Genomic DNA, 72,089 nt, shown 5'->3' with positions numbered 1-72,089 from the left:
TCTTCCCAGCAGGCAAACTCTCTTTTTCCTTAATTTCTTTATCCACAACTGCCAGGGAGGTAGTAAATGTCCTTTCTTTCAGTTTTGGTTGAGGTGGCATCTTGAAAATTTTCACCTCATTGCTCACCTTTGGGTTATCCTTGATGCTTCCAAATTCTGGTACAGTTGGAATCTTCACGTAGTGCCATTCCAGGATATCTGCAATTACTTCAAAAATAGCATTTTGTCTCTATTTTATCTGAAGTTCACAAATCCTTGCTCTCCACAAATCCCTCATCTGGTCAGGCAACTTCATTGTGATGGTTAACATAGTGGTAAATGTTAAGCTTACGCATGTTGTCAAAATCTTCCATGACATTAAAATATGCTCTTAAAAGAGACCATATGCTTGTAAAGCCTTTGTGTCATCCAGTTTTATTGATGACTGTGAAAGAGCCTTCTCCATATAAGCCATCGCTAATTCTATGTTCATTGCCAAAATGCTCTTGAGGTCAAGCCCTTGCCTTCATGAATCCCTTTTCTGTAGACAACTCCTTACAAGTTCCTTTGGCTGCCCTCAGTTTACTGTTCCAGATTATAAAGACGATCTCTCGTGTTTTTATTTTTATTTTCAATACTGTGTTCAAAAGATTTAATGAATGCTTGAGACTGAAGTGGATCTCCACCAAAAATTTGAATACCCTTCTTTGGCAGGGAATAGAGATCTTGTTACTGGATTAATAAAGCAGTAATTTCATTTTGTTTTCCCATGATTGACAATATATTGCCCTATTCATCTTTGTTTTGTCCACCCGGATTTCTGTTATCTGATGGGAGCAACAAGTATTCTGCATCATAAGATGGTATTTGGCTCACTTCTCTGACCACTGGGGTGCTTATTTGGGGTTTGAGAGCTGGCACCACTGTGCTTTACCTGCTTTGTTTGGGTCCATACACATCTCATGACAGTAGCACTGGCTTGATTTTGGTATTAAATATTTTCTTTTTCTGTTGTCCTGCCTCAAAATGTTAGATGCTTTAGATAATTTACTTCAAACACCATTTACCTCTGAGCCTTCTAGTACCCTCGCCCTGATTAACAACAATTTTCATATCCAGTTCCAACTGTTCCTTTTTCCTCCTTAACTGCTCCTCAAGCTGCTCTTTTTCTGAGGTTAATTTATTTTGAAGCATTTCTTTTTCTGCTTCAAGAGCTGCCTTTAAACAAGTATATGCAGTACTTGAAAACTGGAACTCCTCTTGCTTCTCCTGCTTCCAGTATTTGATGCACTATCACCTTGTAGTATATCATTCTGTATTTTAGATATTGCCTTAATATCTGACTTTGTCTCCACTCTGGATTGCCCATCCTCCACACTACCTTTTTGTGGCACACCTTCAAACAATACCAAGTGGCTGCTCTTAAATTCTAATTTTTTTTTCTTTTAATTCTGTGTGATTTGTACTCCCAGCAGCCTAACCTTCTTTCTTTCTTTGGCCTCTTTCAGTTTTGTTTGAAGGGTAGTTTTGGCTCCACTTGAATCTCATCCTTAATGTTGTAATTCTTCTTTAAGTTCCTTGACCTTCATCTGCTTGACATATAGCTCCTCAAGGGCTGCTCCAGCAGTGGCTGCCATATCTCTATCCATTCAGCTGATCGTCACACTCAGACATCAAACTTGTACAACAATAACACCAAAACAAAAACAGTCCTCAAAGGACAAGCAGCAGTTTCTCCAACGGAATAAACACACAGAAAGAATCCTTAAGTAAGGCTTACCGCTTCTTCGAGGGCCTTGATAATGCTGCTTATGATCATGTCTCCTTCAGTTCAAAACGCCAAATCCAATTTCCAATTTTTCTATTAACTTATTTCATTTTCTATTGACTTAAATGTAGTGACTACTTTTCTTTATAATCGTTTGGAAGATATCAGAAAAATTGATGTCTGTGACTCATTCAAACAAATTCATACTGAAGTGGAGTTGAGTTTTCCAAAGTTTATTAGATGATATTAACCATTGCTAGTGTTATTGTCTGTTGCTATTCATTGTTACAAGCTGTTAAAACATAGTTTTAGAATGGAAATTGTTGGAATTTTTTTAATCCGTCCATTTTGCAGAACAGAACTAGCACAAACTATCTCTCTAACATGGTTGAGAAACTATCTGTAAACATGGCTCAAAGATATTGTGAGGAGACAGCATAAAAAATGTTAAACACAGCCAGAAATTCACAAACAGAACTGCTTGCAAACTTGAAATCCATTTTAACCCTTACATTCATTTTTGCCTAAATGTCCACCCATTGAGATAGCTGGCAACTGACCTGATTCATTTCCAAATTTCCTGAGATGTGTGGGCCAAATATTTCTCACTGGTGCCTGGAATCAGCTGCCAGGAGTAATGGTGGAAGCAGATACAACAGCAGATTGAGGTTTCTCGACAATCTCATGATTATGAAGGGATATCTTTCAGGTCCAAGCAGCAGTTTTAATTGAATTTGGGCTTTAAGTTTAGTCCAGACAGTAGGCCAAAGTTCCTGTTCTTTGTTCCATAAAAGTTTATAAACAATATGTTGAGAAACTTATCACACGTCAGGGATGGACATCTGCAGCCCATTTTTGTTTTTTTTTCATCCTGTCCCAAGGTCTGGCACAAAATGTCTTGGAAAGTTACTCATCACCATGTGACTGACATCAGCAGCTAAATATCAAGTTTGTGCAAGATGGCCCACTTTCCTTTTGGATTGCACACACTGAATGCTGAGTTTGGTTTAATGTCTGGCTGACATAGCTCTGAAAGATAGATTACATACATACCCACCACATTTAATCCACTAAATTACACAAATAGATAAGATGTTGTTTTTATTAAACTAATTTACAGTTGGAATTAAGTGCAATTTTGGTCAGATAAGGAAGCATTCATTGGATAAGGAAGGGCTGCTACAGACTACAAAGAGCCCTTTAATTTAGTTGGGCTCAGATGAAAAATCCTAACCAGCACAGACTAGTTAATTGTCACCACCTCGACTTTCTGTCTGGCTCCACTATCTATTCCACCAGTGTTACCGAGGCAACAATCAGTCTTACCAACATCAAGAAAACCACACCACTCAACTTGCTGTAAACAGCATTCCCACTTGGTTTTAGAAAAGGTGAGAGAATTTATATTTTTATATCTTGGTAGTAATTTAAAAGTATTGTGTTGCTCCACTTAAATCAAAGTTTAATTGAAAGCAGAGAGGAATCGAGTTCAGAGAATGAGCCTATCAAGGCATGCAGATAGACAACAAGGATTAGAAATTTGACTGAGGAATGTCCAAAAATAGCATCTCACATATATAAAAAAGAACATTGAGATGGTATTAATCAACATTTGGCCCATTCCCAAACATGTTAACACCAGTCATTAATAAAGAAACTTATGGTGCAAGAAACTTGTGAACACTCACTTTTATTCTTGTATTCAATGCTGCCCAAATGACTTCAGTAGCACTGTGATACTCAAAACTCATTCCTGGAAATTCCACCCAATCACAAAGCAGATTTTTATAATGCTGTAGGTTCAAACTGAGCGTATGGTAAAGGGCTGCGTACATCTTTCTTGCGGGCAAAAGCGGAATTTTATACAACTATCAACAAAACAAATCTCAGACTTCTTTTACTTGTCATTTTCAGAGCTATCAATAAACCTCAAATGGCAACAAAGGCAAGAAGCTGTGTTGCTCTCAAATCCAGAGTGGCCCTCACTCTCAGAAACTTTGCTTCATGATCTGATCAGGCTGACGTGACAGAGAAATGCCACACTAGACTCATCATTGCTCACTGCTGAATTGCAGGTTAAATGAAACTCCACTGGCAATAATCCAATCTTTACTGAATATAACTTCTGCATTCATAACTGGAAAGAACATTGAATGCCCAAGAGTGCAGGTGCAGTATTTACGGTCTTTCACATCATTCCCTGACAATTTATTTCTATAAGTGATCAAGACCCAAAGAGACTGTCTCGTGCATGTTCCATATTTCAGAACCCTCTACCCCCCACCCTCTGCAATTATATCCACTACTTCCTATCCCACAGGCCATAATAAGTGAGGATTGGTGACAGCAACTCTTCCACGATCATCCTCAATTGGGCCTCACAAATTTGTGCACTCAACCTCCCTATTATGTGCCCAATACATCCACATGTCTATGTGGCCAAACAGCACTCCATTTCCATCCATAATTCAATGTTGACACTACTGTCGTAAGGGTGATTTCTAACAACAATGAATCAGAGCCCGGAAAAGAGAGAGAGGGTGGCAGGACAACAATCTCTCTATCAATGTCAGAAGATCAAGCAACTGGTCATAGATTTCCAGAAGAGTAGCAGAGATCTGTCCTCAATCCCATAAGCCGTGATGAGGTGGAGATAAAGGCAGCTCAAAAGTTTTTCAGAATAACATCTCAAGTGACTTGTCCTGGTTCACCTACGTCAATGCAATGGCCAAGAATGAGCCTAACCCTACCGGTGCCTCTTTTTCCCTGAGAAAATTTGGCATTCTTTCTGCATTCCTTATCAACATATACGGATGTGCCTTTGAAAGCATCTGATCAGCGTGTATTATTGCTTGAAACAGAAACTGTTTTAGCCAAGTCGACAAGATGCTGTAGTGAGCTGTGAATGTGACACACACCCTCTCTTATCACTACCTGCCAATTACTCCATTTATACCTCTCACTGACTTGGAAAAGCAGCCATCATAATAAAAGATTTATCCTACCTGGCCACTCTTTCTTCATCCCCCTCTCACTTCAGGAAAAAGATTCACTAACTCACATTCATGCACCACTAGATTCAAGGGGCGTTTCTTTTCTGCCATTATCAGACCCTTCATTGTAAAATGATGTTGCCTCTGTCCATTCCATCTGATCTCTCTGCAATTCTGCACTTTTGCATGGTATCATAGTTGTTGTACAGTACTATGTATGAGATGCCTAGCTACTTTGCTTTCAAAACAAACTTTATCACTGCACCTTGAAACATGCCTATGGCGGCCCACCACTGCGACAATTGAGCTGGCGCTCCAGGCAGTGAATGCAACCAAAGGCCAGCAGCCCACACAGCAGCACTGGCCTCAACAAGCGAACTGGCAGGTGAATAACAAGGGCAGCTTAAAGGCTAATGACCCCAAAATGGCACTGGCCTTCCTGCACAGCCAACAGACAGAGATAGCGCGTGGGGAAGAAGGCCATTGTTATGCAGGAAAGTACCCGCGTGCGGGAAACCCGCTTTTGTTATGCATGTTGTGACGAGGTTAACCTGATTACACTACGTCTGTGTGTGTGTGTGTGTGTGTGTGTGTGTGTGTGTGTGTGTGTGTGTGTGTGTGTGTGTGTGTGTGTGTGTGTGTGTGTTTATTCTTTTGAGTAGAGCACAGCTACAATTGGTAACAGTTTAGATGGCATCTAAACCCAGCAATGAGCGAACAGGCAGCAGTCAACACGGTCACTCTCAAGCTGCCAACCTTCTGGACGAATTGACAATGCATGTGATTTGACCAGGCTGAGTACAGTTCCAGATCCAGCAGATAACAGCAGAATCTACCCAGTACTACCACGTGGTGAGTACCCTGGACGAGGACACAGCAGGCCAGGTGGCCAACTTCATCCAGGAGCCCCCATCAGAAGGCATGAACACCGCCTTCAAGGACTTGCTGATCAAGACCTTTGGGCACTCACGGCATGAGAGAGGGGCATGTCTGTTCCACCTGGACAGGCTAGGGGACAGGCCCCCATCAGTCCTCATGAACAAGATACCACAATACCAGATTGGTCCCCCATGCCACACATCCAGGACTTCGCAGCTGACCCACACAGGGCAAGGATTTTCTCCAAAGTGCCCCTCATGCGGGGATATCATCAGATCCCGGTACACCCCGATGATATCTCCAAGATCACCATCATCACCCCATTTGGCATCTTTGAATTCCTCTGAATGTCATCCAGGCTAAAGAGCGCCGCACAAACCTTCCAATGATTAATCAATGCAGTGAAGACCTGGACGACATCCTGGTGGGGAGCGGGAACCAACAGGAGCATATGATGCACCTCCGCAACCTCTACACTCGGCCTGACAATCAACCCAGCCAAATGACAATTCGGATTGGAGGCCATCGACTTCCTGGGCCACAGGATAACCAGGGAAGGAGCCACACTGCTACCCAGTAAAGTGGAGGCCATCCGTAAGTTACCCATACCCAGCACGACCAAGGAACTACAGAATTTCATGGGGCTGATCAATTCATGAGATTCATCCCCTCAACTGCCCAGATTATGCAGCCCTTGTTTGCCTGGATGGCAGGCAAGGCGAAGGACATTACCTGTGACGAGGAGTCAGTGGAAGCCTTCGTGAAGGCCAAGGAAGCCCTGGCAGACACTGCTCTCCTAGCACATCTCAGGTCAGATGTTCCAATGACCCTGATGGTGGATGCCTCAGGAACAGTGATCAGTGGAGTTCTGGAGCTGCAGATCCAAGGAAGTTAGCAGCCACTGGCTTTCTTCAGCAAACATTGTGGCCTCCAGAACTGAAGTACAGCACTTTCGACAGAGAGATACTGGCACTGCACTTAGCCATCGCATCGGCCACTTCAGGTACTCCCTAGAGGGTAGGTCCTTCACAGCTTTCATAGATCATGAGCCCCTGACATTCGCCTTGGCTAAAATTTTAGACAACTGGTCAGCTCACCAGCAACGACACCCATCTTACATCTCGGAGTACCACAGATGTAAGGCACATCTCCGGCAAGGGCAATGTGGTGCCCAATGCACTCTACAGGCAAGGTATCCACACACTACCGGGGGAGTGGACTTTGTGGCAATGGTGGAGAAGGAGCAGAAAGACGAGGAGATGCCCCAATAGAGGACTGCCATATTGGGACTGAAAATGGTATGAATAAAGTCCTCAAATTATTTGTTTTTATAAATACAGCATGGTAATAAGTCCTTTTGGCCCGTGAGTCCGTGCCGCCCAATTTATGCACAATTAAACTACAACCCCGGTATGTCTCGAACAGTGGGAGGAAACTGGGGCCCCTGGGGAAAACCCACGCAGACACATGGAGAACGCACAAATTCCTTACAGACAGTGCTGGATTTGAACCCAGGTCCTGATCACTGGCGTGTTGCACTAACCGCTACGCCAACTGTGCTACCCCAACTTACATTTTTAAGCTTTTGAAACAGCCTTGGGAAGACAGTGTTCTAACACCAAACAATGAATTTCTAATCCTAACAGTTTTAGGTCAAAATTATGCTTGCCATGATGATTGTATATGATTAATACAGCAATGAAATTAAACAGAGTTAATCCTCAACAACAAACTCTATCAGTGACATTGAAGGACTCTTACTTGTGCACTTCATTGATTTTCTTTTGTTTTCTCTCTATTGCACAGTCAGTTTCTTTATTATCTATTCATTATCTATTTACAGTTCTTTTATTTGTTTACATGTTTTATGCTGTGACAGTTTATTTTTTGCATGACCAATTAGTGGTAATTCTGCTGCCGCACCCACAGGAAAAAGGAATCTCAGGGTTGCATGTGATGTTGTGTATGTACTCTGAAAATAAATCTGAAATCTGAATACCAATTAAAAAAAGGGGAACATGATATATCCTTGGCAGACAAGGTTTAAAAAAAGAATCACAAAAGATTCTATTAGTGTAAAAGGCAACCAGCAAGAGAACAGGTTCCCTTACGGATCAATGTAGTTTTCCATGAATGGAGTTACGGAAATGGGAAAGTTCTTAAATGAATACGTCTCACCATTATTTATGATGAAGATCACGGATGTTGTAAATTCAGGGATGACAACTATTTACACATCGATATTACAAAACAGGCGTTGACGGTGTTGAGGTGGATAAAGATGGATAAATTCCCAAGACCTGATCAAATGTCTCCTCACATTTTGTGGGAAACAAGGGAAAAAAAAAATTCAGGGGTCATGGCAGAAATTTTTAAATCTTCCTTAGCCACAGGTGAGATATTGGAAGACTGTAGAATGACAATTGTTTGCCATTATTATGAAGGGCTGCAAGGACAAACCAGTGAACCAAACAAGTGGTGAGCAAGTTATTGAAGTGAATTCTGAGAGACAGAACCAATCTGCATTTGGAAAGGAGATTATCATCAGCCTGGGCTTACGTGAGGGAAATAGCATCTCATGGATTTAATTGATTTTTGGAAGAGTGAGCAAGAGGATTAATGAAGGCAGGGCATTGTGAACATGGACTTATAAGACATGACAAGGTTCCACATGGCATACTGGTTTAGAAGGTGAGATTTCATGGGATCTATGATGAACTATCCAATTGGATACAAAATTATTACAGTGGAAGGAGTCAATGGGTGGTAGTGGAGGGATATTACTCAGATTCGAGGTATTTGACCGGTAAAGTGTCACAGGGATCAGTGCTGGATCCATTTTTGTTATAATGATGGTACGATTTGTATGTTTGTGGATTACACCAAATTTGGTGATGTGGTGGACTGCAAAGAAGGCTGTCCAAGATCACTACAGGTTCTAAATCAACTGGGAAAGAGAGCAAAGGAATGACAGAGAATTTCATTCAACAAGTGTGCTTTGATGCATTTTGTGAAGTTAAACCAGAGCAGGACTTACAGATCTTGGTAGGGCCTTCAGAGGTGTTGCAGATCAGAGAAACCAAGGGGTACAAGTATGTAGTTCCTTGATAGGGGAAACACAGGAAGACAAGGCAGTGAAGAAAGCAAGCGGTAAGCTTGCCTTCATCAGAAAGGGCATTGAGTACAAGATGGGATCTCCAATTACAGTATGGCAACATGCCCTGAGAGCCACTTGAAGAGGGTGCCACTGAGCAGTTTCTATTAAAATCAGACAAGCCATCCTTGGATAGTGAAAAAAATAATTTTCTTCAGCCCAGTCCCCAGTGGTTTCTTTCACTGCCCTGATCTCCCACTGGTCCACGCACCTTCCCCAATGACGAGAAGTGGCACAGTGAAGGAGGCACGATTAGGTAGATGGAGGCTCGATTCACTGAGACCGAATCCAATTCCCTCCTGCCGCCAGCAGCACCCCCTCCCCCGCAATCAGCAGCACTTCCCTCCACCAGCACCACCCCTGACATACAAAGAACACACACCTCTTTTTTACTCCATTCCATCCACCCTTCCTCATCCTCCCATTCGCTCTCAACTTATTATAAGGCCAAATCCAAATACAACATGGCAGCCACGAAGGGAAAAAAAAAATTCAGACCTCCTTGTTACCTTTTATTTTAATGCATGGAATGTAAAAATTGGCCACCCCTGCCACTGCCATAGATTCGCCTCTGAGCTCCACAGGACGTTGGCAAGACCACAACTGGAACATGTGTGCATTTCTCATCACCATACTATTGGAAGAATGTGAGTAAGGTAGAGAGGGTGTAGAAAAGATTCATAAGTATGTGTTTTTAGATCTACAGCACAGTAACAGGCCATTTCGGCTCATGAGCCCAATTACACCCAACAACTTCGGTAGGTTTTTGAACATTTGGCTGTTGCCAGGACATGAAGGTTTGAGTTATGACAAGAGACGGTATTGTTTTTGCTGGCACAAAGACGGCTGAAAGAGGTTTATGTGAGGGGCATAGATAAGGTTAATGGTCCCTATCCATTTCCCAGGGGAAGGGATTCTAAAACTACAAGGCATGGGTTTAAGGAAAGAGGAAGGCAGGTAAGGATGGGACCAGAGGGATAAGATTTTCACACAGTCCATGGTGGATATATGGACTGAGCTGTCACAGGAAATGGAAGTGGTTGGTATAGTTCCAACACTTAAAAGACATTTGAACAGGTTTATGGATCGGAAAGATTCAGAAGGGATATGGGCCAAATGCTGGCAAATAAGACTATCTCAAGAAGGTACTGTGGTCAGCCTGGATGAGTTGGGCCAAAGGGCTGTTTCCATGCTACAAAACTATATGACAAACAATGAAAGCATTTGAGAACAATTTGTTTTTTCTAAATTGTGTTGTTTCAGTATCAACTCAAAAATTAATTTGATTTTCAGAAGGAAAAGTAATATTGAACAAAGCCAAGTTAAATTTGGGCCTTTGTTGCAGGAAGACAATAGTCAGAGCTCTCTGCCAGTGAGTGATTTAACAAAAAGGGAGGAGAGAACCAATGTTGGGTACAAATAGTTTTATTTAATATGTCAACTTAGTCACTGACAGACATGGGAAGCTATCATATCCTGTTGAACAGATTGTACTTCCTGTGAAGTTTCCTCAGGGTATGTGAAGGAAGTAATTCTCTGACCCAACATACATTCACCTAACACCACGCTGTCGTTAATTTCAACTTCCTAAATGTTAGAGTTTACTTCATAGCAGCATCATATGTCATAGCAAGCTGATAAAAGTTTCAAAAGTTCTTCTTGAGTCAGATGATGGAATGCTGCTGGATTTGTACAAGCAAGCCTACAAATGCAGAATGCCTACAGCCGTTAAATTAATTACTCATTATAAATAATCAGCTGAGCTTAGGCTTTGCATGAAGGGCAACCAATTCATTCTGTCCCAGTCTGAAAATAACAAATCAAAATCAAAAACTACAAGTATGTAGTTGCTCACATGATCAAATCCTGAGATCTCGAGTAGAAAATGGAGTGGCACGGTTGGCGTAGTGGTTAGCGCAACACTTTTACTCCGCCAGAGATCCGGACTGGGGTTCGAATCCCGCGCTGTCTGTGAGGAGTCTGTACACTCTCCATGTGTCTGTGTGGGTTTTCCCTGGTTTCCAGTTTCCTCCCACCATTCAAAATGTACTGGGGTTTGTAAATTAATTGGGTGTAAATTGGAATGCACCTGTGGGCTGAAATGGACTGTTACTATGTCCACATTTAAATTTAAAAATTAAAAATTGAAAATAACAAAATTTCCTGAGTTAATCACCCTTGCTGATCATTCATTGAAACCTCACTGCTCATCACAGTCTGCTCAATCACACCCACCAGCATGTTATGGAGTTCATTTTATCCTCTCTGTCTGAAGAAGCTTGATTGCACTAAGCCATGACTGCAGGGGATAACACTGGTCATCATCAATAAGTAATCTTGAACCAAAGCTTTAAGCCATATTTAAGCACATGGAAATAACAACTTCCAGTGAATCAGTCATTACAAGTGCCCTGCACATAAATCAAAGCAGTTCTTTCCTGCTCACAAAATTGAGCAAATTCTTGAACAAGGCTTTGTTTGCTAATGGCACTCCATCAATTGCTTCACTTAGGGGAACTTTGCCAATCAACAGAATTGGATTACTTATCTGTCTGGTTCCATTGAAAGGAAAAGTGCCCAGTGAACGTGCATCAATGATGCAGACACCTGTTTACGGATGCCCGAGTTATACAAAAAAAATGAATGTTCACTGGACTGTTTTATTTTCAACATGCAATTGAAGACTTGGACCTTTGTTCTGCTTAGGTTAGGAAAATTGCAGGGTAAATTCAGAGTTTCATATGTACCCAGAAGATAAAGAAAATTGCAGTGAGAGAGATAAGTCTTCTGCTGCCCTGGACATTTAACAATGTGTAAATAACAGGCAACATAGAACATTACAGCCCAGTACAGACCTATCTGCCAAAATCTTGTGCTGAGCTATACCTACTCCCCAAAAAAAGGGACTCTCCCTTCCTCAAAACCTTCTATATTTCTTTCATCCATGTGCCTGTCGAAGAGTCTCTAAATGCCTCTAATGTTTCAGACTTCACCACAACCCCTGACAAGGCATTCCAGGCACCCACAACTCTCTGTTTAAAAAAAACTTACCATTAATGTCTCCCTGAAACTTCCATCCCTTCACTTTGTACAGATATCCTCTGGTGTTTGGTATACCCACCTTGGGGGGGGAAAAAAAAACACTGGTTTTCTACCTTATTTATACCTGTCTGAATCTTGTAGACCTCTACTATGTCACTTCTCATCCTTCTTCTCTCCAGAGAGAAAATTCCTAGTTCTGCTAACTTTGCCCCATAAGACTTTTTTTCAAATCCAGGCAGCAACCTAGTAAATCTCATCAGCACCTCTTCATAGCTTCCACATTCTTCCAAGAATGATGTGACTAGAAATAAATATAATATTCCAAGTGAGACGACACAAGAGATTTGTCGTTGCAACATGATCTCTTGAATTCTGAACTCAATCCCTGACTTATGAAGCCCAGCACCCATAGACCTTCCTGATCATCATATCAACCTGCTAATAACAGTCACAAAATATGAGTAGAAAATTCATTTATCATTATTTTATATATTTAAAACCGATTGTGATTTTCAGATCACAATCTTTATACAATTTGAAAGTTTATTAGTGTGGTTTCTTTCCCATCATATGAAAACATCTGTATAACATGAGGAAACATTAGTTGTCGAACATCGTACACTTGATACCTGCCCTGCGATGTCAATACCCCCAATGGAATGAGCTGAGTGTGGGCATCACCCAGGAAATCAGATCAGAACAACTGAAAGGAGCACCACTCCAGCATTGTTTAATGAGCTCCATTTAAGGGGCTCAAGGATAACCCTTCATCGGAGTAGAAGCTGAAAGAAAATTAGGCTCTGACCAACAGGGCCTATCCACCCAGAATCTCCTGGGAATCACATTCCATGTTTCTGTCTGATCAAAAATGAACTCTTAGGCAGGGGAGGCATGATCTGCCACCTTCAGCAGCAAGAGTTCTGGCAAGGCAGCCACTCAGCTTGTTGAAGAGGGATTTTCACCTTCTCCTTGAGCAGAATGCCACAAGCAACAATGGAAATATAGATTTACATAGATGGCTAGCATCCAGAAGCCACAGGGAATGCTAGACTGCATACACAGGGTGCTCAAGAGCTCTACACAAGAACATTGATCCCTGGTACAACATAACCCTCATTTCCCTATCCATGGTTCTAATCCTCATGGCCATTATAATTAACCAGAAACCACACATAACTGTATCAAATTGTAATAATGTCAACTGGAGTCAAGGATAACCTCTCCATATGTAGCTGCTTTTTGATGTGCAGGTTCTTGGAATCAATAGAGAATGGGATAACAACTGGAACCATGTTGTCATCTCACAAACTAGGTATCGGGACTGGGATTCAAAAGGGTGCTGAGGGCAAGAAGGGCTTACAAAGGTACTCAGGGGCTGAAGACTTCTGGATTGTATTGGAGGTTTGGAACCTGGTTGGGTTGCCATTGATTTAGAACTGGAATCAGTGCTGCTGCAGAGGCTGCGGGAGTGCCTACAGGGACTCTCTTTGCTTCTTTTTTTCCTATTATTATGAGTGCCCGACAATGCTAGTGGCAACTTGTTGTTTGCTTTATGGTAGACAAAAGTTGAAGAATATCATGCATATTGCATTTTAATGTGACAATTTTAAAAAACTATTTTTAACCTTTGATTAAGAATGTTGTGGAGATTGTTAATGTTCTTTGCATGGACCAGTCAAAGGGTGCCATACAGAATCTACCAAAAACATCTTCCACTTCAAATGCTCCACAATCTCACCAAAAAAAAAATGGGAGCATAGACCTTCCCTTCTTTTCTATAGCAGGAATAAAAACAGGACAGGCGCTTTGCAAGTGTACTAGCAGATTACAGTGAGCTTTCCTGAGATTCAGATAAATGTCTCCACTAGACAGGGGCTCAAAAGAAGAGAAAATCTGTGCTAAAATACAAGCACAGTGACGTGAAATGATAAGTGGCAAGTTACCATAATGCTCCATGAATTTCAAGTGATAACCATCACTATTAATTAGAATTCTTAGCATTTGTCCTTACAATGAATAACATTATTACTGCTCATTACACTTTCACAGATGACCCTCAGGATCAGGAACAAACCTGGGACAGGCTCTCAATTAATGCAGCTACATGAGCAGCCCAGAGGCAACATCAGCCAAATACTCCAGATAGAGCTCATGATCTTACAGAGACTGCTTGACAAAACTGCAATTGTGGACAATCTCAAATATGGGTACCCATACTTCCAAATACAGCAGGTCTGCAATTAAACAAGAAAGTCTGTGGATGCTCACGTTGAGCGTAATACACAAACATATTGGAGAAACTCAGCAGGTCGTACAATATCCATAGGAAGGGGAGTAACTAATGTTTCTGGCTTGGGCCCCTTTGACCATAGAGATCAAAGAGCTACTGACCTCTAAGTGGTGGCTGGTTTTGTTTAATCTTGTGTGAATTCTTAGACAACACATGGATGAAGGAAAAGGTTGTTGTAAACAGCATCATGAGGCATGTATGAGGCTGCAAGCCTCCATTACAGATCTGGCATACTCTGTGTTTTGATCTGTGTCAAGACTATTCAAATGGAAGCTATAATTCTTCAGGCATTGCTAGTGGCCATGCAAACATGATCACTATCATTACATCTCCCTTTCTTAAAACAAAGGAAGCTTACTTTTAACTAACATGCTTTCTTTTCATAACTCATCAATTTTAACTTTAACACCAAGAACTTACATTTTCATTATTATCAACATTGTTAATATTTTTAAACTTGTTTTGTGCATTCATATTTACATACACAAAAAGGAAGATCGAATAAGATAGCACTATTTCATTCTATAACAGGAGTCTTTAAATTTGCTCATTGAGTCTCTTAGGAGGATTCACATGTCTTGATGATCTCCTGATTTATTATCCTTGAATCTGAGCTGTTGGCTCAGACAATGTCTTCTGAGATGTGCATTCAGGATGTTCAACAGTATCCATCTTTCCATCTAGTGTGGCTGGTCCCATTTGAAGATCTCGACGATTTCTTTGCAGAACAGTTCCTTCATTTATCTGAATGGTGTATGATCTTGGTTGGACTTCACTAAGGACAGATCCCTTCTGAGTCCATAAGTTTGTTTTGTCTTTTAGCCTTACTTGGTCACCAGTGTAGAGTTCTGGTAGGTTTTTTGTTCCTCTGTCAAAGTAATACTTTTGCTTTTCTTTCTGTTGTTCTTTGAATTTCCTCACTTTCTCCTCCTTTTTGTTGTTTTTAGGAGATTCTCCTTAAGGGTTAGGTTTGATTTTAACCTACGTCTTGTAAGAAGTTGTGCTGGTGACATACTACATTTGAGCAGCGTTGTGCAGTATACTAGCCCACTCTGGTAGAAGTCCATTCCACTGTCTTTTGCCTTGTTCATCAGTCTTTTCACTGTCTGTACTGATTTTTCCACTACACCATTGGACTGTGGAAAATGAGGACTTGACGTGGTGTGTACAAAGTGCAACTCTTCGGCATAGTGTCAGAACTTTAAATTGCAAAACTGGGGTCCATTGTCTGTGAAGGCCTCGCTTGCCTTGCCGTGCTTGGAGAATATGACTTTCATACCTGTTATTACAGCATCTGCAGTGTTGGTGTTCAGTTTACACACCTCGGGATACAGGGGTAATAGGATGTGACTACAAAATAGTCCTTCCCTTGACATCCAAGTAGGTCAGGGCCAACCTTCTGGTAAGGTCTGTATGGTGCAGTGTGTGGATTTAGTGGTTCTACAGGATTGCTTGCTTGATATTTCTGGCATATTGTACAGTTTGACACTTCCATTGTTATATCATTGTTCATTCTTGGCCAGTACAACACCTCTCATGCTCTTTTCTTACTCATTTTGATTCTGATATGTTCTCCATGGATCCCTTTTAGCATCTATTTTCTCAGACTCTTTGGGATAAGGATTTTGCTTCTTTTGCAGATGATATCTTCAACCACTGATAGTTCCACCCTGCAGTTCCAGTACTCTGAAATATCAGATGAGCAGTCCTGTTTCATGTTGGGGCATCCATCCAAGATGTTTTTTTCTCAGTTGTCTCAGTGTTTCATCCTTGTTTGTCTCTAAATTTATGAGCTCCATTTTTACATTTCATATGGGCTATGCACTTGTGATCATGTCCACAAAAGCATTCACATCTTCATCCATTATGGTGTTTGCGAGCTCTCTCGTGTCAACAGCTCTTGACATCATGTTTGCTGTGCATATTAGCTTACCCAGAGTGTACGCCACATTCAGTGTATAGCATGTAGACTAATCATCATTCTTTGTATTTTAAGTGGGCATTCATTTAATGGCTTTTGGAACAATGCAATCAAGGGCCTATGACCAGTCTCTACACTGATTGCTTGTCCTGACACAAAATTATGAAATTTTTCACAGGCATATGTGATGCTGAGCAGCTCCTTTTCAATTTGAGCTCATCGTGTCTCCACAACTGTCATGAGCATGATGTGTACACAATGGGTTGCCAGTCATCATATCTTTGCAGAAGAACTGCACCAAGCCCACTATGTGATGCATTTGATGATATCTTGATGGGTCTCACTGGGTCATAAAACCTCAGAACTGGTTCCTCTGTGAGCAGTTTCTTTAGTTCCCTCCATGACTTTTCATGGTCATGATTCCACTCCCATTCAATGTTCTTTTCTGTTATTCGTCTCATTGGAGCCATCATTTCTGAGAGGTTGGATATGCATTTACCCATATAGTTGAACATTCCATTAGACCTCTGTACGTCCTTTTTGCATTGTGGCCTTGGCATATTCCCAATGGCGGACAACTTTCTGGGATCTGGTCTAATGCCCTCACTGTCAACAATATCTCCTACAAATGTTAGTTCTGTCACCCCAAGCTGGCATTTCTCTCTATTCAGCTTCAGATTTGCTTTACTTGTTGCTTTCAGGACTTTCCTTAGTCTCTCATCATGCTCCATTCTCGTGGTTCCCCATACTATGCTGTCATCTATTGAGGAATCAACTCCATCCATGTTCTCATAGACCTTATGGATAGTTTTGTGTTTCACTTCAGGAGCTGAGGCAATTCCGAATGGTGACCTTCGGAATCTGTATCTGTCAAATGGACTATTGAACATGCACAGTCTTGAACATCCTTCATCCAATTTCAACTGCCAAAATCCTGATGATGCATCTAACTTGCTGAAAAATCTCACATTTGCAAGCTGTGAAATGATTTCTTCACGCATTGGAAGCTTAAAGTATTCTCTCTTTTTTGCTCTGTTTAGATATCTGGGATCCAGGCAAATTCTAAGCTTTCCATTCTTTTTGCCACAATAACATGTGAATTCACCCATTCCATTGGCTCATCTATCTTCTGAATCATGTTCAGGCTTTCCATCCTGTCCAACTCTGCCTTTAGTTGCTTTTGAAGTGCAAATAGAACTTTTCTACATGGATGATTTATCAGTGACACAAGTTTATCAACTCTGATTGTGTGTTCTCCGGAAAGGCAGCCTAGACCCTGAAATAGGCCATTGTACTCTTTTATGAGTTCATCATAGACTGTCTCTCCTTCACTTTCCACCACAAGGACTCTTTTTACCAGCTTCAGTTTCTCACAGGCTGTTAAACCTAGTATGGCCTGTGCATCCTTTGGTACCATGACAAATGCTAGCATGTGCTCTTTGTCCTTGTGTTTCACTTTGACCATGTATTCTACTTCCACTGGTATTTTGCTACCTGAATATCCTGTCATCTTCATTTTTGTTCCATTCATCTTTGGTCTCAGTCTAGTCTTCTTAAAATTAGTCTCTGATATTACATTGATTCATGGTCCAGCATCCAATTTAACTGAAATGTACATGTCATTCATTTTTAATCTCAACATCCAGTCTCTGTTTTCTTTCTTGTTTTCAATCACAACGTCTACATAGAATTCCTCTATCTCCCTTTCATCTACTGCATGAACCTTGCTTTGTTGCACTGGTTCATACATCAACGGGCATAATGGTTGCTTTTGTTGCACATATAGCAAGTTTTACCATATGCCGGACACATTTTTGGTAGGTGTTTTGTACCACATCGATGACATGGCTTTCAATTATCCTTTTCATTTTTGTTCGCTGGCCATGCCTCTCTTTCCATGTTGGTGCACTTTTTGTTAAATGGTTTATGTCTGTTCTTGCTCAGTGCATCCACATTGCAGCTAGTTTCACTGAACAGCTCTTTTGCCTGAGTTTCTGTAGTTCTATAGAGTGCTATGGTTTTTTTCCAGGTCTAGATGTTGCTCTCTTAGCAGTCTTTCCTTTAGACTATTATCTGGAATACCACACACAAGTCTGTCTTTTATCAGTGATTTAGTCAGTCCACCAAATTCACACGTTTTGCTTCTGTTTCTCAATTCAGTCACATACTGATCAATACTTTCTTCTGTTTTCTGTACACAAGTGAAAAATCTGTGCCTCTCAAACATCACATTATGTTTAGGTATGCAGTTATGCCTCAAACTGTTCCATTATTTTTTCCAATTTCATTTTGTCTCCTTCAGCAGCAAATATGAAGCTATTATTCACCTCCAGGACTTCATTACCCACAACATGTAAGAAAACTGATGCTTTCACTATCACTTTTCTCTTCAGCTCCAACTGCCTCTAAATACAATCCAAAATGCTGTTTAAATCTGTTCCAATTTTCAGCCACATTACCAGTCAGCTGAAGTTTTGCTGGTGGATGTAATCCTTCCATGTTTCACTTTGTTAGTTTCTCTTCACTGATCAGTTGCTGACTTTAGATTTTTCCTTTCAAAGTATTTCCTTCATCCCACTTCTGACACCATGTTTCATCTTGTATTTGTTTGTGTGATTTCTTAAACAACACATGGATGAAGGAAATGGTTGTTTACTTTAAAGTTTTTGTAAACAGCACCATGAGGCAGGCCCTGAGGCTGCAGCCTCCATTACAAATCTGCATACTCTGTGTCAGCTCCCCGCTGGCAGCCAAGTCTAATCGAACAGCAACTATAATCAAGCCCTTGCTAGTGACCATGCAAACATGATCACTACCATTACAAGTCTAGCTAAATATTATAAAGAAGCTGCAGTCCTCAAATATATCTTTCTAATTCCATCCTGATCAACTACATTTCCAGTCACTCTAGAAATCCAAATGTTGTCTTTGGGTTTGGGAGGGAAATGCTTTTTGAATCTGTTCCTCTGTACTGCTGGAACCAGTTCATCCTCCAAAACCTTCACCCCAATGACCTCCCTCAAGCATTAAAGCTCCCTTTATCTCATGACCCTATTTTGCAAATCACTAAAATAACCACAAAGTTCCCAAATTCTTCATTTCCCCTAATGTATTTCCAGCACCCAGAATCCTGGCTCTTTTAACTGTCCCTGGCATCTCAACATCTTCAACCTTTCAAAATTTTAATTTTCATCTTATAATTCATTATGCCTAAATAGTTATATCTCTTCTTTAACTTTAGCTTAAACTCTCCCTGCTCCTTTTATTGGCATAATATATTGGGTAAAGAAGACTCATTCCACTGCAGGTAAATTCTCTTCTCCCCTTCCCATCAGGCCGAACCTGAAAACACACTCTCCAGATTTAAAAGCAGTTTCTTTCTCGCTGTTATTAGACTATTGAACAGACTTCTCATTAATCCATATAACCATATAATCACTTACAGCAAAGAACAGGCCAGTTCGGCCCTACTAGTCCATGCCATAACAAATCCCCACCCTCCTAGTCCCACTGACCAGCACCCGGTCCATACCCCTCCAGTCCTCTCCTATCCATGTAACTATCCAGTCTTTCCTTAAATGTAACCAATGATCCTGCCTCGACCACGTCTGTTGGAAGCTCATTCCACATCCCTACCACCCTTTGCGTAAAGAAATTTCCTCTCATGTTCCCCTTATAATTTTCCCCCTTCAATCTTAAACTATGCCCTCTAGTTTGAATCTCCCCCACTCTTAATTGAAAAAGCCTATCCACATTTACTCTGACTGTCCCTTTTAAAATCTTAAACAGCTCTATCAAGTCCCCCCTCAATCTTCTACGCTCCAGAGAAAAAAGCCCCAGTCTGCACAACCTTTCCCTGTAACTCAAACCTTGAAATCCTGTCAACATTCTCGTGAACCTTCTCTGCACTCTCTCTATTTTGTTTATATCTTTCCTATAATTTGGTGACCAAAACTGTACACAGTACTCCAAATTTGGCCTCACCAATGCCTTGTACAATTTCATCATAACCTCCCTACTCTTGAATTCAATACTCCGATTTATGAAGGCCAACATTCCAAATGCCTTCTTCACCACACCATCTACCTGAGTATCAGCCTTGAGGGTACTATTTACCACAACTCCTAAATCCCTTTGTTGCTCTGCACATCTCAATAGCCTACCATTTAATGCATATGACCTATTTAGATTTGCCTTTCCAAAATATAACACCTCACACTTATCTGTATTAAATTCCATCAGCCATTTCTCAGCCCACACCTCCAGCCTTCCTAAATCACCTTTTAATCTACGGTAATCTTCCTCACTGTCCACAACACCACCAATCTTTGTATCATCCGCAAACTTGCTTATCCAATTCTCCACCCCTACTTCCAGATCGGGAATATATATAACAAACAATAGTGGACCGAGGACCAATCCTTGAGAAACTCCACTAGTCACTGGCCTCCAATTGGACAAACAATTTTCTACCACTACTCTCTGACTCCTCCCATCCAACCATTGCTGAATCCATTTCACAACCTCCTCATTTAAACCTAATGCCTCCACCTATTTTCCTAACCTCCTGTGGGGAACTTTGTCAAAAGCTTTACTAATCAAATGACAATGTCCTTGCAATGTTTTACTGACCCTTTACAGTGTACATTGTACTCCACTTATTTTTTCAGGTTTATTGTCAGAGTACATACATGACATCACATACAACCCAGAGATTCTTTTTCCAGTGGGCAAGGCAGAATCGGTAGTGCAAAGAAAAAACTGTATTCAATGTACATATGCAAATAAAAATGGAGAGAAAAATATCAGTTAAAATGCAAAGGTAAGAGTCCTTAAATGATTCCCTGATTGAGTTTGTTGTTGAGGAGTCTGATGGTGGAGGGGGAGCCACTGTTCCTGAACTTGGTGGTGTGAGTCTTGTGGCACCTGACCCTCTTTCCTGATTTTGCATTTTTGCACTACCTGTTGCATTCAAATATTGGTTGACAAAATTGTGCTAATGTGACAATAAACAATTCAATTAAATTTGGCCCAACCCTTAGGCAGGTATGTTTCCCTAAGACCTTGCCTTCATATCTGTATAAGGTGTTCAATTAACATTGCTTTGTATTACATGATGGACCTTGTGATTTGTATTATTTCCATCAATTTGATTGGCTTGAGGATGAACTTACACGAAGAATTCCTTCTTCAGCAAGATGTTTCAATGCAAGAATATTTTTGCAGGTCATAAATATTATTCATGTTGTGGCTCACTTCAAATCTTCTAATTGTACCATTTAACAGGAAATATTCTGGCATTGCAAAGAAAATTGCACAGCACAAGCAATAGGAAATTTTGACCCCAGGGACAAGTTGCCAACTCCTTAACATGAGTCAGGCATGCAGCCATCCCAGCCGATGTTGCTTATTAGATGACTGTCTGTCTGCGGTCAAGGAAAATCTGACCCAACTGACACCAATGTAAAGGCAGTCAGTAACTTTTTAAGCGGCGAATATTTTAGCAGCAGACAGCAGGGATCAAAATCGTTGCAAGAAGCACACAGGGTTTTGCATGTCGTAGTCTTGTTGATGAAAAGGAGCTCGAAAACCTGTTACTTTCCCATTCCCTTTTGATGCAAAAATCCTTCTCAGCATATAATAGGAAAATGTTACTGAGGGGCCCTGTACCAGCAGCCAAGATCATTGGACATGATAACAAGTTTGGGGATCACATAGAGCCAACAAGGATGAGGATTCTACTTTTTAAATCAATTAACTGGTCTCTCCTAACTAACTATATACAGATTATATTTTCTCTTTCTCATCATCTTTCACTCTCCTACAATCACTGCACCACTCTTCTCCTTTCACATCTTCTTTCTTCTTTGGCTTGGCTTCGCGGACGAAGATTTATAGAGGGGGTAAATGTCCACGTCAGCTGCAGGCTCGTTTGTGGCTGACAAGTCCGATGCGGGACAGGCAGACACGGTTGCAGCGGTGGCAGGGGAAAATTGGTTGGTTGGGGTTGGGTGTTGGGTTTTTCCTCCTTTGTCTTTTGTCAGTGAGGTGGGCTCTGCGGTCTTCTTCAAAGGAGGTTGCTGCCCGCAGAACTGTGAGGCACCAAGATGCACGGTTTGAGGCGATATCAGCCCACTGGCGGTGGTCAATGTGGCAGGCACCAAGAGATTTCTTTAGGCAGTCCTTGTACCTCTTCTTTGATGCACCTCTGTCACGGTGGCCAGTGGAGAGCTCGCCATATAACACGATCTTGGGAAGGCGATGGTCCTCCATTCTGGAGACGTGACCCACCCAACGCAGCTGAATCTTCAGCAGCGTGGACTCGATGCTGTCGGCCTCTGCCATCTCGAGTACTTCGATGTTAGGGATGAAGGCGCTCCAATGAATGTTGAGGATGGAGCGGAGACAACGCTGGTGGAAGCGTTCTAGGAGTCGTAGGTGATGCCGGTAGAGGACCCATGATTCGGAGCCGAACAGGAGCGTGGGTATGACAACGGCTCTGTATACGCTTATCTTTGTGAGGTTTTTCAGTTGTTTTTTTTCCAGACTCTTTTGTGTAGTCTTCCAAAGGCGCTATTTGCCTTGGCGAGTCTGTTGTCTATCTCGTTGTCGATCCTTGCATCTGATGAAATGGTGCAGCCGAGATAGGTAAACTGGTTGACCGTTTTGAGTTTTGTGTGCCCGATGAAGATGTGGGGGGGGGGATTGTAGTCATGGTGGGGAGATGGCTGATGGAGGACCTCCGTTTTCTTCAGGCTGACTTCCAGGCCAAACATTTTGGCAGTTTCCACAAAACAGGACATCAAGCGCTGAAGAGCTGGCTCTGAATGGGCAACTAAAGCAGCATCGTCTGCAAAGAGTAGTTCACGGACAAGTTTCTCTTGTGTCTTGGTGTGAGCTTGCAGGCGCCTCAGATTGTAGAGACTGCCATCCGTGCGGTACCGGATGTAAACAGCGTCTTCATTGTTGAGGTCTTTCATGGCTTGGTTCAGCATCATGCTGAAGAAGATTGAAAAGAGAGTTGGTGTGAGAACACAGCCTTGCTTCACGCCATTGTTAATGGAGAAGGGTTCAGAGAGCTCATTGCTGTATCTGACCCGACCTTGTTGGTTTTCGTGCAGTTGGATAATCATGTTGAGGAACTTTGGGGGACATCCGATGCGCTCTAGTATTTGCCAAAGCCCTTTCCTGCTCACGGTGTCGAAGGCTTTGGTGAGGTCAACAAAGGTGATGTAGAGTCCTTTGTTTTGTTCTCTGCACTTTTCTTGGAGCTGTCTGAGGGCAAAGACCATGTCAGTAGTTCCTCTGTTTGCGCGAAAGCCGCACTGTGATTCTGGGAGAATATTCTCGGCGACACTACTCTGCAGCTAATCCCCTCACTTTCCCACACAACATGCAAACTTCTTGAATGCAACTGACACATTCTCAACGCTGTTGCTAACACCAAAACTTCCTCTTGCAGGTAAAGATCACGCACAATATGCTATAAGAGTTGACTGGATAATCTTCATCTATTCCCCTCTGGAAAGCCACTAAAAGGAATCATGGACTTGTGATTGCTTCAGTGGAGGCATTATGAATAGTTTGTTCTCATCTTTTTTTTCCTTCTCATTTTTATCTGGTCTGCCCACCACAGAGAAAACTATAGAGCTTTCAACAGAAAGTCATGTTCCTCTTTTCTTCCTTTCATACTGAAAACCTAATCTTATCCCTCAACCCAATATCACTTGGTAAAAATGAGGATGTCACTTTGCCAGCTGAGAAAGCAGCCTGTGTGAAAGATCACAAGATATAGGAGAAGAAGGAGGCCCATTGGCCCATCGAGTCTGCTTCACCATTCTAATCACGAACTGATCTATCCTCTCACACAGCCCTACACCCCTGCTTTCTCCCTGTAACCCTTGATGGCCTGAATTCATCAAATACCTGTCAGTCTCTACCTTTAGTATACCCATCAACCTCACTTCCACAGCCGCACGACTCTCTGACTAAATAATTTCTTCTACGACTCTATTTTAAAATGATACCTTTTATTCTGATGTTGTGCCCCTTTGTCCTTGAATCCCCTAACATGGGAAACATACTTTCAGTCTCCTAATCTGACCCAGATCAATAACAATCAGTTTGTCACCACGTCTACTTCAGAGTGGATTGGAGGAGGGGTTTTATTGACTATAAATATGCAAGAGTTTGTGTGCCTTTGCACTGCAGAGGACATGACCAGAGACTAATTTTGCTGCAGATTTCTCAGGGTCCAAATCATCAAGCAAATAAGATTAAAGGACACTCAAAAGGAAATGCCAGGTCCATTAACCCACCTAGCAGCCTTTTGGCACATAATAATTCAAAACATTGCAACTAACAACCAGCTCCAGTTTCCATAAAGGCCTCACACAGAGCAAGAAGATTGTTTTGTTCTCTGGGAGAAAGTGATCAACATCATAAATATGATAGTTGCATGCTCCTCAATTAATCCTTTGCTTGCATTGTTGCTGTGGAACTGTCTTGGCACTGGGAACCAGTGTCAACAAAGCCTTTCAATCACCATATTGTACTCGCACAGGGTCAATTGGAAGAGAAAAATATGGTCCCAGCAAAGTGTTCACACTCTAAGAAAGAAACTTCTGCAGAACACTCTATGGTGAGCAATGTAAGTGTCTTTCCCCTTCCACCTACTTCTCTATTGCTCTTGGCGGGCCAGAATTAATCAATTGACCCAGAGGTCTTCATTCTCAAGACCAAAGCAATTTGACATGAAGCCTACCTGTAATGGCTTGAATGGAAGTTCTCCACACTATGGGCCCTAGTCTTTTAACGTCTTATTAGCTCTATCATTTCAGAAAGTGCTGTGGGTATTTCTCCCAGTGTAGAGATGTTGGCAGCCTCCTTAATATAATAGTGGCAGCTAAACTCAATGATGCCACTTGATTTCAACAGCCACAAGCAGCAGTCCATCCCTTGGCCCTTGGTCAAAAGATTTTTTATATTGTCCTGCAGAAGGTGCTACATGTCAATGCCAGGCTCTTGTGAAACATATGTTCTCAAAGAAAGTGTCTACTACCTTCCACAGCCTTTATTAGGTCATATTTTGCTACTCTTTCTGCTCTTCACATGACCAGTACTCACTCATGTCCTGCAGTTTCAAAGGCCGATTGCCATACCAGCAAATACTCGGGACCTTAGGCTGTGTGCTAATACAATGATTTGCTGAGTGAGTGAATTTATCACATGGTAAGTTGGAAATGGAGCAGATGAATGCATCAAAATAATTCTAGAGCAAGTATAAATTCCTTATTGAAATATTATTGAGAGTTATTGCTTATACATCCTGTACTGCAACGTTAACTTCTGAAGGACCATGATCCAATATAGGTGATATTACACTCATAGCACTTCCGAAAGGCAGATTTGGCTCTAATTCTTTTATCTTTGCCTGAAAAGTTATTGGAATTAAAATGTGTATCCCACATGGTTGAGAATTTGAAGCAAAATGGTCTAGTTTTATCAACAAGAGCAGAGAAACAAATGTGATTATAAAAACAGGAACAAGTCTTGGAAATGTTTCTGTTTCTCATTTACCTGAGAGAGCAGAAATGACATACAACTGAATTTTAATCAAAAGACAGAAACCACATCAACCCAGTAACTAGATTTAGTCCAAGCCAACTACTTTTATGTGCTCAATATTCTGAAGCCATCAAAAAATGTCATCCTAAAATGTACTTACAAAGATCCTAATTCTTCATAAGAAAAAAATACTTCAATGAAAGTTTTTCATGCCTTCAAGGTGTTTCAACAGGTGGAAAGGCTATTTGGAAATATGTATTTTACCATCTTCATTTTCTGAAATTTTTGGAAACCAGTTTCAAATGAAAAAGTGACACGCAATAAACTTAACCTGTCGCACAATAGTTTTCTTAAATCATCAGTTTAATGAAGTTTACTTTAGTTTAAATGTAGAAACCTATTTTTCTTTATTTGTTTGTTCCAACACGATCTTAAATCAAATTGAAAATTGAACCCATATGGCTGGTGACTTAAAGAAAAAGCAGTTTTTTTTTCCTTAGATTGCAGGATTTCAGTATCATGTGATGAAGTTGAAAACTGTTAATGGCTTGTCACTTCTATTGAGGAGGAGGCAGGCAATAGCCCCACAAACACAAAAGGAGCAGTTTTAACTCTCAGAAGGAATGGAATGCAATTTGTACAGGAGCCAGAGAGAGAGGCCTGACAGATTTTAGCCATTATTTAATTTGAATGTTGTCACCCAGCTGCCAAACCATTTCTGCAGAGAACCGAAACTGGTGGTGAGGAAAGAGATGGCTTGGAAGGCCCACGTGCCACCCACTCAGCTATGGTGGCAGAGTTACAAAACAATCATGAAAAGAAGTTTTCTTTACACATGAGAAATTTCTTTCCCATTAAATGTTTCTAACCTGAACCACAGACATTTGCAAACAATCACAAACTAGCTGAAATGGAAGGAGGGGATGGGAAGAAAATATCTTGGACTAGGGTGGAGGAAACAGGTGTGGTTATCCTGCTACCTCAATCCAATGGACTTTAAGGAAAGTACATTTGAGAAGGTGTTCTAAGCACTAGGTCAAGTTCAACAATGATGAGACTCCTAAATTAGTATTGGTCTGGCATTCACTGTCCATTTGAGGAAATGAAAATGACAAGTAGGCTTTTGAATAGAATTAAGTCGTAACCTGGAGGAGAGGAGGGTTAAGGCAACAAATAGACAGAAGTGTGTCTATTTTTATATTGTGCTTTGATATTGCAAGGATGTTTACAGCCAGAAATTTATGTGAGTTTTTCTTTCCCTAAAAGGGACTATCTCTGAAACACAAAATACACACTATACAGGGCACTTCCAACTGTGTAAAATTGAAAATTCTGTGGAGAGAAGAGATATACAACTCTGCTCTTCATCAGGAGTCACAAAAAAATAATTAAACAATTAAGTTCACATTTTGAATGCCAAAGGACAAAATTATTTTTAAACCACTATTATTACAACAAAGTGATTTCCATTTCTAAGGTCTAATGAACTCAAGTTAATGTGTTCCCTGTCAGATATCCAAATACCTTTCTTACTTTGTAACATGTCTTGAAAAGGAATACCAAGAAAACATTTACTTGGTATGTGTTATTAAGGATAGGAGCTGGCATGAGATCAAGTAACTCCTACAGAACATTAACTGAAGGAGCCCCATTACATTTCAGCTAAATTAAAATATAGATTTGCATCATTACAAACTAAATTACAATATTAACTTCATATTTGAAGCCATTACACCACTATCAATGCATGAAAAAGATAGCTCAGACAAAAACCTGTGGGTCTAATCTTACCATTTTTGGTTGCATCCATGTAACCACCTCTGGACAATTAAATTACTCATAATATTTCAGTGAGCCACCTCCAGTAAGAATTTCAATGGCTATTATACTTCCCCTCACAAACATGGGTTTTCAGACATCCTGAAACTTGCCATTTAAAGGATATTGAAAAGAATAATTGAGTAATGAGTGAGATTGATTAAAAGTCACCACATAGATATCAATCAAATATCGGTGTCAGTGCTGTGCAATTGCTCAGCAAAAGGAGGTGTAAGGTGCTCCCTCTGTCTGATAGCCTACAGGTCAAACTTGGACAAGATGTCGTACCTGTTTTGCGTCCCAACCAGGGTCACGTGAAGCCATAGATTGCAGATGGTGAAATATTTTTATAAGCAGATTCTAATAATTTGAATTTATGGTTGTAAAACTAAAACTGCTGATCAATGGCCAGGATTACCCATGTAGTATGGACACTACAACCAAAGAAGGCAACTGGAAACCGCTTCAGTATTTTTCCTTTGTATAATCATGAACTCAACATCGAGTATGGTCTCAGTTCAAAGATGGAGTCTTCACTGAAGGTGAAGAGGGAGGCAACGACTACAATTTGGAGGGTCAGAGATGGAGAGACATGACTGCCTACGCCATGGCAAGGCACCTGAATGATGACACATCAATGAATGTTGAAACAATTGCTCATCATTACATCTTTATCTCAAATGGGAAAAGTGTTCATTGAGACTATTCAAGTTGGAGAAGCTCCTGAGGTTGGAACACAGACAAGGAACTTGATGACCAGCAGAAGACAGTGGTGGAGGACCTTGTAGTCGGTCACCAGAGGGAGCGCCAATGTGGTTGCTTTTACAGGAACCACTCCCCATGCAATGTAGATATCAATAAATACAGGTGACTATTTATGGATGTCTATTTGTAACTTTTAATTAATCCCATTAATTGCCCATAGGTTTGTCTCACTTTCTCTTCAATGTCAGGAGACAGGAAGCCTGACTGCTCATTTTATAAAGGCAAATTTAAATGTCAACAAAACAGAAAATCATGCACAGAAAACACTTTCAATTATTTCACATTCACACTCTGTAACATTTGTAGATGAGTGCTGAGCTCAAATTACTTTTAAGATTTGCAGATAAGCTTCTCTCAAGCCTATGAACAACACCAATTATAATGTGGCAACCAAGACATTTTTTTTGTCTTTATGTAAACTAAATTAAACCTTTCTTCAAAAGGACTGGTTTTCAAATGAGGAGTTGTGGGAACTTACAGTTAATCTTCGTTTCCCATTCTCCTCTGTCATGAGGATGTACATGAATCTGGAGGTTTAATCATAATACTTGGTCACATGACTTTTGTTTAAGTACATACACAATCTCAGCATCAAATATGTTATTCATCTGCAAAAAAAGAAAAAAAATGTGTGATGAATTGTAATTCAAGTCAAAAAGTATTTGAGGTACTAAGTATGTCAGCCACAAGCTATGGAGTCAGAAAAAGTGCGTTATGTTTGAAGTTTAATTGTCTTTCATCGAAACAGAACACTTCTAGCAGTTTCTGTTTACATTTCAGATTGAGAGGATCTGCAGAATTTTGCCTTTGTAATAAAATCAAAGCAATTTAAGTAACCTTATTCTAGAGCTATTTTTCACCTATTGCTGAACTTACTTATCTTAATTTTGTTTTTGAATATTTTATTTTGATTTTATCAACAGTTCCAAAATTTACCATCACAGATAAATAGTTAATTATGAATCAATAATTGATACATATTCCAAATATAGCCCCTAATCTTCCCCACCACCCCAACAAAACCATAAATAAATGAAAAGGGAAGAAAAAAAGAAAAAAGGAAAAGAGAGAAAAAAGAGAAAAAAGAAAAGAGAGAAACAAAGAGAAGAAAAAGGAAAAAAGAGAAAAAATGAAAAGGGAGAAAAAAGGAAAATAGAGAAAAAAGAAAAGAAAAAAGGAAAAGAGAAAAAAAAGAAAAAAGGAAAAGCGAGAAAAAAAAGAAAAAAGGAAAAGAGAAAGAGATGTCATGATCTGGAATCCAATTCAACCAAAAAAAGGCTCAATTATTTTTTGTCTAAACCTCAATAAAAGTTTTTTTTAAATGAAGGGAAGAAAAATAAATGGAATAAATATCTTATTTATTAAGTATTCAATCCTGCATTTTCTAGGCAAGCTTCCTTTACCTGCAAAAATGTGTTGTACTTATTCCTTAAATTGTAAGTGATTTTCTCCAGGGGAACACAACTGTGCATTTCAGTATTCCAGTAACTGCAATACATCTCCTGCCCACTGCCAATGCAATTTTAAGAAACTCTAATTGATACTCATTTTAGGTCTTACATCCAAAATATTTCCTAAGAGAAACAACTCTGGACTTAGAGGCAATTGTTTCCCAATAACTTGATTAAACAAAACTCTTAAATTTTTCTAAAAGGGTTTCAGTTTGGACATGACCAGGTAGAATGTAAGAAGGTACCTGTTTCTTCCCCGCCTCTAAAACATATTTCAGAAAAAAATTTGAGTTTAATTTAAGTAATTTTTGCAAGGTGAGATATAGCTGATGCAAAAAATCATACGACACCAGTCTCTATCTTACATTAATTGTATTGGTCATACAATCATGAAATAAATTCAACCAAGTCTTATCATCAATACTCATTTATTTTTCTTAATTTTGAGAAAATAATCCACTCTTCCAAATCCTTTCATTTTCACATTTTATTTGCTCGTTTTTGCCATTCATCAGTCACATTCCAATTTATTCCTTCTGTCTTTCATTAATACTTTCTTTTGCTTTTCTGTAATACCATCTTCCATCTGTGAGTTGTTCTGATAGAAGGGGATGTGATGATGGGTCAGAATTCTACAAAGATTAGTGCTTGGACCTCTGTGATATAAATAAATAACCAAATAAATAAATATAGAAATATATATATATATATGCAAATGAGCTGATAATTCATTTGTAGCTGACAAAAAATGATTTCAGATAGTGAGGAAACTTCTCAAAGCAGGATATAGACCAAAAACACAAGAGACCACAAATGCTGCAATCTGGAGTTTTGACGAGAGCTCTAACCCAAAGCATTGACAATTTATTGTATCCGACTTACAGAAGTACCTGCTGCAGATCATGTTTTGGCTCCAAGATATGGATCAGTTAGTAATATGGACACAGAAGTGGAGGATGGAGTTTCATCCAGACTGATGTCAGGTGTTACACTTTGGGAGGTCAAATGTTAGAGGAAAATATACAGTAAATGGCAGAATTCAGAGGAGCAATGATATATAAAGAAATCTTGGGGTCAAAGTGCATAGCTTCTTGAAAGTGGAAGAACAAGATGATAGGGTAGTAACGAAGATGTATGACATATTTGCCTTCATTGATCAGTGCATTGAATTTAAAAGTTGGGAACTCCTGCTCCAGCTGTACAAAACTTTGGTTCAGCCATATGAGGAATATTGTGTGCATCACCGAATGCTGCAGTACAGAAAAGATGTGGAAACTTTGGAGAGGATGTTCATCAGGATGTCGCCTGGATTAGGGAGTATAATCTATAAGGAGACATTGGATAAACTGAGATGATTTATTCTGGAGCATCAGAAGTGGAGGCACACTCAAAAGTTGATAAAATTATGGAAGGCATAGATATTCATAGTCTATTTTCCCCAGTGAAGAAATGACAAATATTCGCAGCTACAGTTTTAAGGTGTGAAATTTCGAAGGAAATTTACAAGGCAACCTTTTTTTTTAAAGGAGTGCAGGAAGTTCCTTTATCACAACGCCAAAGAGATGCATTGAGGCATTTAGATAGACACATAAAAGGACAAGAAATGAAGGGATGTAGATGTAAAGTTGGGCATTGTGGGGAAAACTGTTTTTTCTCTGCACTGTTCTCCGACCAATGTTCAGAACATGCAAATTTCTTATGGATTAACCAATTGAGTAAGATGGGTGAGAAAGGAACTCATGCTCCTTCCAGAACTTATTTTACTAAAGTAACTTTCAAATGATTGGAAAAATATATTTAATTGAATTTATTTTATTGCCTGTGAATGGAAGAAAATGTGTTATTTGGAATGGGTCCTGAGAAATCCCTCAGTGCACAGTAGGGATTCACACTAAATTAGTTCTCACAGAACACTGTTTTAGACAACAAAACTAGCAGCAGGCTGCAACTATTTTATACAATGGTTTTCTTTTGTAACCCAGATGTAGGAGAAAAGGAGCTGGCTCAGACTATAATGTCTCGTTTGCTTTGGGGCCCACCTACCTTGGTTTCAGGGAACTTGAACTTAGTTCATTCCAACAGTGTTTTATTTAAATTTTAACAAATAAAATTGATTATGAATACAAGCAGGATTTTCAAAATAAAATACCATAGCCTGGAATTAATTTGGTTAACAAATACATAATTGTTTACATGTTTCAAAACAACAATAAAGCATGCAAGTGTTAAATAAAAGGAAGAGTTTTCATGCACTCAATGGAGATTGGCTCCAACATACTTTGAATGAGATGCTGAAGTTCCAGGCACCTCTAAATCAAGGTTTTTTTTTCCAGGCGATGTTCAATTAAGTGGTGCAATCCACTCAGATGATGCTCACACACTGGCTCGGAACCCACTTTTCTGTTCTCTTTGTGTTCGGTGGACAAGTGCTTCCCTTGAACATGGAAGTGGAATTGCAAGGTCGAAAAACCCCTGCATTATCCTCATGCTAGAATTCCCCTGGCGTAATTTAAACACTGAAGTTAATCCATTACAATTCCTCACCTGGAGCAAAGCAGCCCATTAATCACACCTAGTTCAGAGTCTAGTGTTTCTGGAGCTAAAACAACTAATCAGATGCTTCCTCTAAGGAGGCCAATGTGTACTTTTGTACAGTGAGGCAGGTTTCCCATGGTACTGCTTCCTAATAACTAACATGAAGACTTCATATTTTGGCTCCACTCAGGGCATTATTCCCCTATGCTAATAATACCTTCCCGAAGTATTGCAAACATTCACCTTTTATTCCACTGTTTGGCATGTAAATCTGGTTGGGAGCATCATTTGTTTTTAAAATTGTATGACAAGGAAGTAGCAACATAATAATTAAATTACTGAAGTGGTATCCAGAGGCCTTGTCTAGCAATATAGAAATCGATGTTAAAATCCCATTAGGGCAGCTAAGGAAATTAAATTCAGTTAATAGTGCAATTTATTAAAGAAAAGCTTGCGCCAATGAGAATGATTGGTGAAACTACTGAACTGTTGCAAAAATTCATCTGGTGCACTAATATCCTTTGGTGAAGGAAATCTGTTGTTCTGCCCTATAAATGACCCACCAATGTCCTTGGGCAATTTGAGATGGACTATAAATGCTAGTTAGTCAATATTCTATGTACAAGTACAAAAACCTCAAGATAAATAATGCAAAGTATAACAATTCAGGCTCTTTTTGAAGACCTTTTAATCATGGTAAAACTGTCATGCCTGGCAGGATTAGATTGTGACTTAAGAAATAAACATGAAAATAGAATATCAAGATCAAAGATTCTCCATGAAGATAAATATATAATCTTGGAGTTCATTCAAAATAGATCCCAAATGGTTTACTTATATAAAAAAAACACACTGCAGTGATACTTCATATGATTCTCAAGCAAGAAACTCCTTGTTCTAATAAAATTTGTTGATTTGATGTGAGAGATAAAATTATATTTTTATTCTTCCAGTTGATACCTGGTGCTGTGGACTTTCCTGGGGTTTCCTGTTTTCAAATTACTTTACTACTAATATGAGCCAACTGGGGTTTCATATGGAATTGCTCACACATAATGTTAGAGGAAACCTTTTTTTTCCCCAGAGAATTTGCTTTACAAAGCTTCAGGGATTTAAATTTTTCATCTTGTTTTAAATAGACCATTTGTGTTAAATTTGTCAATTGTGCTGTTTCAGTAGCATTGTGTTTCTTTCCATCTGCTTATTGGCCCAGAATGTGTCATTCTAATGATGACCAGACTGTCATAATTTTTTGTCACAATTGAGTAAAACTGACAGCAACTTCTGTGATCTCCACAGGAATAGTTAAACATGGAAGCCCGTGCACTGTTCTCATGTATACCTTATTTCTCCAGATCCCTTGCAGTCCTCACATATGTAATTGATACAGGGTCCACTGGAAGTTTAACTTTAAGAATATCTTGTAAAAGTTACTTAAATCGCATCCAGAAAGGTTTTACCTTCTCACAAAGCCATGTAGAATGTAAAAAAAAGTTCTTTCTGACATCTAAAACATAAATCTGTGGAAAGTAAATTAAATCTCTTTAATTTCTCACGAGTTAAATAGAATTAAGGTATAAAATTGTAATGAACTAGTGAATATCTCACATTCACAATTTTTGTCATACTACCTTTACTCAAATTTCTCCAATCCTCTTGAGTAATTTCTATTCCTAAATCTTTTTCCCATTTTAGCTTGGATTTTTGTAAATCTAATTTAGGCATTTTATTCTGCAATAATGTATACATTTCAGATATAAGTCTTTAACAATATTTTTGTTAAAAAGATTTGTTTGTAATTAAGATTAAATAAATTCCAAATAGCATTTTTGAAATTAGCATTAGCAGTAGCGAGAAAATATATTGCAATAACTTGGAAAAATAATGTATATTTAAATTTACATAGATGGCATACAGAATTGAGATTTTGTATACCATTGGAAAAAATAACATATAATTTATAAGATGATTACCTTTTTTTTAATCAATAAGATTGGAGCCCTTATTTGGATTATATGGGTTTAAATTTTTGAAAACTTCAGCCTTCTGTGGAGGAGCACCTCAGTCCATGGTAATTGTCTATGTTATTATAGTTTACATTTCCTGTTTTCTCTTTTTCTTTTCTTTTCCCTTTTTTTGTTTTTGGGGGATAGATGGTGGTTTAGGGGTGGAATTAGGTAAGGGGTATGTAAGGGGGGAGGGTTATATTGATTAAAGGGTGGGATACTGGATTTGTTTTGTTTCTTTTTGGGCTATACACCATGTACCGGATAAGGTACCGCACGGATGGCAGTCTCTTCAATCTGAGGTCCCTGCAAGCTCACACCAAGATACAAGAGCAACTTGTCCGTGAACTACTCTTTGCAGACGATGCCACTTTAGTTGCCCATTCAGAGCCAGCTCTTCAGTGCTTGACGTCCTGTTTCGCGGAAACTGCCAAAATGTTTGGCCTGGAAGACAGCCTGAAGAAAACTAAAGACCTCCATCAGCCAGCTCCCCACCATGACTACCAGCCACATCTCCATCGGGCACACAAAACTCAAAACGGTCAACCAGTTTACCTATCTCGGCTGCACCATTTCATCGGATGCAAGGATCGACAACGAGATAGACAACAGACTCGCCAAGGCAAATAGCGCCTTTGGAAGACTACACAAAAGAGTCTGGAAAAACAACCAACTGAAAAATCTCACAAAGATTAGCGTATACAGAGCCGTTGTCATACCCACACTCCTGTTCAGCTCCGAATCATGGGTCCTCTACCGGCATCACCTACGGCTCCTAGAACGCTTCCACCAGCATTGTATCCCCTCCAACCTCAAAATTCATTGGAGTGACTTCATCCCTAACATCGAAGTACTCGAGATGGCAGAGGCCGACAGCATCAAATCCACGCTGCTGAAGATCCAACTGCGCTGGGTAGGTCATGTCTCCAGAATGGAGGACCATCGCCTTCCCAAGATCGTGTTATATGGCGAGCTCTCCACTGGTCACCATGACAGAGGTGCACCAAAGAAGAGGTACAAGGACTGCCTAAAGAAATCTCTTGGTGCCTGCCACATTGTCCATCGCCAGTGGGCTGATATCGCCTCAAACCGTGCATCTTGGCACCTCACAGTTCGGCGGGCAGCAACCTCCTTTGAAGAAGACCGCAGAGCCCACCTCACTGACAAAAGACAAAGGAGGAAAAACACAACACCCAACCCCGACCAAACAATTTTCCCTTGAAACCGCTGCAACCGTGTCTGCCTGTCCCGCATCTGACTTGTCAGCCACAAACGAGCCTGCAGCTGATGTGGACATTACCCCTCCATAAATCTTCGTCCGCGAAGCCAAGCCAAAGAAGAAGAATGCACCATGTACATTTACTAACGGTACATATTATGTATTAATTGTTTTATTAACTGTATGTTTTATGGTTTAAAATTTTTAAATGAAATGTTCAAAAATAATATACAGCGTCAAAATAACCTGAAAAGTATTTTATTTTTTTTAAATGGAATACTGCCATAACAAAAATATGGAATATCATCATATTGAATGCATTACTGAGATTTTAAAGGTTTTTTTTAATTCTATTCTTTTAAAGTTTCAACTTCTCTGGCCCTGAAAATTCATTTTTAATTCTGTATATTCTGTTTCCTCCATTCATTAAAAGTGTTTTTTGAAGCTACTAAAAAAAAATTTTCTTTTGGTTCTGTCAGCTTGGGCCATTATCCCATAAGTGCGTCTTAATCTTTATTTTGTGTTCCATAAAGCAATTAAGAAGTGAATTTTATTACTTCCTGCTTTGCTAAATGTGGTTATACTTCAATCTTGTTGGTTTAACACTGACCAATGCCCTCAATGTTTCTGCATGAGAGATAAGAGATGGTGTTGGACTGAAAGGCATGTAAAAAGTAAAAATAAATTAATTTCATGACCCATTTCTTATGGGTTTGCAACAAATATCTTGGCAATCGTTACCATTAGTTCATTATAATTATCTTTTGTGTGGCTCTCTGTGGTGTTTCAGCAAGTTCTTCATCGCTGCAGACATTGAAGGGGAAAATAGTGGAGATCTCAGGCAGACGACTTGCAGTGACAAAACATAATCAGTGGTTTTAGTTTATCAGATATTCTGTGTGTTTATGGGTAAGGTATTCCAACCACAAACACAAGAATAAGCAACAGGGAAAGGCCCATTTCTTCTTGTCACATTAATTTGCATGGAGCATCTGTCAAGCATTTAAACATGCTCCATACAAGACTGGATTCAATGCAATGATTCTGATAATAGAGGTTTCAAGCTCTCTGAAGTAGATAAAAGGGTGACTGTCTCCTATTGGAAAGCCAATAATAGATAAAAGGATGTCTCTGGTTCTGCTTTAAAGTATTAACAGTATTTTAATTCAATACAATTACAGTATTTAGAAAGAATAAGAACTCTGGGATGACTATTATTGAGTTTTATCTTAAAGTAATTATATCAGAAAAATACAGAGGATTAAAATTAACAAATTTATTTTGTTTTTTTTCTTCTTCTCTGCTTAAAGCCTCAAAATTGATTTCTGCAGGACAATGTATGCTAAAATCCAAATGTTCTTGGAACCTTTATCAGATTGGTTTCCTTCGAAATAAAATTTGGATTTTGGGTGATTTAGTTGTTTAAGTCGCACCTGGTTGCATTTTAACACATTTCACAGATGGATCCTGGACCAGGACAATGATGCAGGAGATTGTCAAGGAGATTCAGCTCTGATTCTACATTTTTTTAGATCTGGACAGGAGAAGATAGTTCAGAGGCACAATGCAAATGTGATTTCAAATTTCTTCCACCATAGCCAGAGCACATGATAATAGTAACCTTAATGCTACTACATGAGAGTAGAAATTTCTCTTCATTTTTGTCTTTATTTAGTGAGAGGGTGGTAAAACTGGAATTTGTTGCCACAGGCATTTTTTCCAAGTCATTGGGTGCATTTAAGGCAGACATTGATAGGTTCTAGTTTAGCCAGGGCATCAATAGTTATGGGGAGAAGGCTGGGTAGTGGGGCTTAGTTGGAAAATGGATCAGCTCATGATTGAATGGCGGGGCAGACTCGATGGGCTGAATAGCCTATTTCTGCTCTTATGTCTTATGGTCTGATTCTGATAGTGACCCCTGGTTCTATACTCAAGTTGAAATACTCTCCCTGCATCCCACTTGTTGAGCTCAGTGAGAATTTTGTACATTTCAAAGATATCTCCTTTCATTCTTATATGTTCAAAAGATTTTAGATCAAGCTGACTCAATCTCTCCTCATATAACTAACCCATCGTGCCGAGACCAAGTCCGGTGAACTTTCACTGCACTGTTTCCATGACAGACTAAAACTGCACACAATATGTCTGTTGTGGTATCATCAAAGCCTTATACAATTGCAGTAAGATAACCTTACTTGAGTATTCCTATCCTTTCATAATAAAGAATAACGTCTGTTTTCCTTCCTAATTGCTTGTTGCATCTGCATTTTGGGTTCAACAAAGGTGAGCAATTATGCCTTGGTCCCATTTGTTCATCAGCATTTTCCAATCTGTCTTAATTTAAGCAATGCTTTCTGTTTTGTACCCCAAAGTAGATAACCTTGTGGTTTTCCACATCATATTTCAGATAGTATGTTCTTTCCCACTCACTCAAGCTTGTTGATGCTGTCTTTAAGCCTCTACTCTGTACTCAACAAATTTGGAAATATGACAGCTGGCGACTAAAGTTCTTTGTCAGACCCCACTTGTTACATTGTGCCAACCTGAGAAGGATCCATGGAATCCCATTCTTTCCTTTCTGTCTGATAGCCAATTTTTAATCCACATCATATTATTACACCTGGCTTTGTGCACTCTAGCCTTGTTGACAAGCCTCCAGTTTGTGATTGTCTCAAAACCTTTCCAAAAAATCAACACTCAACATCATTTGGTTCACCCTTATTTATTGTTCTTGACTCGTCCTCAAAAATGCCATAATCTCAGGCAAACATGTGTTTCCTTCCATACTGGCTCTGCTCAATCTTTCTATTTTTTTTCAAGCTTTTCTCATGTAACGTCCTACATTATAGAATCCATCATCTATTTTAAATGTCGGCTAACAGATTGTTTGATTTCAGTTTTGTTTTCTTTCTCTCTTCTTCCTTAAAGAGTGGAGTCACATTTTTTACTCACCAAACCAAAGAAAAAAACTAGAATTTGGAAGATGATAACTAAAGCACCCACCATCTCTACATCTATTCTTTCAAAACTCTGGGAATGATCAACAGGATCTTAGGATTTATTGGCTTTCAAGTTTGCTGATGTCTCCAACTAATTTTTGACTAAAACATTTCTTTTTTTTCCTTAATCTCTGTAGTTCCTTGATTCCTTAATATTTCTTCTATGGAGGAAGACACAGAGAAGACATTAGTGTCCCTGTTGTTTCTTTATTCCCTATTCCATACATTCTTGTCTCTGCCTGTAATAAACCCACATGTCCCCTTCTTTCTCTATGCTCATATTCTATTTTGCCTTTATGTTTAATCAATTTCTTGCTCCTCTTTAGCTGAGCTCTGAAGTATCTCAATCTTCAGGTCGCCAACCAGTTCTGGCAATTTTATCAGGCTTTTCATTTGCTATAATGGAATTGATAATTTCTCTTATCCTTCTAATTCTGGGTGCTTTGCAGGTCAATCAAAACCACATTTGTGTTGCAAAAACATGGAAGGCTTCACCTCAACAATGAACAACAAAAAAAAACTTTTGCAGCTCAAATATTTGGCTCAGCTGAGCTCAGCAAATACTTCTCTACTCAATCCCCCAAAAATCTGCAGATAATTAAGGACAATTTAAATAGAACAGCTATAGGGCTTCTTCCTGCTGTTCAAACCTTGTTTCTTGTGCACTGTCCACATTTGCATTAGGTGCACATGTATGACCCAATGTGACTGGCCTGGTGTCAAGGCAGCAATGCGTAAGACTGACATCATTGGTAGTAGTCTGTATGATTTGTGAATACCCATGCACAAGAAATAAAAGGCATGATATTTGTAAGAAACATGAGGCATGTTGTAATGTTGCAGTGGTGAATTGCCAGTATAATGGCACACAATTGATGACTTGCAATACATGTAAAAAGTGTGTCATGCAATCAAATTTCTACTTATTAATTTTAATTTAAGATACATCAGGTGCCCCTCTTAATAGCAAACTTAATAATTGTATGTGCTCATTAGTACCAAATTGTCATTTATAAATAATTTCCAGGGATTATAGTTCTCTTTTGATGAGTTTCATATTTGATTTGATTTCCAAGAAAAAAAGAACAATATAATGGCAAACAACTTCTGAACAATCAAAATCACATTGGATACATATGTGGTTTATTTCATGCCACACATGTAGACCTGCATAGTAGAAGGTCATTTTGAAGCTACATCTCCCCACAGAGACTCTTGCTGCCAGTCTAAATGCCACATGGAATTTCCTTTCTCCATAAGCATAACTTTCCCAAACTGCTCTCGACTCTTCAAAATGTCCAACTCCATTAGTTCTTAGATTAAATCACCAGCAGGGTAGCAGAACAAGCCTTTTACTCCTTTTCATTTTTGTCATACAGCTCTGTTCAATAAGCCAATAGGGGTGGTTTTTATTTGACTAGAAAATTGCCATATTTGATGAGAATGGCTGTCCAGTGATGATTTCAAAGACTTAAGTTAGAACAAAATACTTTAGAATTAAGTATTAAATATTTGCACCTGACTTTCAAGTGCTTGGATCTGCAATCTAGCCCACAGCAGTGTTTATATTGCATGCAAGCAAATAATTCTAACTCTATTTACCCATATACATATACCTGCAATCCCTATTATTCCAATCTAATCTTCAGGCTTTATATCCCAATCATTAAAACATAAATACTGTTGGAGGAACTCAACTGATCAACCAGCATCTGTGGAAGTAAAGAGCTGGTTTACATTTTGGATTGAGACCCTGTAATAGGACTGACAGTGTAGCGGGTAAACAGCACTATATGGAAGTGAGAGAAACCAGTGAGATAGAGGCTGGTAGGTGATTGTCAAAGTGATTGGGGCAGGGAATTGGCAAATAGAGCTGGTTATGGTGGAGCAGGGATAGGGTAGAGACAGAGGCCAGCAGGTGATCAGTCACACCTGATTATTGAGGGATAATATACAGATAGAGCCATGTGGAGGAGGGGATAGGGAAGGAAAACAAGGGAGAAAAAAAACCTTGAGTGATGGACAGCCAGAATGAGATTAGGGAGGGTAACAAATCTAGGTAACAATGGGGTAGAGATTGGAAAAGGTGTACAAAAAGATAGAGAAATTGGACAGGTGGAAGTGAGAAAGGAACAGAGAATAGGTTACCTGAAATTAGAAACTGAAAACTCATACTATTGAGAATAGGCTACCCAAGTAAAATAAAAAGTGATGTTCTTCTTGTTTGCATTTGGCCTCACCTGAGCAGAATGCCAAGTGCAGACTTGCTGATGTATGAATGGGAAGAGGAGTTAAATGATATCCAACCAGAAATTTATGATAGTTAACGCAGTCAATGCATAGATGTAATGCAAAACTGTCACCAAGTCAATGCCTGCTCTCAGAGATATATTGTGTGCAATATCATGAGCACCAACTGCAGCAGATAAGGTTGAAGAGCTGGAAGTGAATCTTTGCCTTTCTGCAGGAATTACTTTCCGAGCTGACTTCCCATCCACTCCTGCCTGTGTCCTGTCATCAAAATGCAACACGTCACATCACCTTCTCCCTCACCATCATCCAAATCCCCTTCTAGGTAAGAAAAGTAGGGAGGGTGGGGGTATGACTTGTGGTGGAATCCCATTTGAGCAGCTGAAATTGGATGATATGCTGGATACAGAGGCAAGTGGGGTGAAAGGTGAGAATTTGCTATCTATTCTGTCTGGGGAGAGTGTGGAAGGGGCAGTTAGGAAATAGTGGAAATGCATGCAGGAGCTGCATCAACAAGGGCAGAGGAGAAGCTGCATTTCATGAAGGAGGAGGACATTTCAGGAAAGCCTTATCTTGAGTGGTAAAGGGGGATAAATTGAGAGAGAATTATGTTGTTTTTACAAAAGACAAGATGAGAGGAAGCTATGAGAATTTGTAAGTTAGATTGTGTAGTGATGGAGTGCTGGTGATAATCCTGACCACTAGAGGGAGTCAGAGATGAGTGGTTGCAGCTAGGTATAGATTCAAAATGGATGCCTCCACAAGGTTCAGTGAGTACTTTAGCTAATAAAGCATAGTTGTAATAAAGAACCTAAGTTTCTTTATTGCAATAAAAGAAACATTGCAGATTGGATATTGGTAGATATTTCATCTACTGATGTGGAGACATCCTGAAAAGAAAAAGCGTTATAAATAGCCCAGGGGAATTTGAAAGCAAGGTGGTGGAAAAGGTGATAAATTTGATAGTTTTACACAAGTGCAAGAAGCAGCCCCAGTGCAGTTGTTCATATAGCAGAGGAAAGGGATGCCAGAGTTGATTTGGAATAATGACCATTCCACATAGCCAACAAAAAAAGGCATAGCTGGAAGTGTCCATGGTTGCATCTTTGATTGGTAGAAACTGCGAAAATAGGAAGAAAAGTTGGAGAAGATAAGAATAAGTTCTGCCAGGTGGATGAGTGTGTTGGTGGAGGGGAACTTTTTTGGTTTTTATTCCAGAAAGTAGCAGAAACCCCTGAGGTATAATGGTGTATGAGTGTGTATAGAGACTAAGTATCCGTTGTAAATATTAGTCAGTTGGGACCATGGAATTGGAAGTTGTCAAAATGGTAGAGGGATGAGATATGAATTGAGCAGAGTTGTGCATTTGGTTGTGATTAGAGTGGGTGAAGGGTCTGCGGAAGTCAAGGTGACCATTATCACTTTGGCATTTAGAAGGTAAAATGACAGAAGGTGGTGTCTGAGTGGAAGAGAACTACTAATGTGGACAAGATTTTCTAGGATTTCTGTTTTTATTTCAGATTGTAACATCAAAGTTTTGTTTGTTTTGAGTAGAGTATCTAAGTTTTATTGTGTTAAGATTATCATTCCTTCTTCCAAGGCAAGTAGATTGTCACAGAAGGTATTATCTATTTCAATCAAATATTCCTTCAGCCCAACTCTTCATGTCATATTGGCTAAATTTTCTGATGTGGGCATGTGTGTAGTTTTGGCAAAATTGCCATAGAGCTGCTATGTATCTGCACATATTTTAAAAAATGCTACTGACAGTTGATTGAAAATGAATTTATTGTCATATACATGGTTCACTACACACATGCCCAAAATTCTTACTTGCTGTAGATGAACAGGTACTTATGAAGAAAAGCTATCATAGTAAAACTAATTGAATTAAATTAAAAGAGGCAATAAATACTGTACATAAAATGGATAATAAATATTTACTGTAATCACAGTGCAAAAAAAGTGACTTGCAATGGTCCAGTCATTCCATGAGTAGTGTACCAAGGGAAAGTTCAAGATTCTGTTGGAAACAAACTGTTCTTGAACCTAGATGTGGTGGTTTTCAGCCTCCTGTACCTTCTACCTGAAGGTAGCAGTGAGAAGAGATTGTGACCAGGGTGATGGGGGTTATTTATGATATTGGCTGCCTTGCTGAGAAAAAGCCTCACATAGGTGTCTGAAATAGATGGGAGGTCAGAGAGAGGGATGGTTATTGCTATGTTTGTTACCTTCTGCAGCTTTCTGTGCTCTGGAACCAGACTATGATGCAGCCAGTCAGCATACTTTCCCCACTGCAACGTAGAACATTGAGAGAATATTCAACAACATCCCAAATCACCTCAGATTCCTTAGAATGCAGTGGCTCCTTTACAGTCCCCTGCAGGAAATGTCTTCTGAGGTGCTGCAGTTTGGAAGAGCAAACCAAGGTAAATGGTAGGGCACTGAGGAGTGGGGAGGAGCAAAGAGAATTGGGAATACACATATATTGTTCCCTGAAGGTGGTGTCACATGTGGGCAGGATTGTAAAGAAATGTTTTGGCATCTTAGCCTTTATAAGTCAAAGTATTGAGTCTTGGAGTTGGGATGTTATGTTAAAGTTATTTAAGACATTAGTGAGACCAAATTTGGATATTTTGTGCAGTTCTGGTCATCTAACTACAGGAAGGGTATCAATAAGATTGAAAGAGTGTAGAGAAGATTTATTAGGATGTTTCTGGGTCTTCAGGAGTTGAATTACAGGGAAACATTAAACAGGTTAAGACATTATTCCTTGTAGCAAAGAAGAATGAGGGGAGATTTTATAGAGGTTTACAAGATTCTGAGAGGTATAGACAGAGTGGATGTGAAGAGGCTTTTTCAACTTAGATTGGGATAGATAAATATGAGAGATCATAGTTTTAAGCTGAAAGGGGAACGGTTTAGGGGGAACATTAGAAAAAGTTCCTCACTCAGAGTGGTGGGAGTGTAGAATGAACTGCCATCTGATGTGGTGAATGCAGCCTCAATCATGTGTTAAGAATAAATTAGATAGATACATGAATGGGGGAGGACTGGATAATTACAGAATGGGAGCAGGTCAATAGGACTAAAGGAATAATGGTCAACACAAACAAGAAGGGCCAACCGGCCTGTTTTTTTGTGCTGTAGCGTTCTATGGTACTATGGTTCTATAAGGATTCTCTATACCTTCTTCCTATCAATACAGACAGGTGCGTTGTTCTTTGTCTTCTCTTTCCTAAATATCAACAATAAACTCTTTGGTCTATGTGATCATGAGAACAAGATTGCTGTTCAGGCACCACCTAACCAGGTTCTTGATCTCCATCCAGTAATGAGTAATATTGGTTCTGATATTTGCTCAGTTGTTTGATAGGTGCTTGCTGTCAAGTGTCCAGTCTGAGGCATTGATATGGCCCTGGTGTTATTCTGGGGCAGTCAAATTCTTGTACTTCTACTTGCTGTTGGAAACAGGTGAAGAACACTAATCATAGGCCAAGGAGAAAATCATAAAGGTTGAATTTACACTAATGCTTAATGAAAATTAAAAAGAAGGTCCCTTCTCAGAAACTCTCTTCTTTTCTGTACTTCAGGGGACTGTGCCAGTCTAATACCACAAAATGCATTGGAGTTCCATGAACAACCTGTCCTTAGTTAAGCATTCAGCTCATATTTTGCCACACGTTGATGACAAAAACAAGCATTACAACAATAGATAATCCCGGTTTACTACCTGTAATGAAGATAAACTAAAAAGGGCAGATTATTTTCAAAAAATCTTGAAACTTTGCTTGCTGGTATGTCTTTAATCATGATGAATACACAAATAATTAACTGCTATGCGGATTTTTATGTTCTGAATGCATGACTACAAAATAGATCAGTTCGCCACAAACCATTCCTTTCCCGTCATGACTTTAGATGTTACTTACATCTGATTATCTTTGCGGCCAGGAAATAATTTGAGACATTTTCTGAACAGCTTTAAAACATTCAGAAATGGTGAATAATAAGTCTTTTGAATACTCTGCACAAAGCAAATCCCTGAGCTTGACATGATGCCGAACGCAATCTGCTGGAGGAACTCAGTGGGTCCAGCAGCATCAATGGGAGAAAAAAAAATGGTTGACATTTCTGGCCAAAAACAGGTATTAGGTCTGGGGATGTGGAGAGAGGAGCTAGTGTCTTCTTCCTTAGACTTTTGCATGTTTATTAACAAGCAGCATCCCTAATGTTTTGCATTTTCATATAATGCACATTTTCAAATGACATCATTTGTAGAAACAAAAGAAATAAGAGAGCAAGGTTACAATCCCACCTTTGAAAAACAAGATCCAGTTTACCAGTGCACAGGTATTTTTAAGGCATTGCCAAAACCAAATCCAAACTTTGCACACATCTACATCAAAGTTATGGAGGAGACCCAATACAAGCATAACATTGCCAGTGATGCAAATATACAAATACTATGGTAATAACTGAAGCTATATTTATTGGTGGATTTGTTAAATTTTAACATCCTGATTATATTATCAATTGATCAATGATATATTTAAAGTAGATTTTATTTCATGTACAGGGAGTGTTATAAAACCCGATTGCATGCATATAAATGCAAACATCATGATTACCAGCAGAATAACCTGAGCAATGGAAAGTATAACAGTTGATAGTTATTTGAAATGTGTGTGTGTGTCATTCTCATCCAGAAGCAGTCAAGCATAATTTCTTGCAACCCTCCACCCCCACTCCCACCACCCCCCCCCACCCCCACACCCCCCACCCCCCAACTTTAGACAGACACATTTGTTAAGCTTGAATAAATAAATGATCTATGCTTCAGAATCCTCCGGTAATCTTGGTGAAGAATAGTACAAATATTACAATCCAAGGAAGACTGGAGCAGACTCCAATCTGAATGTTGTTTTATTGTCAAATCCATGAATTTGGATTCAGCCAGATACAGATAAAGAGATGGCATTTTATTTTTTAAAAGCTTAGCCAACATGTAGTTATATTGTTCTATATAATGTGTTAAGATACCTCAAGGAGGTTTATGGGTGAGTAATCAAGCAAGTCAGGGAAGGAAATATAAGGAGGGGTATCTAAAAGTGTGGTAAGAGGGGTAGATTTTACAAATAATGAAAAGTTAAGGAAGAAGACCCAGAGTTTGGATCTTTGAAGAAGAGTGGAAAAAAGTGAATGAATCAGTGATGGAAGAATGTAGAGTTTCTAATGACCTGGAGAAGTTTACAGAGTAAGAGAAGACTGGAATCAAAACAAATCAGCAAGTCAAAGCATGAAGCACAAGTGATACTTAATATTGAGTTCAGTCACATGGTTTCAAGACATGGTCAATGCGGTTAATTTTATATTATTAATTGCATCAGCCATGCCTTATTTTAATAATTACATTAAAAATTATAACTAATTTTATATAAATATTAAGTGTCGCTATCTCATGATTTATTTGTAAATGTTCCCAATGCTTGGGTAGAGGATCTTATAGTACATCGTACATTTTTACAATATAGTACATTTCCGATTGTCTTACATGCATGGGACCAGACGATTTTCGGTTAATTGGATTTTTCAGATAACTGAGAAATTGCTTTAAGCAGCCCAGCAGAATACTTGAATTAATGGTTAAACAAGAAGAAAAAAAATAGGTTTTTCAAGCAGGAATTAATGTTTAATTCTTACCTGAAAACAACATGATCTCTGTTTACAAAATAAGATAAATGCATAAATTTAAGAAAAGATCTTTTTGATCAACTTACAAAATTTCAGATGACTAAGAATTTCAGTTAAGTGGTTTTCAGATAATCGGAAATGTACTGTAAGAGGTGGAAGATGCAAAAGGTACAATTCATGGCCTGGGCAGAGAACATTGTAATTTTGGGCACCGTCTAGTCAAATATATTCATACCTTGACGAAGGGCTCAGGGCAGAAATATTGGTAATGTATCTTTAACTTCCATGGATGCTATGAGACCAGCTGAGTTCCTCCAGCATTTACTGTGTGTTTTTCCCATCTCGTTAACGTTGGTTTGCACCTGCACTTTGCCTGCAAGGAATCCAATTACATTGGAAATTGATTAAAGAGAATTTATATCCAAATTCACGATGAATTGCCTGAATCCACTACACTGGCTCAGCAATAACTAGTCCAAAAGTTGTTTCTCATTCGGAAGATGGTTCATGTAGAAAATCAGAAATAGATTACACAATTAAAACATGCATTTTTTTGCTTAACTGTGAGAACATTACTTTCGATTAACCCATACCATACATAGAAACATAGAAGAAAGGAGCAGGAGTAGGTCATTCGGCCCTTCGAGCCTGCTCCGCCATTCAATGAGATCATGGCTGATCTTAAAGTTCAGTACACCGTCCCCGCCTTCTCTCCGTAACCCCTAATTCCCTTATACTGAAGAAATATATCTAATTCCCTCTTAAATATATTCAATGAACCTGCCTCTACTGCCTTCTGTGGCAATGAATTCCACAGATTCACCACCCTCTGGGTAAAGAAATTCCTCCTCATCTCGGACCTAAATGGTTTGCCTATTATCCTCGAACCATGGCCCTGGGTTCTGGACCCCCACCATTGGAAACATCCCTTCCGCATCCACTCTGTCCAGTCCTACCTGAATTTTATATATCTCTTTGAGATGCCCTCTCAATCTTCTAAACTCCAGCGAGTACAATCCCAAATTTCACAATCTTTCCTCATAAGTCATTCCTGCCATTCCAGGTATCAGCCTGGTGAATCGCCTTTGCACTCCCTCTATTGCAAGAACATCCTTCTTTAGATAAGGCATTCAAAACTGCACACAATACTCCAGGTGTGGTCTCACCAAGGCTCTGTAGAACTGCAGTAAGGTATCCTTATTCCTATACTCAAACCCTCTTGATATGAAGGCCAACATACCATTTGCCTTTTTAACCGCCTGCTGTACCTGCATGTTCACCTTCAGTGATTGGTGCACAAGAACCCCTAGGTCTCTCTGCACTTCACCATCTCCCAATCTATTGCCATTCAAATAGTAATCTGCCCTCCGGTTTGTATTACCAAAGTGGATAACCTCACATTTATCCACATTGTACTGCATTTGCCATGTATCTGCCCAGTCCCCCAATTTATCCAAATCACACTGGAGCTTCCCCCTCTTCAGTGCACACAACCCCTCCTAGCTTAATGTCGTCTGCAAATTTGGAGATATTATATCCAATTCCCTCATCAAGATCATTAATGCAAATTGTGAACAGCTGGGGTCCCAGTACAGATCCCTGTGGCACCCCACTGGTCACTGCCTGCCACTAAGAAAATGAGCCGTTTATCCCAACTCTCTGTCTTCTATCTGCCAGCCAGTTCTCAATCCACATCAATACCTTGCCCCCAATCCCATGAGCCTTGATTTTGTATGCCAGTCGTTTATGTGGGACCTTATCGAAGGCCTTTTGCAAGTCCAGGTAAACCACATCCACTGGCTCTCCCCCATCTATTTTACCTATCACCATCTCAAAGAATTCCAATAGATTTGTCAAGCACAATTTACCTTTTGTAAATCCATGTTGACTCTGTCTGATCCCTTCTCTGCTAGTCATATGCTCCGTTATTACATCCTTAATAATGGATTCCATCATTTTGCCCACTACTGATGTAAGGCTCACCAGCCTATAATTCCCCACTTTTTCTCTACCCCTCTTTTTAAATAGTGGGGTAACATTAGCTACCCTCCAATCCATGGGTACTGATCCTGAGTCTATCGAGTTCTGGAAAATAATTCTTAAAGCATCTGCTAGCTGAATGGCCACTTCCTTAAGTACCCTAGGATGTAGATTATCAGGCCCTTGGGATTTATTGGCCTTCAATCACTTCAATTTCCCCAAGACCATGTCCTTAGAGATTCTGATTTCTTTCAGCTCCTCCCTTGCATTAGTCTCTCTGTTTCCCAACATCCTTGGGAGGTTATTTGTATCCTCTCTTGTGAAAACAGAACGAAAGTAAGAATTTAATTGTTCTGCCATTTCCTTATTCCCCATTATATATTCCCCTGATTCTGACTGCAAGGGACCTACTCTGGATTTCACCAATCTTTTCCTCTTGACATATTTATAAAAGCTTTTGCAGTCGGTTTTTATATTTGCCGCATGCTTACTTTCGTAATTTATTTTTGCTCACTTGATTAATCCCTTTGTCCTCCTTTGGTGCATCTTGAACTGCTCCCAGTCTTCGGATTTGGTACTTTTTTTGGTCAATTAATATGCTCTCTCTTTAGACCTAATGCTGTCTCTAATTTCCCTTATTATCCACGGTTGAGTCACCTTTTGTGGTTTATTTTTATGCCAAACCGGTATAAATGATTTCTGCAATTCTTCCATTAGATCTGTGAATGCTCTCCATTGTCTATCCACCGTCAACCCCCCCATAAACATCACCTAATCAATCTTACTCAATTCCCGTCTCATACCATCATAATTTCCTTTATTTAAATTCAGGACCTTAGTCTCGGTTTTAATTTCTTCACTCTCCATGTCGAGTGAGAATTCGATCATATTGTGATCGCTCCTACCCAAAGGGCCTCGAACAACAAGATTGCTGATTAGCCCCTTTTCATTGCATAATACCCAGTCTAAAATAGCCTGCTCCCGAGTTGGTTCCTCGACATATTGGTCTAGATAACTGTCCCGTAAACATTCAAGGAATTCCTCCTCCTCAGTATTTTTACTAATTTGGCTAGTCCAATCTATATGTAAATTAAAGTCTCCCATGATGACAGCTGTTCCCTTATTGCACACTTCTCTAATTTCTCTTTTTATGCCTTCCCTCACCTCTACATTATTATTTGGAGGCTGATATACCACCCCCACTAACGTTTTCCACCCCTTGCTATTCCTCAGTTCTACCCATATAGATTCCGTATCTTCCGAGTTAATATCCTTCCTGTCAATCGTGTCGGTCCCTTCTCTCACCATCAATGCTACCCCACCCCCTTTTTTTTCTTGCCCATCCCTCCTAAATATTGTATACCCCAGGATGTTAAGTTCCCAGCCATGTTTCTGAAATCCCAATCAAATCGTATTTGTTTGTCTCAATTTCCACAGCTACTTCATCTACCTTGTTCTGAATGCTTCTTGCATTAAGATATAAAGCCTTCAGATTTGCTTTTTTCACCCTCCTTGCTCTTTCTGATTTTTTACTTTTGCTGCCTAACCTAACTTTTCCTATTTTATCTTTCCTGTCCTTTGCCCTATCATACAGGTTCCCACCTCCCTGCCAAATTAGTTTAAACCACATCCGACGGCTGTACCAAACCTAGCTGCCAATATATTGATCCTTTTTGCATTTAGGTGTAACCCATCCTTCTTGTAAAGGTCATGCCTTCCCCAAAAGAGATCCCAATGGTCCAAGAAGCCAAAACTCTGTCTTTTTCAGCCACACATTCATTTGTCTTGACCTTCCATTTTTGTCCTCAGTTGCACTTGGCACAGGTAGCAATCCAGAGATCACCACCCTGGCAGTCCTGTTTCTTAGCTTCCATCCTAGCTCGCTGTAATCCTTTTTCAGTACCTCCTCCCTCTTTTCATCTCTGTCATTGGTACCCACATATATCAAGACATCAGGTTGTTCGCCCTCTTCTTTTAGAATACTCTGGACCTGATTTGAGATATCCCGTACCCTTGCACCAGTGAGGCAGCACACCATGCGAGTATACCTATCTGGCTCACAGAATCTCTTGTCTGTACCTCTGACAATGGAGTCCCCAATGACCACTGCATTCCTCCTTACCTTTTGTACCACCGTGTCAGGCTCAGTGCCAGTGACCTGGTCACTGCGGCCAGCTTCTGTCATGTCATCTCCCTCAACAGCATCCAACACAACATACCTGTTGCTGAGAGGGGTAGTCACAGGTGTGCTCTCCATTTTCCAGGCATTTTTCTTCCCTCCCCTGACAGTTACCCACTTACCTGACACATCTGGTCTCGGGGTAACTATCTCCCTGAAAGCTGAATCTATTAACTCCTCACTCTCCCTTCCCAGCCACAGGTCCTCAAGCTGCAGCTCCAGATCCCCAACTCGGTCCTTAAGAAACTGCATCTCGGTGCACCTGATGCAGATGTGGCTATTTGGGAGGGTGGAACTCACCCATGGTTCCCACATCTGACACCCAGTACAAAGCACTAACCCCATAGGCATAACTGAGTTAAAATAATGCCGCTTACCTTTCTCCTCGCCTGCTTTCGCCTAAGCCTGTTGAGCCAAAGCCTGGAAGTCTCACTCCTTCGCCGTGTCGCTCGCTCGCCGGGCCACTCACCTCCACTCGCCGGGCCGCTCACTGGGCCGTTCACCTCACCTCGCCAGGGCGTTCACCTCACCTCGCTGGGCCGCTCACCTCCACTCGCCCGACCTCTGAAGTTACCTTTCTCCTCGCCTGCTTTCGCCTAAGCCTGTTGAGCCAAAGCCTAGAAGTCCCACTCCTTCGCCGTGTCGCTCGCTCGCCGGGCCGCTCACCTCCGCTCGCCGGGCCGCTCACTGGGCTGTTCACCTCACCTCGCCGGGGCGTTCACCTCACCTCACCTCACCTCGCCGGGCCACTCACCTCCACTCGCCGGGCCACTCACCTCCACTCGCCGGGCTGCTCAATGGTTTTTAGAATTTGATAAGGCTGCATCAGGGAAGTTGTCACTATTTAGCTCCATTTTAAGATTTCAACTGTATTTCTAATATTCCTCTTTGTTCCTGGTTGAGAACTGATGTCAGAATCTGAATACTCTCAATTTCCAGCTCTCACATTACCCATTTCTTCTTACTTCGTCCGAGTGAAACATTATTTCATGTTTTTGTCACCTCTACTATTGTAATTTTTTTTTAATTTTTTTTTTACACACCATAAATCACATTAGCCATAATATACACTTTTTCTTTTTCACACATATACAGTGACTTTTTCTCCCCCCCCCCTCCCTCCTCCCAAGCCACCCCCCCCACCCCCCCCTCTCATCCATTTTAGGTATACAATCTAGGTTGCATTAAACCAGTCAGACAATGTTGTCATTCAACAAAAATACACCAGAAATTCTACTGAGTCCATTGTTTTCTTTCCTTCTCCTTCCATCAACTTAGGTAATGTTTGTCCCCGGTAGGTTTTCGCTATTGTATTTAATGTAAGGCTCCCATACTTGTTCGAATATTTCAATATCTATTGTAATTTTTGATGTGAAATATGAAGTGCATGGCAATTTTTTTACCTATTACCAGAACTCATTAATCAGATGGTTTCGAAGAATGTTTGTGTTAAATTTAGAATGTGGTATATGTGCAGTACATAGGATTCATCTCAATGGAATTTATAGATGTCAAATATCACTGCTTTATCCAGCAAAAATAAAACAAGGATTAATGTTCATTGACTCCACATTCCTTTAACACAAAATATTTGCTTAAATTTTGTTAACTTATTTGTCTGGATGGGAGCACCTAGCTGTCTTATTAAATTAAATGATATTTATTTCAGAAACTCAAGAAATTATGCATTCTCTATTGCTTTTAATTGGAAACATCCACACCCGTCCTGCTGATGCCTATGTATAGCTCATTTATTTTAAATCCACCTGAAATGAACATTATATTTAGAAATCATAATTTTTATTTATAACCTTACTTTAATCATTTACTTTCACTTGTTTATTAATAAAGGATGTTGACTCCAATCAAATAAATGCATACAAATGCTACAAACCTGCAGATTAGATATATTGTGCACCAAGCACTTCTGGTGCATTTGTGCTTTGTCACTGACTCAAGTGGTGGAGCAGGACACATGCACTGGCACCTGAATTCTGCTCGACTCTCACTTCTACAATTCACTCCATTGGCTCAAAAGTAGAGAAAAGAGTAGGTCGTTACTTTTTCCCCTCCATGCAACTGCCAGCCAAAGGTTGTCGGAAATGCAGATAATGTAGAAGGCTATCATAGAATACAAGAGGACTTGGGGAGAGCAATGATAATGAAGTATAATCTGGTCAAGTGTGAGGTGTTGCACTTCAGGAGGACAGATAGAAGAGGAATGTATACAGTTAAAGGCAGGACTCTGAAAAGCATTGATGTAAAATCATCAGCGCCGTTGAGAAGGTGGGCAGTCAGAATCTTTTTTCCATGGTGAAGTGTCACTCACTCAAGGACACTAGACTTCATCATAAGGGAGTCGGTGGAGGTTTAAGGAAGTTGTGCAGGGCAAGTATTTTACACAGGAAATGGGAGGTGCCTGGAACAGACAACAAGAAGTAGAGGTGGAAGTGGATACAATGGTAACTTTTTAGACATCAACTTGAAGGGAGTGGAGGGTGAAGGGGGTGGAAGTGAAAGCAGCAGAGTTAGTTTGACTTAGACATCATGTTTGGCACAGACACATTGTAGCGTGAATAAAAGCTCTCACGACTGGAGGGAGAACATACACTTTTATTAGCTTATAACTGTGGGTAGGGTCTTACAGTGGTCTTCAGAGGGGCTCAGGGTTTAGGTGGGAAACCAGAGTTTTATATGGGTAGATAGGGTTGGAGCGGGAGGCAGAGCCAGCCATCAGCACAACGCACCACCAGTGAATCTCAGTTCACTGCACACTTGGGGTCAAAGAGGCTGTTCCTGTGCTGCACTGTTCTATATGCTACAGTTTTAAGGTCCATAAAAATAATATGACTGCATGATAATTTTGTGGAAAGAATTTGACTCCTCTGAGTAATTGGCGAGATGGAATAATGCCAAGTCTTAGAAAACACCCAAAGGAAGTGGAATTAAGTTTAATCTTAGAAAACACTTTTTCCTCTGAAACAAAAAGTGTGATTCAAGAACAAGTAAGAAAGCAGCTTTGGAAACATGAGGCTTATTAAATCAAGTTCAATTTTGTTTGGGAGCTCCCAGATTTTATACAATTCACCCTTTCTTATTTCTGACGTATACTCTGGGGGAGTGGTGGTGGAGTGGTAGTTATTACAAGTGAGAAGATAAGAGCAGGATGCTCCCCAGTGACTCAAATACTTTTTTTTCTGGTAGCATTTTCGATGGCACTGCTTGAAATGACACATTTCATCAACATAATAACTTTCACTTCCCAACAAGTGAACAAAACAGACATGATAGTGCTATCTACAAATCAATTTCAACTTGAACAATTAAAAGAATATTGTGAATGTTTGTTTGATGAGCTCTCTGGATGCCTCCAATGCAAAGAAGAAGAGGAGAAGAGGGAATTCAAGGGTGGATACAACAGAGCCATTTCAGATTCAACAAAGCATTAGCAATGGGCTGTAAAATGATATAAGAAGGTCACTCTTGCTGACAGAAGAGAAAAACCTAGAGCCAACAGCAAATAGTTGTGGCTGCAGACATCAGAAGCAAGAGTATGGTTCCCCACATAGGATGTCACATTACACATGGTTTCATGACCTTTTTCTTTCAGGGAAACTCAGCACATTCATCTACATGTTAATCACGCATTGATCCAATCCTTCCACCCTGCTTCCTTGCCCCTGGTGCAACCACCTCTTATGTCAGCATACATAGCATGTGATCAAATATCTTCTGTCACGACTCAAATCCTCAAATGCACAGCTATCATGACTTTCAACTTCATTCTTACGCCATGTCATTCTAACACAAGGTATCATCAATAAATGCCCCACCTTAATCTGTCTGTCCAATACAACACATAGCTCTCATTCATTTGTTTTCATCCTGAGAAGGCAGAGTAACAGAGCGACGCAGGAAGACCTACTTCTATCAGCAGTTAATGTTGGTTAAAGAGGTGGCCTAGAATATCAAAACAATAAAGGGGTTCTTATGGATTCTTGATGATTAAATTGTACTTCTATCTATCTGTTACTCACTCCTCTGCTCTTCTGGGTGTCAGCCTGTGAACAGGAATAATGTATATAATGGAAACTTGGAACTTATTTATCATGAATGTTGAAGTGCCTGACTCCAATCTTTCACAGGGCCGTCACCCCCCTCACAGAACTTGCAGTGGAAGGACAACCACCTGAGCAATTCCTCAGAGGAGATCATTCATCACAAGTTGCACCATCACATGGTTCTGGCTCCCGCCAACTAGCTCAGATACTCACGATGAGGAGGCTGCAGAAATGGACACTGAGGTTAGAGGTGGTCCCTGCCAAATTCTGCTCAGTTGGTCACATATGTTGCACCTCCTGGGATATTAAACAATACTTTCTCAAAATGACAAAGGACTTGGGTGGTGCAATTGTGAGGAATTTCGGATCCATTCCTGTAGTCTTATACAGTCTCAACAAATGGGAAACAGCTTCAGGAATTAATGTGTGAAAAAAAGGCTAAAGCATTAATATTTCTGCATCCTTTGGATCCACACATTTGCTGCATCTTCCTGCTCCTATTCCAATCAGCCCAAGTCTGTGCAACCCTTACCATCATGCCATCTTTCCCAAAATTCTGCCGAGTGGCTATTGGTGCTTTCTGAAAAATGCAAGGCACCTTTGCTTGTAGCACTTATGTTGAAATCCAGGGTTTCTGGGCTCTCCATTGACATGCTCTAGCCACCCTCTAATTCTGCTGGGGAATCAAATGGATCAGTATGAGGGAGTAACAATGCCGCCCATTATTTTATCTTGTACACACCTGGAGAAACAGCTTATCTAGTTGCAGATGACCTGCAGTGATGGAGTGAGATCTCTTCTGATTGATTAGAGCTGTAGGGAAGTCTAGGAATTAATTATTTGGCATGTGAGTGCAAGCTATCACTCACCATATCAGCAAAAAATATAAGTATCTTCTCATTTTACCTGGCATAATTCAACAATTGACGTATATTGCAACCTTTTAAATAAGGTATCTAGTATATTCATGTGCATTCACCATATAATCTTTAAATGTGGTGGGAGAACATTGGAGTGATGGCAAAGCACAGAGGTTGAGGGTTGAGAGCCACAGGCAGAACTCTTCCACCAGACTCAGTAAACGAGCAGGTCATATCAAGAAGGCTTCAAAGATTCATCACCATTGGTTGCTGTGGTTGTTGCTTGACATGCTTATTTTCAATACAGAAATCTGTGGGTTTGTGTCACATGTCCACTTTGCAGATTGTTTTTATGGACTTGGGCTTTTTGTAAAAGTTAACCTCTTTCAGGCAGCCAAATTCGCTTCCTCCACTCCAACTGGTTCAAAAGATTGACAATTGTGAATCAAATAAATATTCAAAGTTGTCTTCATGTTTGAACAGTCTAAAATTATATTTCACTTTATTCTTGGTCGTTGAAAAGATATCAGATTATATAGTCAAGATTATGGACATCAGGTCTCCAACCAATGGCAATGACATGCTATTTTCTTCAAGTGATTTGAATATTGTGAGGGAGCAAAACTTGTTTGGACTCCATTGAAGGATTACATCATTAAGTTTGTTATGCTGAAGATTATATGTTGATGCAGCATGCCTTCTGCTTGCTTTGATGCAGATTGCAGTATAATGAAAGAGTAGGCAAAATGACAGCACATTGAAATGCAGTGGTGTGAAAGCATTTTTGGTTTGGCAAATTGAAGTCCAATTGCAAACCTGAATCCAATCATGCCACAAAAAACTCTATCTTTAGTAAATGCTTAACCTATCAACAATGGTTTGTTAATCAAGCTGAAGTAATCAACTTTTATTAGACTTACTTTAGCTGAATACATCTGAACATCAAATATTAAGACCGGTTAAATGCAAGAATTTTTTGCTCAAGAGAATGGTCAACTTGTTTCTTTGTCTTTTTCTTGCCCTTTGCTAACGTTATGCCTTGCAAATCTTATATCCCTTCTTGTTTCTGTATTTTTACATTTACTGGCAATTCTGTCAAAAAGCAAGCTCCTTGAATATTCTTACTATAACTCCCTTCATATTGATTTGTACATATTCATGTCAATCAAATATTATTTTCTTGCTCTAATCTACCATAGTCTCTGGATCCTCTCCTCTCAACTTAAGGGTCATTTCTTTCCATTCCTTTCCATGTGTGCTCAACTGTACCTTCAGTTTCTTATTCCTATCGACCCCTAGAAATTTGTTCATGCTCACCGTGCTTTCTCCAAAATCAATTGCTCACATGTTTAGTAGAAAAATTAAAATATAAATGCTCTCTTCTGAATTCTGCCACAGAAGGAATTACCTGAAAACAGAGGAAAAAAATTCAAGGATGTACAAGCCTTCTTGAAACATCTCAGCATCTCCACTGACTGCTGGAATCTTTCATCCTGAATACAAAGTGGAGAAAAGGCTTTGGGTATTGAGAACCTCAAGACCATGTGTCAGGAGCACATAGTGCAAATGAAAAAGATAATTCAGCATCTCCTAATTTACCTGCGTACGCATCCTGTCAGGTACCTTCTCCCTTTGTAGTAGACTCCCTGGGTCCCATATTACATTCAACAGACACTTCGGAAGGAAGCCAGAAAACCAGAGTGATAGCAAGTCATCCTTGATGCTGGGGAACTGCCAAAGGAAAAAAAAAATGTGTGAATTAACTTCAGTCATTTGAAGCAACATAGTAATTAATCTTAATGGACAGTGGAATTGCAATATTTTTATATTTAAATTTTAAATTTAGACATACAGCAAGGTATCAGACCATTCCAGTCCATAAGGCCATGGCATAAATTTTACATTTGATTTTTCAAGTACAAAATGGTGGACTTTTTGTAGCAGCTCTACCATGAGGCATAACCAGCACCTGTGCACCAGCTACAGGAATTCTGGCCAGCTAGCAGTGTGTACCTCACCTGATGAGAGTGTGACAACAGAGCAGCAGCATAACTCAGCACTGCTGAGTGGGCAAACTATCTAATACAACAAAGCCGTTTGGGAAGGAATGAATGACTGGATACAACAATTAAAAGTCGAGAGATATGCAATTTGTATATCAGAATGTGGAAAGGTAATCCAGAGACTCAGTATCAAGTCAAATCAGAATCAGAATTTATTGTCGTGAACAAGTTACAAAATTTGGTGTTTTGTGGCAGCATCAGGGCAAACATTCATATTATAAACCATCTTACATCAATGAACATTAAAAAAAAGTGCACAAAAGTAAGGCCATGTCTATGGTTCATTGATCATTCAGGAATCTGACGGCAACGGGGAAGAAGCTGTCCTTGTGCCATTGAGTGCTTGTCTTTAGGCTCCTGTAATTTTTTCCCTGATGGCAGCAGAGTGAAGAGGGCATAACCTGGGTGGTGGGGGTCTATGAGGATAGAGATTGCTTTTTTAACACACCCTCTCATGTAGATGTCTTTGATGGAGTGAAGTCTGGTGCTTGTGATGCGGCAGGCCGAGCTAACAACTTTCTGGAGTTTTCTCTTGTCCTGAGATTGGTGCCTCCATACCAGACAGCGATGCAACCAGCCAGAAATGCAACCAGCCAGAAATGCAACCAGCCAGAAATGCAACCAGCTAGAAATGCAACCAGCCAGAATGCTCTCCACAATTTACCTGTAGAAGTTTACGAGAGTCTTCAGTGACATAGCGAATCTTTTCAAGCACCTCACAAAGTATAGCCACTGGTGAGCCTTCTTTGTGATTGCATCAATATGGAGGCTCCAAGGCAGATCCTCAAAGATGGTGACACCCATGAATTTGAAGTTCTTGACCGTCTCCAATTCTGAGCCCTCGATGAGGACTGAGTCATGTTCCCCTAACTTCCTCCTGAAGTCCACAGCCATCTCCTTGACTTTGCTAACGTTGAGTGCAAGGTTGTTGGTGTGACACCACTCAACGAGCTGATCGATCTCTCTCCTGTATGCTTCCTCATTGCCGTTTGTGATTCTGCCAACAACTGTGGTGTCATCGTAAAATTTATAGATAGCATTTCAATGGCTACAGTTCAATGAGTCAATCTTTGTGCCATCGAAAGAGACATTTAATTTTACATTTGTTTCTCTCAAGCTATAGAAACACAATTTCCATTGAACTAAATCATTTTTACCTCAGGACCACCACATAGATTCCCAACCTGACCCCTGAGCATAGCTGGAATGACCGCTTAAGAAGTATCTTGATGGCTTCAAGCATCCAAGACTGCAGCAAATTGACTTGCAAGTAGTGGTAGTAGTAGGGTCTCTAATAATATGCTGAGAGAGCTCCACCCTTAAAAGGTCACTGAAAGTTGACAGCTGCCAAGTCCGATATTGTTTTATGAAAAATTTTTAACAGATAATTGAAAAATGTTTGAAGTTCAAGTGAATATTTAAAAGTCATTATTTTTTCCATGAAAAAAATGACAAGTAAAAAAAAATCTAAGATCATCATCAGAAACAATAAAATACAAAGATTTTTTTTAAAATGAAATTACTTTATATTCACATCCCTACCATCCCATTTGAAATCAGTGGTTTTGGATCATGCGTCAGGTATAGCCTGGCAGGAGATTCCAAGAGGCAATTCTGCAGAGGAAGTGCTGGAGGTTGTTCTAGCCGCAGAATCTATTGACAGATGTGGCAACATCTGTCATTCGGTTAGATTGGGACTTCCGCATTTGGCAAAACAAGTATGGATTCTCAAACATGCTGCCATTTAAAAGGCTAAAGGCCTGGGGCTATGTTTGGCACTACCAGCATTTGCTGTAAACCATTTTACTGTGTCGTTTCTTTTTTTAGTGTGGAATTGGAACTATTTAAAAATTTGTATTCAGACTTGATTTTCTGCAGGAAACGCCTGGCAAAGATACACAGTGAATGGTAAAACATCTCTGTCGGACAAATACCTCTTCCTTTTGGAATACTCTGAATGCCCTGAACGCTTTCTCAATGCTTTTTTTTCTTGTATTTTCATGCAGTATCTGGGATCAACTGATATGTCACTAAAATAAAGGAAATGATTTAAACGGAAGTTAATTAGTATCTTTTTTATATATATTAGCAGACAATATGGCTATACTATTTTATGCTCATTGAGAATTTTTGGCAATTTGAATAAATAACCTAAAACTATGTCCTGCTTTCAAATTCATGAAACTGGCTTCCAAAGATTTATTGAAAATACTGTAAAGAACACAGAAACCACAGATAGTAAAGGCTGCAGGGCACAGTGATATTCTTTCATACAAGGACTGATCGTTCTTTGCTCAAAATTTGTAAAAAGACACTTGTGGCTTTGCTAGGATCAGAACAATATGTGCTCATTTCAGATGTTTTTCAAAAATGCACAATGGTGTTGGATCAAAATTAATCAGTACAATCCATAGACATATGGATAATATTATAGAAGAGTATCAGTATAAAAGGAATGCATGCTTTTGTTACCAAAATAATGTACCAAAGATAATCAGTAAATTCCAGATTGCTATTTGGCAGCAGTAACTGAAAAGCTTTACATGAATCTTATTTATTATCGTATCATTTCACAATGTCAAAAACACAAGAAAACTATCATGTTCAAAAGTAAGAGAAAATCAATTTGTTTTTATAAAGTTAAATTTGAAGCATATCTTGTTACAGGTGTAATTGGCTTCACCTCAGGGCTGGTTTAAATCTATTTTCCCAGATCAAATTGAATCTACATTCAAAAAGAGCCTTCAATTTCTTTCTTTTAAATGACGAAAAGGAGGAGAATGGATAATTATTTTATGAAAGTGTTCCTTCAGTACACTATTTTTGTGAATGTTGCAAATTTTCTAAAGGGTTTGTTAATGTTTGAGTCTTTCCTCCTCAATTCCCTGTTGTTAACGAGATAATAAGAAATGGTGCCAATCAGGTGCCTGATAGCTGCAAGGTGTATGCAGTGATCTGAAGAACAGAGAATAAAAGATTCCAATCAGACAATCAGCTTCCCCAAGGACACAACTCACTCAACTCGTCATAATTTAATGGAAAATTGCCATGTTTTGGCTGGTATTGCTGTTATGTTTAATCTACATTACTGGAATATTATGCACACTTCTGAGAAAATAAAAGAGAGGGATGGAGATTGGGATGTGGTTAAATATTCTACTGAGTTTAGTACTTTGTAATGTTATAAATTTATTCCCTGGTTTTGCATTGATCTGCTCAGTGTTAGCCATTGTACCAATCTAATTGAAAAAGATTGAAAGAAATGAGCTGGCTAACATCACTTCAGATACAATGAAATGCTAGTTCATTTAGACATAATACAGACTTTGTTTAGGAATGATCATCACCTTAATATAGAACTCCCAACTCTGTTTACTTAAAAGAATGCTTTATTGAAAGTCAACTTTTCTCATATTCAGAAACTCACACTTTTCATTTCTATTAAGGTTCACATAAACTCCTCCACATTTTTGCTGAACTAATTTCATGTCCCATTTTTGATTACAGGCTTGGGCTGTGAAAACAGCACAGTTAACATAGTGGTTAGTGAAATGCTATTACAGCACCAGCGACCCAGGTTCGAATCTGATACTGTCTGAAAGGAGTTTGTACATTCTCCCAGTGACATGTGTGGGGGTGGGGGGGGGGGGTGGAGGGGGGTTCCTCTCGATGCCCTGGTTTCCTCCCACTCACCAAAATGTTCGAGGTTGGTAGGTTAATTGGGCATCATGTTTCATGAGCCGCAAGGCCTTCTACCATGTTGCATAGTTAAATTGAAACTTTAAAAATTAAGCAATTGATGTGGTGCTCTCAAGCAAATGAGGAAAAATAGCGCATGACAGGTATTTCTGCTTATTTTGCTGTCCAGTAATCATGGAAATCTTGGACTTCAGGTGTTGAGGAGATTGCATACATCAATATTATCATTTCAAATTTCATCATATGCCAGCCTTCACCTGATTAAACCTGTATCAGAAAATTGTCCACTCATTATTAAGGGGAAGAAGAGTAGCTTTCTAGTCAGTCACTGCTTGAATTCCAACACTTTCACATAAACTCAAATATCTATATGATTTATATGACACACACAGAACAGTGCTGGCCATCCACTTCATCCTGACCTGTCTCCAGCCATCTTGACTATGTCTTGCCACTGGGTCCAGATAGGCCGGGACGAGAGAGTGAGGCTGACGACCTGCGCAACTCTCCCTCACTTTAATCCAAGTCAAGCACAAGTCATGACTTCAATGGCCTCACCAGTCACCTCCAGAGCCACAGCCACCAATCTCCAATTTGACTTTGAAGCCATAGTCATCTTTGACTACTGAGGATGAACAACAACAATATGAACAGTACAAACATAAAAGTTCTGAAATTTTACAGAGAAAATTCTATGATTTATGTGATCTCAATCCGAAAGGGCTTGGTACCCACTTGTGTCAAACAGTGCCCAAGAAGAATGTGGTACTAACTAGTGGCACTCACCTCCACAGTGATGAGGTGTTTGGAGTATCTAAAATTGAGCATTTCAGAATCAGAATAAACAGGTCATGAAATTTGGTGTTTTGTGGCAGCATCATATTGCAAATGTTCACATTATAACTATCTTACATTACTAATATAAAAAAGTAAAAATAATAGTCCACAAAAAGTAAGGCCATGTCTTTGGTTCATTGATTATTCAGGAATCTGATGGCATCAGCGAAGAAGCTGTCCTTGTGCTGCTGAGTGCTCGACTTTAAGCTCCTGTACCTTTTCCTCAATGGTAGCAGAGTTGAAAGGACATGGCCTGGGTGGTGGGGGTCTTTATGGATAGAGGCTGCTTTTTTAAGACACTTCTTCTCGTAGATGTCCTCGATGGATTTTTGTTCTTAGTTATTTTGCCTTTTTATCTAATTTCCCTCTTAATTTTACTCCTTTTATTTTCAGGCCGAGTTAACAACTCTCTAGAGTTTATTCTTGTCCTGAGATTTGGCGTCTCCATATCAGGCAGTGATGCAACCTGCCAGAATGTTCTCCGTTCAGGTCCTGTCTGAGTAGTGACATGGATCCATTCCAATATGTCTACTGCAGCAATAGGTCTATGGCAGATGCCATCTCACTGGCTCCACACAAAGCCCTGGAATACCTGGACAGTGAAGACGCATATATAATTATGCTCTTTATTGACTACAATTGGGCATTCAACACCACCATCCTCTCAAAACTGATCAGCAAGCTCCAATACCTGAATCTCAATATCCCACTGTGTAATTAAATCCTGAATGTCCTTACCTCCAGACCCCAATTTGTGAGGATTTTAGTAAGAACATCTGCTGCACAATCTCCATTAGAACCACAGCACTACAGGGCTGCATACTTAGCTCCCTGCTCGACTCACTTTACATCTAAAGTGGTTTGGTTTGGTAATAACACAATCTACAAATTTGCTGACAATAATACCAAGTTCGTGGGTTGTATAAAAAGGGGCAATGTGTCAGCATACAGGAGGGAAATTGAAAATTTGGCTGAATGGTGTCACAACAACAACCTGACAGTCCTGTCACCAAAGCCCAAGGAGCTGTTAGTGGACTTCAGCAGGGCAAAACCATCCAGTGATTCCTGGGGATCAGAGGGGGAGAGGGTGACAAAATTTAAATACCTGGGAGTAACAATCTCGGAGAATCTTTCCTGGACCCAATACACATTGTGAAGAAAGCACATGAGCACCTCTACTTCCTCTGGAGTTTGTGGAGGTTTGGTATGACATCAAAAACTTTAGCAAGCACTTGTCTTTGTATTGTGGAAAGTGTGCTGACTGGCTGCAACCCATCCTGGTATGGAGACACCAATACCTCTGAGCAGAATGCCTTGCAAGTGGTAGAGGACCCAGCCCAGCACATCACAGGAAAAAAAATCTCCAGAACATCGAGACAATCTACATGGAATGCTGCCATTGCAGCCATCATCAAGGATCCATACCACCCAGGGCATGCTCTGTTCTCGCTGTTCCCATCAGGTGCCACAAGACTCTCCCCACCGGGTTCAGGAACAGCTGCTACCCCTCCACCATCAGACTCCTCAACAACAAACTCAGTCAGAGACTCATTCAAGGACTCTTACTTTGCCCGTTATTTACTATTGAAAATTTATTTACTGCATGGCCCAGTTTGTTTATATTTCTCTCTTTTGTATCTATGTCGTTTTTTTTTGAGTACAATCTTTTGTACTACCAATAAGTAGAAATTCTGCCTGGTCTGCTGGAAAAGGAACGTGATGTCATGTATATATTCCGACAAAAAAAGATCTGAACTTTTTTGAACATTCAAAAAGATGGAACAATTTGAACATCACTGCAGCTTCACCAAAAGAAAACTTGAAACTGCAAGCCTTTTCTTCTGACAATAAAATGAACGTATTTAGAAGACAGGAATCTATGCATTAATATAAAAGCTAAAGTGGCATCTGGTATTTTGTCTCATGAACAAATCAATATATGACAGGTCGTGGAATTTTATCCCAGAGTATTTGATTCATTAAATCCATGAATGAGTTCCAAATTTGTCCCTTCCCTTTGCTCATTCCTCAAAGCCCCTTAAATTTTCGACATTTTATGTTAAATAAGCAAGTCACAAAAGTCTTCTTTGTTGTGACATTTCTCCTTTTAATTTTGTTTTTGGCACAAGATGAGAAGTCATTTTCTCATAAGACCCTACACACCTGTGCATCATTAATCCATTTTTTATTACTTCTAAAGAATTTAGTGATAAGCTTTTGCCTTGAAGATGGAGAAAAAATAAAATTTTAATATATTGCAAATAATTCAAATTTAATTTATTGATTGGTTAAGCCATATGTGCTTATTTTTTATTATCTCAAATCTCAAAATCATTAGATATGATGGAATCAACCAATAATTAACATTTTACAAGTAGTACTCAGGAACCTTTTAATGTTACTTAGTAGTCAAGGCAATTCATTACTTTAGATAAACAAATGATGCATTAACCTCAGAAACCTAATCCAACATCTGCACTTTTCACTGTATAAAGTTCAAGATGTCATGGGGAGTTTTAGATCTTCATTTGCAAGATAAGCTGACAAATACGAGAAAGCTGAATAGAGAAGAGTAAAATGCTCACCTGCGTATCTAGAAGGTAAGTTTCAACTCTTGACAATATCTAACTGTGAGGTGAATTGCCAATTTAGAAAATTAGAGTACACCATGGTGTAAGTTGACAAGTGGTGATAGACAAGAGTTGGGTTTATATCACCACCTGGCTAATAAAAAATGTTGTGACAACAGTAGTTAAAAGAAAAAGAAGATCTTACCAAATTTAAAGTTGTCATGACATGGACTGTCTGGAATGTCCTGATGTCATAATGGTGGTGATATCATTGCATGGCCACCGAACTGAAAAAATAACTTTTCTTCATGTCAAAGTGAACAACAAATCTACCTGGGACCATGGCAAACAGTACTCAGGAAAACCCAGACTCAATACAGGCAACAAGGTATTAGAGTACAAATAGCATATTTCATCACTGTATGAGAAAATGGACCTGAGGATGATAAATCTTTACATCTTTACGTCTGCCTTTCAGGAATTTTTTATTTGCGGTGTGAGCTATCTCGTGTTGAACTATGCCAGAGTTCCTTGTGCTGTAAAGTCCTTCTCTTGTGCACCAGCAACAAAACTCATTCTGGTAACTCTTATCAAGGAAATTAAGAGGGAGAGCTGAGCAGATTTCTGACAGTGTACGAGTTGAATTGAGTTAAATGAGAGTTGATGGCTGTGACATGTGCTGCAGCTCCCCTCCCACTCAGCCACTGTCCTCACCCTTTGCCCAGTCCTGAGCGAAGGATCTGAGGACAGAATATGGAAGCAATTCACATCCAGGAAAGGCTAGCATCCCAATGGCAACACCAATCAGCTGACAAGGTCATCTAACATGTGGAATAGCTTGGAGGAAAAAAAGTGTTGTTATTTTTATTCACTTTAACTTAATAAATTTAATTATAAAAAGAGAAAATTCTACAAACACTCAGCAAGTCAGGCAGCATCTGTGGTAAGAAAAACAGTTAATGTTTCAGGTTCAATACCCTTCATCGGATCACTAATGATCTCTATTCTGATGAAAGTACAGAGCTGGAAAGAAAATGGTTTCTGCATATGATGTCTGATCTGCTGAGTGTTTATATAATTTTCTGGTTTTATTTCAGATTTTTATCACTCAGCTTGCTTTTGATTAATATATTTTAGTACTTTAATGTGTTTTTAATTCTTACTTAAATCTAATTGCAGCAATTTATATCTAACAGATATACTTTAAAATAATGAAAGTGGTGAGGTGCCAATGGCCATTAATGTAATCTTGGGATGTAGCATCATCTGACTGAAGGCTCTTTCAGTTGGCCAGAATACTCCAATATAAAGCCGTATATTCTACCCCTTTGCGGCTGTCAGAAAGCCACCTGAAAGAGCAGGAGGGATAATCGCCAGAAAACTGAAGTCCCCCCTCGGCACTTGAATGCAGCTGCCTGAAAATGGCTGCTAAGGGGCAGGCTGATGACAACCAGCTGGCAACCCAACTCCCTGTGCCTGATAGCCCCCGACCCCACGCCTGTCAGCCCCTCTCCCTGCTTCCCTTGCTCCCCAGTTTGGATCGTCAAGGCAGGGGCGGCCAGTGCGGGACTTCAGGGCTGGGGCAGCCAGCACGGGACTTTGGGGGAGGGGCGGCTGGTGTGGGACTTTGGGGGAGGGGCGGCTGGCGTGGGACATCAGGGCAGGAGCTGCCGGCAGGGAATGTTGAGGCAGAGGTGGCTGGCCGGCGGGGACATCCCGTGCCAGCCGCCCCTGCCCCGATGTCCCGCGCCGGCCTCCCTTGCCCCAACGTCCCGTTCCAGTAGCCCCAGCTCCGGCAGCCCCAGCCCCAGTTCCGTCCCACCCCAGCTGCTCTTGCCTTGAGGTCCTGAAGGGAGAGGAGCCAGAGTGCGCTCTGAGGCGCCTCTCCTGTAGCTGTCCCTTTCAGGTCTGCTACCTGAACGACCATTCACAGGTCTGCATCCACTTTTGCAGTTGCATTCTTGTTGGAGAATGCACCTGAAAGCGGCTTGAGAATCAGTTGCCATTCAGAGACCACAGGACCTCTCATGTGGGGAGGTCCAACTCAAACAGTTCTCCCATCAGAAAAAAAAAGAAAGTCTCTGTGGTCTGACAATGCAGACAGCGAGTCCAGACTGGACCAACAGCTTTCCTCATCCTTAAAAAAAATTAGAGCTCCAATTTTCAACTTGAAACAGACAGATAGCAATAGGCAAAATATAAGATGGCTCTCAGGTAACATTTTGTAACCACAGCTCAACAAAATTGAATAGACTGATATCAAGCCATCTTTTTCACAATTTCAAAAACAGTTTCCACAAAACATTATTGTATTTGACTGAGAGGCTCACTGTTAAATCCTTCCTTTGTCTGGCATTTTCTTGCATTGTGCAGTTTTCTCAAAAGAGACGATTGTTAAAATGACATCCTGGGAGAAGTTGACGGCTGTCTACCTATTCCGTAACTGTTGAGGAATCTTCCTCAGATGGTTCTTTTTAGACCAGACCAAACAATTTGTCTGGATGTGGAGGAGTTCTGAAGTTCAAAGTGGGTTGAAAAATTATAAGATTTTCCTTCATCATCTGTGGTTTTGCATGGTAAATGGAATCTCGTTGATGAATCAAGTCTTCCAAAATTGCTCTTGTGGTAGATTATTTGACTGCAATAGTAGAAGCCAGCTAAATCTGCTGAACTGGTAGAATCTTCTGTGTCCAAACAATCTGATTCCCCAAAATTGGAAGCACCAGTTTCAAAGAATTACAACAGAATTAAACTGTTGTACAGTCATCTTTTCCCATATTCACTTTTGGAGAAATACAATAGTTTAAATGATCTGAACAGCACTTTGTACAATCGCCATGACAAATTGGTGAATTAAAAATCATAAACTTATTGAAAGAAGATAACCAGTTTGACAGTGGCTTTTACAGGGCAATTATTCATCTGGTGTAATTCCATTATCTCATTGTAATCTACATAAATCTGATTATAATAATATATGGATTAACCTAGAGAAATCACTTCCAACAACTTAAGTATTTACTGTACATGTTGCTGCAAACATAAATCAAAGGCTTTTTTTTAGTTAAATTGATTCTTCACAACGTTTAAGCATTGTAAGTTAATGACTTAATTTAATTGGTATAGCTCATTTAATAATTCAACATACCAATGATTTACTGATAAAAGTGTCGTGCATGTGTTTAAGGAAAGGTTAAAGATTACCGTTTGTGTTTTGTCACACTATTTTTTATTATATATAGAGCATAATTTGAAATACCAATGTCGTATTTTCAGGTGTCTACACATTTTCCCACAGGATAAGCTTTACATAATTTATCAAAATCCATAAAGAGATGAACAAACAAGGCTTTCTTTTTATCAGCAGGGATCTTGCTCATTAATAGAGTATTATTGGGTCCGATTTACCATTGCCCATATTTCTTTATGGCTTGGAAGGAAGTCATTTCACAGATATGGGAAGAAACCAGAGAACCCAGATGAAATCAATGCCAACCCAGGGAGATCACACAAACTCCCAAAATGGTCAGGATTGCACTCAGGTAGCAAGAACTGTGAGACAGGAGCTCTATGAGCTATGCCTCTATGCCACCCAATTGTCCAAGTGCAGCTGACACTAATGGTAAACTCTTCACAGACCTCAAGTGTCTCTGATCAAGAGCTTGCAACATCTCCTGGACTGCATGAAAAGGCAAGGCACCTGGGGATAAGCAGCCTTTACTTTGCTTGGATTGTGGCAGGAAATGAAGGAAAGAGGCCCGAGCCTCAGGATCAGGAAGGAAAACTGAAGGAGGAAGTGGGAGATGAGACTAAAGACAAGGACAACAATGAAGGAGATGATCACCCAGCCACCTCATATGACTTTGACCTCCAAGACTACCCTCAAACCCCAAGGGAGTGCCAGTATCCACCAATGTGGCCAAAAAGTTCAGCTTGTGTCAAAGGATCAAAGTGGTTTTGTATCGTGGAGGGTCATGTGACCCACTCTCTGGCAGGAACCTGGTTGGAAGCCACCACATAAATTAAATTTAGACACAGCACGGTAACAGACCCTTTGGGCCCATAGGTTCATGCCACCCAATTTATACCCAATTAACCTACATACCAGATACATTTTGAATGGTGGGAGGAAACCGAAGCCCCCAGGGAAAACCCATGCAGACATGGGAACAATATACAAACTCCTTACAGACAACAAAGGATTCCAACCCGGTCCCGATCACTAGCATTGCACTAACCGCTACGCCAACCATGCTGCCTATCTGTCAGTCAAGGTCAAGACCACCCACGCTGAGCCATTGGACCCTTTAAAAGAACACACACATCACCACTGGCTCCTTTAATCACCTTTCCTCGTTTGGCCATAATTGGGTCAGCCCTTCTGGCCAGGAGGGGGTATAAAGCCCAATATGTGAAACAGCTGGATCTCTTTTCCCTGAGGAATGAACCAGAGCTTCACTGCAGGTCACAAGCCAGAGATGACGCTGGAGAGTCAATTACAAGATGTGTGCCAGTAACAGGTTGGGAGCCTGATTGTGGTGCCCACTTACAATCCATTGTTGTAAATTATCCCACCTTTTCCAATTAATCAGAGTGCCCTTACCTGATGGCGGTACTGTTGTTGAGTCTTTCTTCTAAATCAGTGGTTCTCAATCTTTCTCTTTCCACTCACATACCACTTTAAGTATTACCTTTGCCTTAGGTGTTCTGTGATTAGTAAGGGATTGCTTAAGATGGTATGTGAATGGAAAGAAAAAGGTTGAAATCACTGTTTTAATCGTACCTAATTGACTCATTATGTGCACAGTTTCATAACTCCAAAGGAAATGGGCCAATGACAATTTTTCTAAAATATTTCAGTAACAATTGAGTCTAGAACAGTGATTCTCAGCCTTCCCTTCCCACTCACATACCATCTTAAGCAATCCCTTACTAGTCACAGAGCACTGATGACATAGGGATTAATTAAAGTGGTGAGTGGAAAGAAAAAGGTTGAGAACCGTTGTTTTCTATTATGTTTAACATGGTTTGTAGTGATTATCAGTTTAGTTGCGTCCGATGCAGTTGTATTACATGTGCCTTATTTGAGTGTGTATGTTTGTGTGATCCCTGTGATGACTTTCCCTCACCAGCCAATAAAGGTTTTTTTATTATTAATTTATGTTCAGACCTGTTGCATCTTAGACCCATTGAACTTGTTCTTCACTTTACAGGTTTGCATCAATGAATGGAACTGTAAGTTTCAGATGTAAGATTGAATGACACCATAGTTTGCGGAATGGTGGGGCTGAAGACTTGTGGGCCTGAATGGAGAGTTGTCCATGGATTATCAGAAGCCATGGCAAAAAAAGATGCAGCTTGAAAAGTCAAAAGTTCTATGAAGTTTCCTGCAAGGTGTTTCAGGATGACCAGCGTAAAGACTGTATACTAAAGACCAAAGGAGTAATTGGTTTTTCGGAGATGTGATGATCAAGGGATATAGGTCTCCTGCTGTCAAGACTGTTGGGGCAGAGCCAATTTGGACTGGAGAAGCTGCATTGAGGAAGGCACTAAAAAGCGTGAATCTCTTCAATGGGAGCAGGCGAAAGCCAAGATGAAAGAGCAGAGTCTAATTCAATATCCGAAACAACACACCCATCGGCCCTGAAGGGCAATTCCTGCCCCTTATTTGGCAGAATCCGTGGGTCTTGCAAATTACTCATCAATCACGTCAAAATATGCAGAACTGAAGTGGAAGTAAGTCATCCTCAATCTTGAAGGATTGCCAGAAGCAGAAGAGAAAAAATTCAATGGTTCACCAAATCATTGTGGTATGTTCTTTGAACAAACTGAGATTATGATTTTGATGTAGGGCTTCTCATTGCAGCTTCAGTAAAAACTCAGATGAATATAACTGAAGCAAATTAATTTCAAACTTCATGGGAATTGTGGTCATATTTTGTTTATCAATGCAAAGATGTTTTCTATTCCTATACATGTCTGAAATGTTGTGGATGATGAATAATATGAGAGATATTATTTCTTTCCAAAGGATAAACAGCTTGTTTTCACAAATAAGCAAAATTAAAGTCATAACTTGTCACATTCTATATTCAGTAGAAGTCTGGGAGTTTAAGACATATTGGCACAATTTTTAGTATAAAAATGTGCATAAAATTGCCAAACTCATTAATTTTAGCATGCGTACATTGAAATATCATGTTATCATCTAGTGTATACAAATGATAATCAGTAATGTGACCCAATTATTCTTTATAGCTCAAGATAGGAGCAACTTAAGAATGTCAAGTCAATCCGAATTTGTTGTCATGCACAAGTCAGGAAATTTGGAGTTTTGTGGCAGCATCATAGAGCAGCTTATTTCAACATCCAGTGAATTGTTGAAATATTTTTTTAAATTTGAAATGTTATCAAACTGAAACATTAAATCAGTTTCTCTCTCCACAAATAATGTCTGAGTTGTTGAGCATTTCTAGCATTGTCTGTTTTATTTCTTATTTCAGTATCTCCAGTTTTTTATTTATTTATTTTTTTATTTCCTTAAATTTGATTTGACTCAAATTCACCCTTCTTCATTTTGCCTGTCTCTCATTCATGTTTTACATCTTATTGTTTGAGAAAAGGGACACTTGGTTATGTGATTAACTAGGGTTCCAAATTACCTGTTGCCCTCAATAAACCATTATTTCATATAAATATCATGACTTGGCTTCACAAACGAAGATTTAGGAAGGGGCCTGTCCACGTCTGCTGCAGGGTCGCTGGTAGCAGACAAGGCCAATGCAGGACATACATGCCCGGCAGCAGAGGCTGAAAGGGAAATTCTGTTCTAGGTTTGGTGCTGCTGTGTCATGGTTCTTCCTCTTTTTCCTTTTGTCCTAAAGAGATTTCTTCAGAGAGTCCTTGCATCTCCTTTCTGGAGCCCCACTCTCAGGATGGCCAGTGGAGAGTTCGCCATGAAGCACAATCTTGGACAGGCGATGATCCTTCATCCTAGAGATGTGCCCTGCCCAGTGTAACTGCGCCTTCAACAGCATGATTTCGATGCTGGTAATCTCTGCCTGTTTGAGGACTTCAATGTTGCTGACCAAGGCACTCCAATGGATGTTGAGGATGGTGCAGAGACAGCGTTGATGGAAGTGCTCACGGAGTTGTAGATGGTGGCAGTAGGTGATTCACAATTTGGAGCCATACAGGAGGGTGGTCAGTACTGTACACATTGATCTTTGTGCCTTTCTTCAGATGCTTGTTGTTCCAGACCCTTTTGTACAGCCTGTCAAATGCTCTGTTTTCCTTTGCCAGTCTGTTGTCAACCTCTTTATCGATCTTGGCATCCAATGATAAATATAGTAGAAAACTATATTGCAAATTTTGCAATTGCTAAACAACTGTGCAGGGATTTAATATAAATAATAGTAATTGAATTGTAGTCAAAGTTTTTTATACCCATTTGACAAATGCTGGCATAGAAATGAAAAAAATATAGTGCCTATTTTATTGATGTAAAACA

The 72,089-nt window shown here is 39.8% G+C and overlaps 1 long non-coding RNA gene across 2 annotated transcripts; it reads right to left on the bottom strand.

Annotated features, from left to right (window-relative positions):
- Nucleotides 1–30,102: 30,102 nt before the first annotated feature.
- LOC138762661 (uncharacterized) lies at nucleotides 30,103–64,739 on the bottom strand. Of its 2 annotated transcripts, XR_011357031.1 has the most exons (7): nucleotides 64,595–64,739; nucleotides 61,595–61,797; nucleotides 59,408–59,503; nucleotides 57,010–57,141; nucleotides 56,819–56,903; nucleotides 46,566–46,703; nucleotides 30,103–30,283 (listed from the first exon to the last, which is right to left on the bottom strand). It is a non-coding gene; the product is annotated as an uncharacterized lncRNA (long non-coding RNA). The 2 variants fall into 2 exon arrangements; XR_011357030.1 differs by lacking the exon at nucleotides 56,819–56,903.
- Between the last annotated feature and the right edge of the window lie 7,350 nt (nucleotides 64,740–72,089).

This window comes from Narcine bancroftii, chromosome 5 (assembly GCF_036971445.1).
Source record: "Narcine bancroftii isolate sNarBan1 chromosome 5, sNarBan1.hap1, whole genome shotgun sequence".
In the NCBI taxonomy this organism is placed as follows: domain Eukaryota; kingdom Metazoa; phylum Chordata; class Chondrichthyes; order Torpediniformes; family Narcinidae; genus Narcine; species Narcine bancroftii.
This window is presented reverse-complemented; position numbering and strand designations above follow the sequence as displayed.